The sequence below is a fragment of the Lissotriton vulgaris genome, chromosome 10 (genome assembly GCF_964263255.1).
Source record: "Lissotriton vulgaris chromosome 10, aLisVul1.2, whole genome shotgun sequence".
Lineage (NCBI taxonomy): Eukaryota > Metazoa > Chordata > Amphibia > Caudata > Salamandridae > Lissotriton > Lissotriton vulgaris.
In genome coordinates, this window is record NC_141698.1 from 874781008 (window position 1) to 874853096 (window position 72089).

General features: G+C 43.6%; 1 pseudogene; it reads right to left on the bottom strand.

Annotated features, from left to right (window-relative positions):
* Nucleotides 1–874: 874 nt before the first annotated feature.
* On the bottom strand, nucleotides 875–55930 carry LOC147688932 (uncharacterized; annotated as a pseudogene).
* Nucleotides 55931–72089: the final 16159 nt, after the last annotated feature.

The following is a 72089-nucleotide window of genomic DNA, read 5'->3' on the forward strand; positions in this document are numbered from 1 at the left end:
AAAACAGCTAAAGTGTTCCGGCACTTTACGGACCTTTCCTTACTATTGGTGAAAAGAATGTTAACACATTTGTTCGCAAGCTGGGGGACTCCTGTGCAAAGTCATAATCTTGATAGGGCCAGAGACAGTAGTTCTTGGCTCCACAGACCTTGTCTCTAGTATTGTATTTTGTCTTGGTAAACAGTCACTGACCTTTTTGGGTAATCAGTAAACAATTGGTTATCTGTTATGTCTGTCATTTGCATGTTGAGATCATGAAAGAAGACACATGTCCACATATCATGGGTGTGATTACTTGCCGTCTGTGTCCCATAGGGAGGAGATATCGCCAGAGCCTCTACTTCTAGAATGAGGTCTTTGCCTGACACTTCAGAATAGGGGCCCTGGCACCAGAAGAGAAAATGCTTTGGTAATTTGACTTGTTTCCCGATCAGTTCTGGTGTTTCTGCTATGATGGTATAGTCTGCTCTAGTAAACGCTATAAAGTCTATGGGTCTAGCCCTCACCTGGTCACTGACTGTGGGGTGTGCAACTATTATCATGATGTATGCATAGGACACTGCTGATATTGAACATATCATCATCCCATCCTCTTCAAAGTGGGTGGACAATTAAATGTTGCCATGTGGTCACGTTCTAACAGGTAAGCAGGAACTGCCAGGGCGTATAAGAGACTACCGTCAACATATCTCCCCCATATTTCCATCTCCACAGGTTTAGTCAATGAAACCTTCATTACAGCTCCAGTAACCCCTGTGTGTCCATTCATACATCTAACAGTGGAAGGCCTTTCTCATGGATACAGGATCTTGTGGCCTCAGTGTCAATGGGTTACTGATTAGACTAGATACATGAGACCACTCTGTGGGTACCTTCATTGGACATATCCTCCCATGTAATTTTGCTAGAAGGGGCATCCTCCCCAAACAGTTACCCCTCCTTGCGAGTTCTGCTGTTGTAAGGTGGACTGCGTTGTCAGGTGTGGCCCGGTCTGCATTTGGTGCATGGGTTGCTATAGTTACTGGGGCTGCAACTGTTGTTAATATTGCTGTTGCACTTGGGCTGAGCGAGATATGTCACTTGGGGACTCATGGCGGGTTGCACCATAATGCCACTAGTTGGTGCCACTTGTTAGCCATATGTTGCCCGTGTCTGGGTATTATATTCATTCGATACTACACACACAACAGAGCAGACCAGGTCTAAAGATGGTATGTGACTTTACCAGTCTGTGATACAGTTGGAAGCACGTGTGAACAATTGTTGTTGAAAACAAACTGCGATGTAAAACACAAAATTATTGAAAACAAACGCTATGACGATTCCCATCAGACCACCCTTTTGGTGGAGTTTACATCATGTGGGAATTACTGATCAATCCATACGACTGATATCCATCCATGATGCCGCTGCGGGGATGGATATCAGTGATCTAGCCCTGATGTTTAATCCTAGACTAGTGTAAATAAAGTGCAGTGCTCAAAAAATATGTATTGTGACAATTAAAAGTGACTACACAGTTTCTAGAACATTGAAACAGAATTCGATGTGTCAAAGGTTAAAAACACGCCGGGTAGTAAAGACTACCCTATGGCGCTATGCAGAACGGTCGACATGTTTCAGCCAATGGGGTACTGCCCCGGCTTTCTTCAGGACCTTAAGACATGGAGAAGCTACTGCAAATGCACGTATATATTAAGTGAAAAAGTGTCAGTAAATGTAATTAAAGAAGTTACATATCTACCAGGAACCTTGAGCGATAATTTTACCCACTGGAAGGAGAGAAGTATGTCTTCTTCCTAATGTAAAGACAAAAAGTCTTATTATTTGCAGCAACACCAGATAACACACATACAACCGCATGAATACACATATGACCGCATAGACAGACACACCTGCATGAATAATTTACATTCTGCATATTGGAAAAGCATATTAGCTAAATCACCTAGAGGCATTTCCTCATAGTGATACTCACCCAGCTTTGTGTGGGTGAAGACCTCACCTCACCCGGCGACCGCTCGGGAGTTTGAGGCCCCGCTCTATAGTGTAGAAAAAAGTAACACATTCAGCACACAACTGTAATTTGCCCAACCTAATTATTCTACACATATAACCCAACAAACGTGTGACAGACACCACCTGTTACACCAAGCGCCAAATTACCTAGGGAATCCCATGGACTATTTTGAAATCTCACATGCTGCGACCTCTAGCATGTCACAGAACACCATATAGACACATAGGTGTGCCTATAAATATATACTTATTAGATAATTGCTGAGGACAACTTGCTCAAGAAGCATAAAGGATAGCTTGCTAAGCCACCTGGAGGCAAAAAAATCCTTTGAGTGCCTAGAGACTTAAATCAACAGAGTCCCAACTTATGAAAAGACTTCTATATGGTTAAAAAGACATTTAAGTTCTTACTAGTCCTATCTACTTAACAGGAGTAGGCTAATCTATTCCCCTTCGCAGGAACTGACTCATGTGAAGAGAGACGAATAGAGAAGACGTGTGGGAAGAGACCCTAGGCAGCTCACCTATCCGTCGGTGCCCCGGATTGGAAACCAAGCGGAAGTGGAGGTGAATAAGATGCCGCCCTTCATCTCTTTATAATCGCCATTGATTGGATGTAAGCGCGAGGAAAGCCACTGTTTCCTCGCGCATGCGCAATCAATGGAAAATGCGAAATCATGGCGCATCACTTCACCGCACATCGGCCACAGAAAAGGAATCCCTGAAAACTCCCATCATGAATCGCTTCAACATGTGCACAGTGAGATGTCTTTGCCAGACAATGGAACGCATTTGGTCAAACAATGTATTCATCAAAGTATACGACCTTGGCTTCCGCACATGGCCCGAAGGGAGACACTATTCCCTCAGGCATGCACGCGAAGACTGTCAATGAACCGAACTCGGCAGTATGCAAATAGGGTCTTTCTCAGTGTGAAAAAAGCCCGGAGAGAGAATGGAACGTACTACCCATTCTCTAGATGGTTACATTTAGTAGCACATCCTTTCTAGAATCACTCCACATCGGGATGCTTATATAAAATATATATTGGTGGTAATGCCCCTGATGCTGAGATGTTGACTCAAGGAGAAAATACGTCTGAAATGAGTCAAAATATGAAGGAGCCTGACTCTGCCTCATATGTGGTCAACTGAAAACATACTGTAGTATACTAAAAACATACTGTAGTTTACATGGAGAAAACCCGCTTGTTGATGGAAAGTGAACAACATATTATCATCACCAGGTGTCCGAAAAGGGATGGGTTGGACTGGGTGGACAGATGGGGAACATGCACAATTCAGTTGGGTGAGCTAGAGGTGCAAACCAAGATTTGTTTGCATCCATTCTTTAATGACTGGTATAGTCACATAGCATCTTTAGACCTGGTCTGCTCTGTTGTGTGTGTAGTATCTTGTGAATAGGGGATTCAGCAGACAGGTCGTTAAACATTCCCCTTGACCCATCACACTTTGTTTTTTAGTATTTAGAGCAACTTTCAGTTGCGTGTCTATTAAAGAATGGATGCAAACAAATCTTGGTTTGCACCTCTAGCTCACCCAACTGAATTGTGCATGTTCCCCACCTGTCCACCCCGTCCAACCCATCCCTTTTCTGACACCTGGTGATGATAATATGTTGTTCACTTTCCATCTACAAGCGGGTTTTCTCCATGTAAACTACAGTATGTTTTTAGTATACTACAGTATGTTTTCAGTTGACCACATATGAGGCAGAGTCAGGCTCCTTCATATTTCGACTCATTTCAGACGTATTTTCTCCTCGAGTCAACATCTCAGCATCAGGGGCATTACCACCAATATATTTTTTATATAAGCATCCCGATGTGGAGTGATTCTAGAAAGGATGTGCTACTAAATGTAACCATCTAGAGAATGGGTAGTACGTTCCATTCTCTCTCCAGGCTTTTTTCACACTGAGAAAGACCCTATTTGCATACTGCTGAGTTCGGTTCATTGACAGTCTTCGCGTGCATGCCTGAGGGAATAGTGTCTCCCTTCGGGATGGGCGGAAGCCGAGGTCGTATACTTTGATGAATACATTGTTTGACCAAATGTTTTCCATTGTCTGGCACAGACATCTCACTGTGCACACGTTGAAGCGATTCATGATGGGAGTTTTCAGGGATTCCTTTTCTGTGGCCAATGTGCAGTGAAGTGATGCGCCATGATTTCGCATTTTCCATTGATTGCGCATGCGCGAGGAAACAGTGGCTTTCGTCGCGCTTACATCCAATCAATGGCGATTATAAAGAGATGAAGGGCGGCATCTTATTCACCTCCACTTCCGCTTGGTTTCCAATCCGGGGCACCGACGGATAGGTGAGCTGCCTAGGGTCTCTTCCCACACGTCTTCTCTATACGTCTCTCTTCACATGAGTCAGTTCCTGCGAAGGGGAATAGATTAGCCTACTCCTGCTAAGTAGATAGGACTAGTAAGAACTTAGATGGCTTTTTAACAATATAGAAGTCTTTTCATAAGTTGGGACTCTGTTGATTTAAGTCTCTAGGCACTCAAAGGATTTTTTTGCCTCCAGGTGGCTTAGCAAGCTATTCTTTATGCTTCTTGAGCAAGTTTTTCTCAGCAATTATCTAATAAGTATATATTTATAGGCACACCTATGTGTCTATATGGTGTTCTGTGACATGCAAGAGGTCGCAGCATGTGAGATTTCGAAATAGTCCATGGGATTCCCTAGGTAATTTGGCGTTCGGTGTAACAGGTGGTGTCTGTCACACGTTTGTTGGGTTATATGTGTAGAATAATTAGGTTGGGCAAATTACAGTTGTGTGCTGAATGTGTTCCTTTTTTCTACACTATAGAGCGGGGCCTCATACTCCAGAGCGGTCGACGGGTGAGGTGAGGTCTTCATCCACACAAAGCTGGGTGAGTATCACTATGAGGAAATGCCTCTAGGTGATTTAGCTAATATGCTTTTCCAATATGCAGAATGTAAATTATTCATGCAGGTGTGTCTGTCTATGCGGTCATATGTGTATTCATGCGGTTGTATGTGAGTTATCTGGTGTTGCTGCAAATAATAAGACTTTTTGTCTTTACATTAGGAAGAAGACATACTTCTCTCCTTCCAGTGGGTAAAATTAGAGCTCAAGGTTCCTGGTAGATATGTAACTTCTTTAATTATATTTACTGACACTTTTTCACTTAATATATACGTGCATTTGCAGTAGCTTCTCCATGTCTTAAGGTCCTGAAGAAAGCCGGGGCAGTACCCCATTGGCTGAAACATGTCGACCGTTCTGCATAGCGCCATAGGGTAGTCTTTACTACCCGGCGTGTTTTTAACCTTTGACACATCGATTTCTGTTTCAATGTTTTAGAAACTGTGTAGTCAATTTTAATTGTCACCATACATATTTTTTGAGCACTGCACTTTATTTACACTAGTCTAGGATAAAACATCAGGGCTAGATCACTGATATCCATCCCGCAGCGGCATCATATGGTCGGATGCGGTATGGATTGATCAGTAATTCCCACATGACGTAAACTCCACCAAAAGGGTGGTCTGATGGGAATCGTCATAGCGTTTGTTTTCAACAATTTTGTGTTTTACATCGCAGTTTGTTTTCAACAACAATTGTTCACACGTGCTTCTAACTGTATCACAGACTGGTATAGTCACATACCATCTTTAGACCTGGTCTGCTCTGTTGTGTGTGTAGTATCTTGTGAATAGGGGATTGAGCAGACAGGTAGTTAAACATTCCCCTTGACCGTCCACACTTTGTTTTTTAGTATTTAGAGCAACTTTCAGCTGCGGGTCGATTAAAGAATGGATGCAAACAAATCTTGGTTTGCACCTCTAGCTCACCCAACTGAATTGTGCATGTTCCCCACCTGTCCACCCCGTCCAACCCATCCCTTTTCTGACACCTGGTGATGATAATATGTTGTTCACTTTCCATCAACAAGCGGGTTTTCTCCATGTAAACTACAGTATGTTTTTAGTATACTGCAGTATGTTTTCAGTTGACCACATATGAGGCAGAGTCAGGCTCCTTCATATTTTGACTCATTTCAGACGTATTTTCTCCTCGAGTCAACATCTCAGCATCAGGGGCATTACCACCAATATATTTTTTATATAAGCATCCCGATGTGGAGTGATTCTAGAAAGGATGTGCTACTAAATGTAACCATCTAGAGAATGGGTAGTACGTTCCAACCTCTCTCCGGGCTTTTTTCACACTGAGAAAGACCCTATTTGCATACTGCCGAGTTCGGTTCATTGACAGTCTTCGCGTGCATGCCTGAGGGAATAGTGTCTCCCTTCGGGCCATGCGCGGAAGCCGAGGTCGTATACTTTGATGAATACATTGTTTGACCAAATGCGTTCCATTGTCTGGCACAGACATCTCACTGTGCACACGTTGAAGCGATTGAGGATGGGAGTTTTCAGGGATTCCTTTTCTGTGGCCGATGTGCGGTGAAGTGATGCACCATGATTTTGCATTTTCCATTGATTGCACTTGCGCGAGGAAACAGTGGCTTTCCTCGCGCTTACATCCAATCAATGGCGATTATAAAGAGATGAAGGGCGGCATCTTATTCACCTCCACTTCCGCTTGGTTTCCAATCCGGGGCACCGACGGATAGGTGAGCTGCCTAGGGTCTGTTCCCACACGTCTTCTCTATACGTCTCTCTTCACATGAGTCAGTTCCTGCGAAGGGGAATAGATTAGCCTACTCCTGCTAAGTAGATAGGACTAGTAAGAACTTAGATGGCTTTTTAACCATATAGAAGTCTTTTCATAAGTTGGGACTCTGTTGATTTAAGTCTCTAGGCACTAAAAGGATTTTTTTGCCTCCAGGTGGCTTAGCAAGCTATCCTTTATGCTTCTTGAGCAAGTTTTTCTCAGCAATTATCTAATAAGTATATATTTATAGGCACACCTATGTGTCTATATGGTGTTCTGTGACATGCAAGAGGTCGCAGCATGTGAGATTTCGAAATAGTCCATGGGATTCCCTAGGTAATTTGGCGTTTGGTGTAACAGGTAGTGTCTGTCACACGTTTTTTGGGTTATATGTGTAGAATAATTAGGTTGGGCAAATTACAGTTGTGTGCTGAATGTGTTCCTTTTTTCTACACTATAGAGCGTGGCCTCATACTCCCGAGCGGTCGCCGGGTGAGGTGAGGTCTTCACCCACACAAAGCTGGGTGAGTATCACTATGAGGAAATGCCTCTAGGTGATTTAGCTAATATGCTTTTCCAATATGCAGAATGTAAATTATTCATGCAGGTGTGTCTGTCTATGGGGTCATATGTGTATTCATGCGGTTGTATGTGTGTTATCTGGTGTTGCTGCAAATAATAAGACTTTTTGTCTTTACATTAGGAAGAAGACATACTTCTCTCCTTCCAGTAGTTAAAATTAGCGCTCAAGGTTCCTGGTAGATATGTAACTTCTTTAATTACATTTACTGAAACTTTTTCACTTAATATATACGTGCATTTGCAGTAGCTTCTCCATGTCTTACGGTCCTGAAGAAAGCCAGGGCAGTACCCCATTGGCTGAAACATGTTGACCGTTCTGCATAGCGCCATAGGGTAGTCTTTACTACCCGGCGTGTTTTTAACCTTTGACACATCGATTTCTGTTTCAATGTTCTAGAAACTGTGTAGTCAATTTTAATTGTCACCATACATATTTTTTGAGCACTGCACTTTATTTACACTAGTCTAGGATAAAACATCAGGGCTAGATCACTGATATCCATCCCCGCAGCGGCATCATATGGTCGGATGCGGTATGGATTGATCAGTAATTCCCACATGACCTAAACTCCACCAAAAGGATGGTCTGATGGGAATCGTCATAGCGTTTGTTTTCAACAATTTTGTGTTTTACATCGCAGTTTGTTTTCAACAACAATTGTTCACACGTGCTTCCAACTGTATCACAGACTGGTATAGTGACACACCATCTTTACACCTGGTCTGCTCTGTTGTGTGTGTACTATCTTGTGAATAGGGGATTGAGCAGACAGGTCGTTAAACATTCCCCTTGACACTCCACACTTTGTTTTTTATTATATTCATTCCTCTTTTTTCGACCCACAGTCCCTAATAAAATGTCCTGGCTTCCTGCCATAGTGGCTCATCTGTCCACTCTTGAGTGTGTTCGGTCTTATTCCCCCAAAAATTCCTCACTCTCGTTTTCCCTTCATGTTATTTATTCACCTGGATATATGGTTTGGGTTGTATTGGGATGCCTGCAGAAGGCATTCAAAGGGAGATCTCAGCTAACTGAGTAATGGCAGTGGCATTTCCTCCCTTTGTTTTCTTGGCCAACTTTAGCTGGACCAATTTGGCTGCTGCTTTTTCTATTTTGCCTTTCTCGCTGTTTTCCTTTTCCTGCCTCTTCTTGCATAATTGCACTATATGTTCTTGTGTCTCTGTCCATGGTTTGGCGTCTAAGGTCATTATGCTGTCCTGTCTGTGCTGCACTTCAGCTGATAGCCTCTTTTTTACTATATTATAAAACAGTATGGCATTTCCTCCAGTCATATCCCAACTATCCGCAACTTCCTGTGTCTATTTTTTAGTCATTCCACTTTGGAATTGGGCAGGATCCTCATTTGACTGCATTGTCTGTGCCATAAGAGACCCAATCTCAGGCCTGTCTGGATACATTTTTCTCAGTTGTTTCATAAGAATCCATCTATAATTATTGAAGGACGATCTGTCAAATATAGAATCAGTCACATCACTTGCAGTACTCCTGCCTTCTTAAATAGTGTATCTGTCTCATGTCCTGTAAGGAAACATAATAGGCTCTTGATATCACCTATTGCACGAGTACTTCCTGCAGTATGTTTTTCAAGAGCTTCTAACCACTTCCAAGCCCCTTCAATGAGGGGTGGCATTTGTTTGTTGAGGTTCTCTTTGTCCACATGGGATCAGGGCGCATAAAGTTGTACTCTCATCCTTTATATACAAGGGCCATTAGGGCAGGGGTATGTTAACTAAGCCTTTCAGAATGCTGTGAATCATACTTTCTGGTATGCTTTTGCCATAAGTATGACTTCTTGTCATAAAGTATTAGTTCCTTTCTGGATCACCTATGTGCTGAAAATTCACATCCCCACATTTGCCATGTTTTGGAGTTAAAAAAAACTCATCTTACAGCCACAGTGTCATCATTGGTGCCTTCTGTCCAACCTGCTAAGTTGTCAGTAAAAGGGACACATTGTAGCAACTATTTTCTACCTTAGTCCCTATCTCATTTGGATTGAGTCCTTTTCTGTCTGGCAGTACAGAGTGCACTGGCTGCTGACCCAAAGTGTCCTCTCAGAATGTCACACTTCTTCCAATGTCAAACGTCCCTGTGTAAGGCTGACCATAGTACCTATTAAACATTCGATCTCAGTTTTCCTTTTTGCTCAGGTGAGGTCTGATATTCTCAAATCGTCGTAATTTTCACCTCCTTCCAACTGTGAAAGGTAACCCCTTTATTATTCTAATAAACCTTATATCCTTTCACGGCACTTCCTTGCACTAGTTAGGATGCCATCTGTTTGTTTCTTATTATCATCTAGTTCAGCTTGCCCTCTGTGGAAGAAGGTTTCCAAGAATGCGGCATGGTCCTGATGCCCACCCCCAAACCATACTTGTGCCAATTTTCCCCTGTCATTCCTTTTGGCCAATGAGTCTATCACCCTGAACCCCTACCCATTCTCCTTTCCATGTCTGACCATGTTGCTGTCCTAAGGTTCCAAAGACACCTGCTGCTAATGTTCAGGAATCGTCAGCCTTCTCTGGGACCCATAGGCTGACGAGATAAGTGAAACCTCATCATCTCTGTCCCGTAATTTCTTATTGCTGTCATTTTCATTATTGACTTACTCCTGCTGTTCACAGGACTTATTGTCCATGAGTAAGGTGAATCGTGCATTCATCAATCCCACATATTTTGTTCCAACACTGTCCTTTAGGTCTCTAAGGGTATTAGTGTTCCTAGGTTGGGGTGTCATTTGGACTAAGTAAAAAGACTCTGCAGGAGACCCAGAGGGTGTGGTGAGTACTGGGTTGCAGAAACCTACTTGGTATTTATCCGATCATACCATATGCATCCCTTGAGTTTTAAGGGCCTATAGTTTTCTCGCTAGTGTCCGGTATGGTGGTGTGGGGGCTGTGGGAGAAATTATGTCATTTGAGATGTTATCAGTGATGTCATCAGTGATGTCACTGACCATGTCATGAATGATGTAATATGTGACGTCATCAGCAGTTCATTGTGGGGGCACGAGTTATAGTTAGCTCAACTAACTATAACAGGGGAATTTCCATTGTTTAGTATGAGTGAAATGTTCAACTAACTATAACGTCTCTGATACCTATGGTTTTTTCAGTGAATTTCTATGGTTTTTTAAATGCTAATTACTAACTAAAATGTCTGTAAAACCTATGTTTTTTTCAGTGAATTTCGAAGGTTTTTTAAATGTTAATTTCATATTTTAATATTTATAAAACCTATAATAAAAATTAAAATACAATATTTTTCAACTCTCTCATCATTTTTTTAACTTTTAAAATCATGTAAAATTATATATCTTCCCCAAAAAATATGTATATAATTTTCTCTTTTTTTGGGAGAAAACTAAAGGTAGTGTACCAAGCTTCATCAGCACGCGAATCCTATCCACCATATTGAAATGATACACATTTTGATCCGACAGGTTCGTGGCACCATGTCCCGCATAACAACATATACATATGAGGTCGCGCCAGCTGCTAGTTTGGTATGCGATGGATACGTCATGTATGTATGGGGTCACGCCCGCTGCGCATTGATTACGCGATGAGTGCACCCTGCCAGGCCCTGTCTTACGTCATAGACGCATGGTGTCGAACCAGGTATGCCATTCCCTCATTTTTTTTTTTATGTCTCAAAAGTATATGTTAATAACTTTAAAATGTATATGAGAGCAAGCAATAATCTAAAAAAGTTTAACCATATATATTTCTAACTGTAACAAACTTATATTATTGTTAATATATTGTCTCAAAATCGCGTAGAGTGCAGTCTCCTTGCACGTTGAGTGCGCGATTGCCATGTGACCTTAAAAAAAAGCATTTCATTAGTTCATAACATTTCCCATTGTAGCAGTTGTAAAACCGCAACCCATTTTAGTCATTCTCTCTACAGAATTTGATGAGACACAACTCTTCTGCTTAGAGAGCTTTTTTGAAACTTTTTGCTATGTACATATATCTTACACTACACACAACATGCAACCATCATCTTCATCAATATTCATCGTTTGTAAAGCAGTCTTCCACCTGTGATAGCCATACACCTAAAAGTTACATAACCAAAGTTTTCCCAAATACCAGAGTGCGCGATTGCCATGTGACCTTAAACAAAAGCATTTTATTAGTTCATAACATTTCCCATTGTAGCACTTGCAAAACGCCATCAATTTTAGTCATTCTCTCTACAGCATTTGATGAGACACACCTCTTCTGCTTAGAGAGCTTTTTTGAAAGTTTTTGCTATGTACACATATCTTACACTACACACAACATGCAACCACCATCTTCATCAATATTCATCGTCTGTAAAGTAGCCTTCCACCTGTGATAGCCACACACCTAAAAGTTACATAACCAAAGTTTTCCCCACTACAAGAGGTAACATGGTTGCATACGCTGTCCACAGCACAATGTAATGTAGTACGGCCCAGGGGCAGTATCATGCATAGATAAAGAACACACAGACACAGATATATAGTGGAAGTGGGTACGGGCTCAACACCTTTTTATTACCAGCGTCCAATATCCTGTGACGTCTGTGGTGGATGCGTGTGGAGTGAGTGTAAACCCGCCTTCAGGGAATGATTGCTGCTCTTATCAACTACAACAGTAATAATTGGATCACACACACAGACATTCAATAATAAAATAATCAATAGTTTGTGCTGCAGTAAGGCAGGGACAGTAGATGTGAAATAATACAGAAAAATATTCTATCTGAAAAGAACCACAACTTGTGGTATACTGAGACACAATCAATAGATCTGAAATAATACACAAAAAGATTGTATCATAAAGGGTCCATCGGTTCTAGAACACTCATATAGCTACATCAAAAGCATTCAGCATGTGCACAGCCAGCGATGGTGTGTACTGTGGGCAGGCCGTACTAGGAGTAATATCTGTTGCCATCAACCTCGTAGCGGTGTAAGCTGCACAGACCTGACTGACACTTTCGCCATTCCGGAAGAGAACCACACCCAGAAAAACGTGCCTTTTATTCATACCCCTACGCTAGCCTTGCGTACCCCGAGCCAGCCCACTACGCTAAAGACTTGGGGGGAAAGAGGGGTGGCCACGTACGAGCTACATTTCCGTAATCTTACCTACTGACTGTACTATCATGGTTGCTTCCACTGTCTACTTCACTCAATACACCATCAGTATATGCTGGCATGTACATGCCTGTGCTCTGCAAACTCAAGTCTATCCGGCAAATCCCCTCAACACTTTGCATTGTATACGTTTATAATCGAGAATCACTTGCCACCTTTGTACATACTCATCTCTCCCCGCATTTTACATTGTGTAACAGAGGTGCCATGCCATGTTTGGTTTGTGTACATGGCTAGCCACGGTTTCCACAGTACGTAGTGTAGTTGTGTCTGCTAGATCTACATGTTCTTTGTCATGTTCTATGTGATTATACAAGGTAGCATGTTTATTCATGAACAGTGTTTTCTCCCATTTACATAACTCTGTCTTAAAGAGCATACAGAAGTCTTTCTCACAGGTGAAAAGTGCGACCACAATGGCAGTCATTCATTACTATGCAAGAATGTCCACCGGCACAACACTTCTAAGCTTACAGCCCCCAATTTTGTGGGCTTTATTGAAAGCACGCCAACTCCCACAATCAGACCAACATTCACGCAGCTTTCTAACGGTAGTTATCTGCTTCTCAATAACTTGCACTCCTACAGAATGTGAGCTGGCATACCGTATGTCCTTACTGTTTCAAACCGAGTAACTTCCCGTGGCATTGTCTATTCCCACCCACCCAAAATAACTCCCAAAATTCAACTTGGCCTTCAATCCCTACTTTGAAAACAGATTTCATTAAAGTAACTAAAAACTAAAGCGCTTTTGTTTAGAACAGAAGTGCCCCTCACTTCTGCAAAAGAAATTTATCGATTGCAGATAAAACGAACTTCAAGTAAAATACTGTCCCTTTTAAATTTGAACCTCCCATTACAACCTGTGAATAGTTACACAATTTTTAACACATCTCACACTCAAGGTCTGGCAGGCTTTTTACCAGGGTCTCCTCCGACCTTCTCTCAGGCTTTCAGACTGTTTTTGGTTTAATACCAGACTTCATTCATTCGATCATCTCTAGAATAACAGGAACAGTGTCCATAATTCTTGCTCTCTGTCCGGTCATCCGACTACAAAATTTGCTTTAAAAAAATGTCTGTGCTCCCCTTGGTAACAAGCATGTCCGTCAGAGTACATCTCTACATGAATCAATACCGTGAAGAAATTGAACTACTTTTTGATGCCTCCCTCTTATCTATTATTGGAGCCAGCTACAAAATGACATTTATTTACACATATGCAATCTGCGTGTAACCATCGTTTTATTGCAAAACTTGCCTATTCGCTGGGGAATAGATGTATGCCTTGCCAACATCCCAACAATCGCTCCCTATATCCAGCAGGTAATGCAGTATCTTGAAAACCTTGAACTTGATTGTTCAGGCAGTGGAGCAATGGTGGATGCAATGCTAACATGTATCGTGGCGGAAAGGTAATTCTGCGCAGCTGCGAAAGATCTTCTGCAACATATGACCTTTCACAACATCGCAGATTGCCTGACAATTCACATTGCCGCTCCAACATTCAAGGAACATTACTGTCCCTTCGAGGATATGAATTGGATCGCTTCGCTTCTCTCACACGATGGCAACAATGACCTCTTAGAACATTACGCATCTCAAGCCGCTGAAGCACTTCCGCACTGCAATTTCCAAGACTTGTAAGAAACTTATGTTATTCTTCTATTGAAATTTTATATCTTTTTTGACTATTTCCTTTAACCCCTTAAGTGCTGCGTCAGGGCGTTGGCCGACGGCAGCACTACCTCGCCAGTGCTGCACACGTCCATTGAACGTTCATTCAGCACTAGTTCCAATGGACAGCGCAGCACTGGGGAGGGAATTGCGCCGCATTTAAGGTGTTAAAAAATGTTAATACACTTCAATTGTACTACTTTCATACAATAATTTTCTAAGTGTGCTCAGGGATTTGAACTCTGTTTTCATTATTGCTCCATTACGTCTCCACTCTAACCAGAGATCGGTGATGTATGGCCTAAAGAAGTACGCTATTTACTTGCTAAATTGGCCTAACATCCATTTTGAAACCATGTCTATTCTTTGTGCACACGTCTCTCTGCCTGCCTGTTATCCACAAAGCCCTTTCTCACAAATTTATTCATCCTCAGCCTCTGCTCACAAGCTGGTGATCAAAATAAAAAAAACACAACATTTTATAGGAACTGGTTGGCACAGTGTAGTAATCGTATCCTACCTTTATTTTCAGTATAGAATTTACTCATCCATGTCTAATAGCTATTATTTATGTCACATGGAACTGTAACATGTAATATGGAATTCACTGATGCAGGAGCTTCAATTTGAATACAGCAGTAAAGTGGTTGGAGTTTGCCTTAGCTCGATGCCTTAGCTCTCTGTACAAGAATATTTTTTTGAAACAGCTAAACACAATAATGTATGGTTTGACCAGAAGGGTACTGAATGTGCTTCTCATAAGCACAATGTTTGTCTTCCTCCTCAAAGTTCCAATGTGGGTAGAACTATTACCAATTCTAACACGCACCAGATTGAATGTACTGTACAAGATATTTCTGACTGTTGCACTGTTGATAATTTTGTGTTACAAAAAAAGAGTACCAGGGTACCTAAGAAGTTTGATGATTACATTTTTCAAAATGTTTTTTGTTTGTTTGTTTTCCTAAAGGATACATGTGGTAATGGTATGCTACCTTTATTTTCATTGTAGAAATTTGACTCATTCAAGTCTAATAGGTATTGTTTATGTCATATGAAACTTTAACATATAATGAAGAATTCACTGATACAGGAGCTTACGTTTGTATACAGCAAAAGTGGTTGGAGTTTACCTCAGCTGAATGCCTTAGCTCATGCACCAGTGGGTCCATTCCTGGCACTTAAATAAGCACACTTTTTATATAACTTTCAAACTCCATCCCTTTATTACACACAGCTACTTTCTTAGACACACCTGATTTCACCATTTGTCTTCTGTGGCATTGCAACATTCTGAGTCTTCAGACCGGTAGGGGTGAGTAGTTTGCTTCCCACTCACTGTATAGTATAAACGCATACTAACACTACTTACACAGGTATGCTACAACGGCCAGTATCCTACAGCACCCGGGGCACATCAGTTTACAGCATTCAGCTCACGCTTTAGGCGCACACTTTCATCCCAAGTGTACCGGCACCTCACCTCAGCACCATTTTGCTGTGAGCAAAACAACACTTTCACACTGTTAGGGGTAAATACTTCGCATCGGCCAGTATGCTACAATGCCCAGAGCACATCAGTTTACAGCACTCAGATCACGCTTTAGGCGCACGCTTTCATCCCTGAGTGTACCGGCACTTCACCTCACCACCATCTCACTGTGGGCAAAATAGCACTTTCGCACCGGTAGGGGTAAATACTTTGCTTCACACTCCCTCTATAGCACATCCTAACCACCCCACAGATCTCACAGTACTCCTACCCTCCTCTTTCCTACTTTTTTTTGCCATTTTTCCCCCTTACTTGCTTCAACGTTAACATGAAATGGCTGCCAACACTTCCTAGTTGCAACCGTTCGCAACCAATAAGCAGCAAGCTCGTGCTCATAATTCCCCAGCCAATCAGATGGCAGAATTCCCAAATATCGATATCAGTAAATTTCGATATTTCTCAAAAAATACTGAAAGGATTTAAACCAAATTAACAAAAGAGTGCTTTTTAGACTAATACCCTTCTTCCTGCCAAATTTGGGGTAATTCCGTTCATCCATTTGACCTGTAGCCTTGTCTATGGAAAATAACATGGAGAAAGCACGTTTTGGGAGCCATCTTTGTTCTCACCCCCCCCTTGAGGAATCACAACCAAACTTGCATCATAGGAGCTGATATGAACAAAGAATTATTTTGGAAAATTTCATGAAGATTCATCAAACAACGCCAAAGTTATAAGCAAAATAAAAAATGTTCTTCTTATGGAAACTTGGTCCTATCTATAACTACCTACTCGTGACTGCCAGTAGGTAATATATATATATGTATATATATATATTGCAGCTACGGCACTCTCTTTAATTATCCAAGGTATTGGAAGCACTCCGGCTCACCGCACTCCTAATCAGCAAGGCTTCCGCTGCAGCCCAGCAGTCTGTGACCTCACGGAGAAGTCAGGATCACGGTATTCTTGGCTTCAGGTTCAGCTTTGCAGGAGTTACTAGTGGTCAAGACGCTTGGGGACTCGGGAGAGGAGAAGACTCCAGCAGCTGCACAGTCTTTTCATTTTACAAGCGTCCACATTCATCCAGCACTCCACGAGATTACAGTGGTTTCAGGGGGAGTAACTTACCTGGCTTTCCATGACTGTTGAATGCTGGGAGTTGTAGTTTGCCGACGCAGCTACAACGCTTTTCCTTCAATCAACCTGACCCACCTGGATGGCCACCAATGGCAAGATGCCGTGTTCAACTTAAAAACGGATTGGTGGATTTGAAGGTGTAACAGGCATTTGAAAAAGACATTGCTGTCGAAACGCGTCATGCCACACTCTGCTGGAATAAAATCCTTTCCTGAAATCCCCGCTGTGTCTCTCCGGTTCTTCTATGCAGGAATCGTCTTTTTTTCATTCAAATTGCGCGTCAGCCCCTGGGCGCGCTGGAGTAGACCCGTCTTCTGAAGTGGCCGGAGGCACAAGGGCAGCTATGGCACTCTCTTTAATTATCCAAGGTATTGGAAGCACTCCGGCTCACCGCACTCCTAATCAGCAAGGCTTCCGCTGCAGCCCAGCATTCTGTGACCTCACTGAGAAGTCAGGATCACGGTATTCTTGGCTTCAGGTTCAGCTTTGCAGGAGTTACTAGCGGTCAAGACGCTTGGGGACTCGGGAGAGGAGAAGACTCCAGCAGCTGCACAGTCTTTTCGTTTTACAAGCGTCCACATTCATCCAGCACTCCACGAGATTACAGTGGTTTCAGGGGGAGTAACTTACCTGGCTTTCCATGACTGTTGAATGCTGGGAGTTGTAGTTTGCCGACGCAGCTACAACGCTTTTCCTTCAATCAATCTGACCTACCTGGATGGCCACCAATGGCAAGACGCTGTGTTCAACTTAAAAACGGATTGGCGGATTTGAAGGTGTAACAGGCATTTGAAAAAGACATTGCTGTCGAAACGCGTCATGCCACACTCTGCTGGAATAAAATCCTTTCCTGAAATCCCCGCTGTGTCTCTCCGGTTCTTCTATGCAGGAATCGTCTTTTTTTCATTCAAATTGCGCGTCAGCCCCTGGGCGCGCTGGAGTAGACCCGTCTTCTGAAGTGGCCGGAGGCACAAGGGCAGCTACGGCACTCTCTTTAATTATCCAAGGTATTGGAAGCACTCCGGCTCACCGCACTCCTAATCAGCAAGGATTCCGCTGCAGCCCAGCAGTCTGTGACCTCACGGAGAAGTCAGGATCACGGTATTCTTGGCTTCAGGTTCAGCTTTGCAGGAGTTACTAGCAGTCAAGACGCTTGGGGACTCGGGAGAGGAGAAGACTCCAGCAGCTGCACAGTCTTTTCGTTTTACAAGCGTCCACATTCATCCAGCACTCCACGAGATTACAGTGGTTTCAGGGGGAGTAACTTACCTGGCTTTCCATGACTGTTGAATGCTGGGAGTTGTAGTTTGCCTACGCAGCTACAACGCTTTTACTTCAATCAACCTGACCCACCTGGATGGCCACCAATGGCAAGACGCCGTGTTCAACTTAAAAACGGATTGGCGGATTTGAAGGTGTAACAGGCATTTGAAAAAGACATTGCTGTCGAAACGCGTCATGCCACACTCTGCTGGAATAAAATCCTTTCCTGAAATCCCCGCTGTGTCTCTCCAGTTCTTCTATGCAGGAATCGTCTTTTTTCATTCAAATTGCGCGTCAGCCCCTGGGCGCGCTGGAGTAGACCCGTCTTCTGAAGTGGCCGGAGGCACAAGGGCAGCTACGGCACTCTCTTTAATTATCCAAGGTATTGGAAGCACTCCGGCTCACCGCACTCCTAATCAGCAAGGCTTCCGCTGCAGCCCAGCAGTCTGTGACCTCACGGAGAAGTCAGGATCACGGTATTCTTGGCTTCAGGTTCAGCTTTGCAGGAGGTACTAGCGGTCAAGACGCTTGGGGACTCGGGAGAGGAGAAGACTCCAGCAGCTGCACAGTCTTTTCGTTTTACAAGCGTCCACATTCATCCAGCACTCCACGAGATTACAGTGGTTTCAGGGGGAGTAACTTACCTGGCTTTCCATGACTGTTGAATGCTGGGAGTTGTAGTTTGCCGACGCAGCTACAACGCTTTTCCTTCAATCAACCTGACCCACCTGGATGGCCACCAATGGCAAGATGCCGTGTTCAACTTAAAAACGGATTGGTGGATTTGAAGGTGTAACAGGCATTTGAAAAAGACATTGCTGTCGAAACGCGTCATGCCACACTCTGCTGGAATAAAATCCTTTCCTGAAATCCCCGCTGTGTCTCTCCGGTTCTTCTATGCAGGAATCGTCTTTTTTTCATTCAAATTGCGCGTCAGCCCCTGGGCGCGCTGGAGTAGACCCGTCTTCTGAAGTGGCCGGAGGCACAAGGGCAGCTATGGCACTCTCTTTAATTATCCAAGGTATTGGAAGCACTCCGGCTCACCGCACTCCTAATCAGCAAGGCTTCCGCTGCAGCCCAGCAGTCTGTGACCTCACGGAGAAGTCAGGATCACGGTATTCTTGGCTTCAGGTTCAGCTTTGCAGGAGTTACTAGCAGTCAAGACGCTTGGGGACTCGGGAGAGGAGAAGACTCCAGCAGCTGCACAGTCTTTTCGTTTTACAAGCGTCCACATTCATCCAGCACTCCACGAGATTACAGTGGTTTCAGGGGGAGTAACTTACCTGGCTTTCCATGACTGTTGAATGCTGGGAGTTGTAGTTTGCCTACGCAGCTACAACGCTTTTACTTCAATCAACCTGACCCACCTGGATGGCCACCAATGGCAAGACGCCGTGTTCAACTTAAAAACGGATTGGCGGATTTGAAGGTGTAACAGGCATTTGAAAAAGACATTGCTGTTGAAACGCGTCATGCCACACTCTGCTGGAATAAAATCCTTTCCTGAAATCCCGCTGTGTCTCTCCGGTTCTTCTATGCAGGAATCGTCTTTTTTTCATTCAAATTGCGCGTCAGCCCCTGGGCGCGCTGGAGTAGACCCGTGTTCTGAAGTGGCCGGAGGCACAAGGGCAGCTACGGCACTCTCTTTAATTATCCAAGGTATTGGAAGCACTCCGGCTCACCGCACTCCTAATCAGCAAGGCTTCCGCTGCAGCCCAGCAGTCTGTGACCTCACGGAGAAGTCAGGATCACGGTATTCTTGGCTTCAGGTTCAGCTTTGCAGGAGTTACTAGCGGTCAAGATGCTTGGGGACTCGGGAGAGGAGAAGACTCCAGCAGCTGCACAGTCTTTTCGTTTTACAAGCGTCCACATTCATCCAGCACTCCACGAGATTACAGTGGTTTCTGGGGGAGTAACTTACCTGGCTTTCCATGACTGTTGAATGCTGGGAGTTGTAGTTTGCCGACGCAGCTACAACGCTTTTCCTTCAATCAACCTGATCCACCTGGATGGCCACCAATGGCAAGACGCCGTGTTCAACTTAAAAACGGATTGGCGGATTTGAAGGTGTAACAGGCATTTGAAAAAGACATTACTGTCGAAACACGTCATGCCACACTCTGCTGGAATAAAATCCTTTCCTGAAATCCTCGCTGTGTCTCTCCAGTTCTTCTATGCAGGAATCGTCTTTTTTTCATTCAAATTGAGCGTCAGCCCCTGGGCGCGCTGGAGTATACCCGTCTTCTGAAGTGGCCGGAGGCACAAGGGCAGCTACGGCACTCTCTTTAATTATCCAAGGTATTGGAAGCACTCCGGCTCACCGCACTCCTAATCAGCAAGGCTTCCGCTGCAGCCCAGCAGTCTGTGACCTCACGGAGAAGTCAGGATCACGGTATTCTTGGCTTCAGGTTCAGCTTTGCAGGAGTTACTAGCGGTCAAGACGCTTGGGGACTCGGGAGAGGAGAAGACTCCAGCAGCTGCACAGTCTTTTCGTTTTACAAGCGTCCACATTCATCCAGCACTCCACGAGATTACAGTGGTTTCAGGGGGAGTAACTTACCTGGCTTTCCATGACTGTTGAATGCTGGGAGTTGTAGTTTGCCGACGCAGCTACAGCGCTTTTCCTTCAATCAACCTGACCCACCTGGATGGCCACCAATGGCAAGACGCTGTGTTAAACTTAAAAACGGATTGGCGGATTTGAAGGTGTAACAGGCATTTGAAAAAGACATTGGTGTCGAAACGCGTCATGCCACACTCTGCTGGAATAAAATCCTTTCCTGAAATCCCCGCTGTGTCTCTCCGGTTCTTCTATGCAGGAATCGTCTTTTTTTCATTCAAATTGCGCGTCAGCCCCTGGGCGCGCTGGAGTAGACCCGTCTTCTGAAGTGGCCGGAGGCACAAGGGCAGCTACGGCACTCTCTTTAATTATCCAAGGTATTGGAAGCACTCCGGCTCACCGCACTCCTAATCAGCAAGGCTTCCGCTGCAGCCCAGCAGTCTGTGACCTCACGGAGAAGTCAGGATCACGGTATTCTTGGCTTCAGGTTCAGCTTTGCAGGAGTTACTAGCGGTCAAGACGCTTGGGGACTCGGGAGAGGAGAAGACTCCAGCAGCTGCACAGTCTTTTCCTTTTACAAGCGTCCACATTCATCCAGCACTCCACGAGATTACAGTGGTTTCAGGGGGAGTAACTTACCTGGCTTTCCATGACTGTTGAATGCTGGGAGTTGTAGTTTGCCGACGCAGCTACAACGCTTTTCCTTCAATCAACCTGATCCACCTGGATGGCCACCAATGGCAAGACGCTGTGTTCAACTTAAAAACGGATTGGCAGATTTGAAGGTGTAACAGGCATTTGAAAAAGACATTGCTGTCGAAACGCGTCATGCCACACTCTGCTGGAATAAAATCCTTTCCTGAAATCCCCGCTGTCTCTCCGGTTCTTCTATGCAGGAATCGTCTTTTTTTCGTTCAAATTGCGCGTCAGCCCCTGGGCGCGCTGGAATAGCCGCGTCTTCTGAGGTGGCCGGAGGCACAAGGGCAGCTACGGCACTCTCTTTAATTATCCAAGGTATTGGAAGCACTCCGGCTCACCGCACTCCTAATCAGCAAGGCTTCCGCTGCAGCCCAGCAGTCTGTGACCTCACGGAGAAGTCAGGATCACGGTATTCTTGGCTTCAGATTCAGCTTTGCAGGAGTTACTAGCGGTCAAGACGCTTGGGGACTCGGGAGAGGAGAAGACTCCAGCAGCTGCACAGTCTTTTCGTTTTACAAGCGTCCACATTCATCCAGCACTCCACGAGATTACAGTGGTTTCAGGGGGAGTAACTTACCTGGCTTTCCATGACTGTTGAATGCTGGGAGTTGTAGTTTGCCGACGCAGCTACAACGCTTTTCCTTCAATCAACCTGACCCACCTGGATGGCCACCAATGGCAAGACGCCGTGTTCAACTTAAAAACGGATTGGCGGATTTGAAGGTGTAACAGGCATTTGAAAAAGACATTGCTGTCGAAACGCGTCATGCCACACTCTGCTGGAATAAAATCCTTTCCTGAAATCCCCGCTGTGTCTCTCCGGTTCTTCTATGCAGGAATCGTCTTTTTTTCATATATATATATATATATATATATATATATATATATATATATATATATATATATATATATATATATATATATATATATATATATATATATATATATATATATATATGTATTACCTACTGGCGGTCGCCAGTAGGTATATATAGTTAGGATTTTTTTCCTATGGGATTTCTGAAAATTCTATGTCGAATAACTTTGGCGTTTGTGGACGGAATTGGCTGAAATTTTCAGGAAAATGGCACATATCGTTTCTGAGCAGCCCCTGAAAATTGGGGGGGGTTTGTCAAGGGGGGGCCGAGAAAAAAGGGGGGTCCCAAAACGCGTTTTTCCCGTTCATTTTTCCATAGGGCGGTTGGAATCACTTTTAGCTCGAACGGCTGAATGGATTTATACGAAACTTGGCAAAATTGTAGATTTGGTTTGCCCGACGTGCCTTTGCTATGTCTCAATATATGTGCTCCAGTGGATTTTGAGAAATTAACGTTTTAAAAACAGATATATCTGTGACAGCGTCCTGGTTAGCGCCCCGGTTCGCGTACCTGACGCATAACGGAACTTCGCGATGAGAAGCGGATTGGCTCCCCGGTGACTGTCAACATTCTAAACAGTCCGGAGCGGCCACCATCTTGTGTCTCGGTAGGATCGAGACACAAGAGGTGGAAAAAACAAAGTGGGAAATGAGCATAAGGGGGCAGAGTACATCCTCCCTGACCCCCTAGGAATGATGTGGGGGCTATTAAAGTGTCCCTTGGGGCAAATAAAAAAAGTTCAATTTTTCCCTGTAGAAATGCTACCCAGTATGCGAACCGGGTAGCTCAATGGTAGCGTAACGGGAGTTCGCCATTTTGTGTTTCGGTCGAATTTAATCACAAGATGGAGGAAAAACAATGTGGGAAATGGGTATAAGGGGGCACGGGAGACGTATCCTGACCCCCTAGGTTTTCTGAGGGTGGCTGAGGAAGCTCATATATGTCAAAAAAATTTAATTCTTCGCGCGGTTAGCTGCCGGTACGCGAACCGGGTAGCGAACCGGGAAGCGAACATAATTGAGTTCTGTTACTTTGCTAGTAAAGAGAAAAATGTTGAAATTGACCCAGTAGAAGAAGGTAATGTGGAAGAGAGTGTACAGATTTCTAATATAGATAAGTTTCACAAGGAAATTTCCATCTTTCAGGTGAAATCAAGTGAGAGGCCTAATTTCACTTGTGTGTGTTGTCGACGGACTTATTATAAGAATCAGACTAACTTAGTGGATTTATATGCAAAGAGTGAAATGGAAAACAATAGTGAATGGAAGGATTTTGCCACATACTTGATGGTAGAAAATTGTATTGATTTGGGATCGGACCAATGTATGTGTACTTATTGTTTTAACAAATTAAACCAAAACCGGATGCCTGCTAAAGCGGTTCATAATAATCTGGAATTGGTTAACATTCCTTCTGAATTGAAGGATTTAAATACTTATGAATCTATTTTGATTCAAAGTGTGCATCCCTTTCAGGCTATTGTACGAATGGAGCCAAAGACAGGGAAATTGCCTCCATCAGATTTACAGAGAGGATTAAAGGGAAGAGTTGTTTATTTGCCTTTAGATTTGAAGAAAAACATTAATACAATTGGAGTAGAGAAAGTGGAGGAGGAACCTCTGGTTATCCAATTAATGGGGTTCCGACAAAGAGTAAGAAAATCTGGCAAGATTTAGTGGATGTTAGGAAAGTCAAAAAGGCAACATTGTATTTGATAAAAAACAATGAGTACTACAAGAATGTATGTGTTGCAAAAGAGGAAGTAAGTGAAGAAGAAGACACCGAATTGTGTGCTGGACAAATTGAGAAAGTAGAAGCCTCTAAAAATGAAGAAATATATGAACATTATAGTGTTCATCCTTTGCATTCCAAGGAAGTCATGGGGAATGCTATTGAGTTGTTTTAAATGAAACAAGCCAAAGGGAGTCCCATTAGTGTTTGGGAGGAAAGTTTGGAAGCTCGGTGTTTTCCACAGTTATTTCCCACAGGTCGAGGAGGACGATATGATGAGCGACCTGATCAAATTCCTGCTTCTGAATACCGGACTTTACGATTGTATGGAGAAGATCCTAGGTTTCGTCAATGCATTCCCTGTTTGTTTCATCTACTGTTTGAAAGTGATCTGTCTGGACTGTCTTATGCAGTGAACCACATCTTGAAAAGTGGTGTACAACTGCGAAATATCTTGGCAAGGGACTTTATGGATAAAGTCAATGTGCAAGACAGTATTTTGGATTCTCACCTGATTAATCTGATGGAATGTCAGCGTGGTACCAATGAGTATTGGTACCGTCGTCATGGTGACTTAAAATGTATGCTGAGGAACTTAGGAACTCCCGCATGGTTCCTCACTCTCAGCTGTGCTGAGTATGGCTGGGAAGACTTACTTGAATTTCTACGAGAGGCAAATGGAAACATTGAAAATATTGAATTCAAGACACCCGGAGAACTGTGCTCTTTGGATCCAGTGAATGTATGCAGGTACTTCAATCATAGATTTGAAGCTATGATGTCTTTCATCACGAACAAGAAAAATCCACCTCTTGGAGAGGTGTTGGATTTCTTCTGGAGAAAGGAGTGTCAAGCAAGAGGTGCTCCTCATATACATATGCTGCTATGGATCAAAGATGTACCTAAATTTGGAACAGATCCGGATGACTTAGTGATGAATTTCATAGAACAGTATTCTACATGTGCTGTTCCAAAGACAAAGGAAGACAAAAGTCTAAGAGAACAAGTTTTACGGTTTCAAAGCAAAGCAATCGTTGTGGAAAGTACTGTCGTCGTAAATTCAGAAACAAGAACAAGTACTATACAAAATGTCGTTTTGGATTTCCACGATCGGTGATATCTAAAGGAAGAGTGAACAATTTGATGTCTTCGCTGCGACATAATGTGACGAGGAAATCACCCAAAAATACATGCAATTTGAAAAGAAACGAAGAGTCGAAGAACATCAACGACTACAACCCAGTGATTTTGTCCATGTGGAATGCTAACATGGATATACAGTTTGTGGCTGACAACTGTATGGCTGTGGCTCGGTATGTGACGTCATACATCACAAAAAAAGAAAAGACAGAACTCAAGGATATGTGGGAGGACATTTACCATGAAAAGAGCCTCAGTAAGAAGTTGTACAGTTTCAGTCTGAAGATGTTGTCGCATCGAGAAATCGGAGCTTACGAAGGTTCTGATCGGTTATCTTCAGCAAGTCTCCATGCCAAATCTAGGAGTATCATTTGGGCAAGTCTTGGTCTTGCTGCAACGCGTAATCGAGTTCTGAAACCTGTACGGGAAATTGAGTATTTGGCGTAGAAGGAGCCAAGCAGTACAGATATTTTGAAGACCAACATGTTGGATACATATTATCCAAATAGAAGCAGTCACCTGGAGAATGTTTGTCTGTATGAGGTTCTACAAAATTACATTTTCAAGAGGAACATCAAAGAAGATATTGATAAAGGAGTGTATGCTGTAATTGGAAGTGAGGGATGTCTGGTCAAGCAAAGAAAATGTCTATTGGTAAATCATCGAAAATTGGATTGTGAATCTCCAGAAAGAAAAGAGTTTTTCTATTTAGCTCTTTTGCAACTTTTCAAGCCTTGGCGTGCAGAAGAGGAACTGCTTGGAGATTTCCTCTGTTATGAAGACTCTTTCAATGCAGCCAAGGAGTCCATAGAATGTCCTGTTTTTCCAAAATATCTAGAAATAATGAATGCAGAAATCGAGCAGGAAGCAACAATTGCAGCTGAGATTGCTAGAGACAGTTCTCAGGACAGTCAGAGTTCTGTTTCATTGAGTCAGGATCCACTAGGAGGACCAGTTATCGAAAATGAAGCTGCCACTGCCATGATTGAAGTGGAAAGAGCCATGGCACATGCTCAGGAGGATGCGGTTAACTTAGAAGATTTGGAAAGACAACTCAACGTTGAGCAGAGGAAAATATATGACAAAGTTACCAGCCAAATTGATCATGGATTAAGTCATGAGAAGAAAGAGTGCTCATGTACGTCGTTGAAGCCTGTCCGACTGTACGTGAGTGGAGAAGCAGGAACTGGAAAAAGTTTCCTCATTAAAGCAATTTCATGTTATCTGCAGAAAAGGACTGAGTCATCGCTGTCTTGTGTTGTCACCGCTCCAACTGGACTGGCAGCACATAACATTAAAGGTATTACTTTGCATCGGCAACTGATGCTGCCAGTGGAGCATGATAACAAATTACAATACCACAAGTTAGCGGGAGATGCTTGTTGTGAAGTATCTAGAGTCCTGAAGAAGATGAAACTTCTTATCATTGACGAAGTAAGCATGGTTTCCAATGTCATGCTTGCCTTTGTGCATTTGAGAATGCAGGAAGTTCTTAAAACAGAGTATGATGTGTTATTTGGTGGCAAACACATCATTGTTTTCGGTGATCTTCTGCAGCTGACACCAGTGAAAGGACAACCAGTGTTTAAACTGCTTACGCATGAAGATACCAGGAAGTGCCTAGGGAGCATTGGCAACGTTAACATATGGTTAAACTTCAATTATGCTGAGCTGCGTGAAAATATGCGTCAGGCGAAGGATGAAGATTACAAGAATATTCTACAAGATGTTAGAATCGGGAAAGTAACTGAGCGTGGGAAAGAAGCTTTACATGCACGATTACTGTCAAATTTGTATCCAGAAGAAGACGTTCTGCCAGAGAATATTTTTCATAAAATTACTGAGAAGAAATCTGGAATATGTTTGATGCCAACTCTTGAAGAATGTTCCATCTTCAACAACAAAATGTTGAATGTAGAAAACCAAGAGATTGTGAAACTGGAAGCTATTGACAGAATAGAGTATATGGGAGCAACAATTATTTTGTCTGAGAATTTGAAATCTAAATTGGATTCATTAGAGAAGACTATATCTAAAACTGCTGGTTTTGAAAAGACTCTGAATGTGTGCTTAAATTGCCGTATCATTTTGAGAAGGAATTTACATGTTGAAAGAGGTCTGGTAAATGGATCAATGGGTAATGTTGTTGATTTTGAGAAATGCAGAAATAGAGATGGAATTGATTTTTTAAAAATTAAATTTGATGGCATTGAGGAAGTACAGCTAATTGGTCGTTGCACAGCTAGGTTTTTGCTTGTAAAAGACTTATTTGTTCGCCGTAAGCAATTTCCTGTTTGCTTGGCATATGCGGTGACAATCCATAAATCACAAGGTTTAAGTGTAGACAGTGCTTTGCTGAATATTGGCAGTTCTTAGTTCAAAGAGGGTATGGCTTATGTAGCATTGTCACGAGTCAGAACTTTATCGGGTTTGTACTTGATTGAGTGTGATGTCACAAACATTTGTGCGGATCTAGATTTGTTTAAGGAATACAATAGGTTAAGAAGAGAGTATGCGCCACATTTGCCTCAATATCCTTTGTTTGAGAAACGTGTGGTAGGCCGGAAACGAAGAAATATCACTAATAGTAAGGAGGTTGTAGCAAAAAGACCAAAAGTCGATGAACCCAAAATTGTAAGCAGAAAGAAAATGAATTCTGTTGAAGATGTTGTTGGTTTTCAATTTGAAAATAGTTCTGGTGTCAACTGCTATGCTAATGTAGTAGTTAATGTTGTCTTTTCTCTAGAAACTTTAAAAGAACAGATTGTGATCAATTCGGATCAAAGTTTTTGCTGTTTGTTGAATTCTGTGTTAGAGAAATGTAGCACTGATAGAACAAGAGTAGAAAGTGTGTCTGAAATTCGAAATCTGTTAGACAAATGTTCAGGTCAAACACAATTCTCTCAAAATATTCAGCAAGATTGTCAGGAGTTTTTAATGTATATGCTTAATGTATTGCAAGATGAAGGTGTAGATGTAGATCATCTGTTTGGCTTTCTTATCAATGGCAGCATGACTGCGAGAATTGTACGTTATCAAGTACTACTAGTGTAGACTCAGAAAGATTTATATATTTAACTTTGCCAGACAGTAAATCAGTATCCTTTAATAAGCTAGTAAAAGCAGCCGATCAAAACATGGAGTGTAGCCAATGTAAGTCTGCAATGCTGTCCACATTATTTATACGAAGATATGGCCAGTATGTCATTTTAATGTTCCAACGATGTAGGCCTGTTGGAACAAAATTGACAACTTTAATTAAAAATGTTGTGGCTTCTCAGTTGTCAATATCAGGAAGGAATTTTCTAACTGCAGCAATTATATATCATGAGGGTCCTTCAACAACATCAGGACATTACACAACTTATTTGAAGTCTGGAAACGGCTGGTCATTCTGCAATGATTCTGTTTTAACTTTCAAAAAAAGATTGCCTTTTCACCTTAAAAATTCTTACCTGGTGTTCTTACAACCAAAATTTTAGGGAAGGAATCTCGGGATTTGTTCTGAGAAATTTTAAGAGGTTCTAATGGCTCCTACACTATATAGCCTTGTGGATAAGTGTAGCACAGAGCAAAAATTGTTTGTTTCAATAAGCTAATTCAAGCAGCAGATCAAAACAAGGAGTAGAGGTAATGTAAGTCTGCAATGCTGTCTACATTATTTATAGAAAGTTATGGGTGAAATGTCATTTTACAATTCCAACTATATAAACCGGATGTAAATAAGTTGTCAAGTCAAATTAAAAATGTTTTGGCTACACAGTCGTCGATTTCAGGAAGAACATTTGTAACTGCAGCTATTATATGATATGATGGTCCTTTGACAACATCTGGATATTACACAGCTTATTTGATATGTAAAAAAGGCTGGTCTTTCGGCAATGATTACCATTTGACTATGAAGCAATGTTGCCTTTTGACTTGTTTTCAGAAGTGAGAATTTAGGGTAGGTAACTGGACTATAATGATTTAGGTGTTGCTGTAATTTAGTGTGCTGTTTTAAATTACTTTGTATGTCACATTTTTGTTAAAACGATGGAGCTTATCTTTCAGAAAGTGGCGGGCAGAAAATAATAACAGCACAACAGAGTATAAGCTGTTCATAGGACATCCTTTGACGTCATGGAAAGTAAGTTGCTTTTAAGGAGTTCTGATTTCTGATTGGTTATATTATATGGGTTTTTTAAACACAATCATCTCGATTTTGGTTTTTTTTCCCCGCTGATTTATGATGAATACCTTCAACTCACTGTTTTTAGTGAAATTTGATATATTCTGAGAACAGCAAAAATAAATCATTTAATATGTATAATTAATTCTGTACTTTGAATTGTGATTTTTAATATGTACTCATCTTGTCTCATGCTCACTCATCTTTTACTATCTTCTATCAATTTTAAAATTTTTGTTCTTTCATTCACAGATTGAAAGTATAAAAATAACAAGTGACTAAGTTAACGACAATTATAGGGTAAGTGTTTAGTACTCATTCCGTTACATCTCTATCACATTTAACTTTTATTAGTTCCACTGCTTCATTTCTTTAACCCTCAGTTTCCTGCCTTTGCTACTTCACTCATTCCTTTTCTATTACTTACTTATTCTACGCGTTCCACTCCTTTTCTCAGTCCCTCTGTTCTCACAGTTCCTCATTCCTTTTCACTCAGTCTGTTTCTCTAACACAAACTGTCACTGTCTCTTCACTCTTTTACAAGTTGTTCTTTATGCTTTCTCTCCGTAGTTCATGCACAGTATCTTATTTTCATTTCTTTGCTGTTTCAATTATTCTTTTTCTATCACTTCTTCTTTTCTTCTTTCTGTTTTTTCTCTCTGTCATTCCACATGTTTTTATCTTATTCACTATGATACACCTTGTTTTAATCCTATTTACTAACACTCTCTTTTTTTTAACACCTTCCCTCAAGGTTGTTGTTTTAGTCCGGTTCTATCCCTACTTCTTATTCCGCATCCTTTACTCTGTTTCTTTTTAATTTGAAGATTCATTCACATTCTCCAAGTAACTCTTGTTTATTATTCTTCTACACTCTTTTTTCTTTCACTTCCTTTTCTATTTTCTTTTTCTCAATTTTTCCCTCTTTGTATAATTATCTATTATACAGTATCTCTGTGTTACTCCCTCTAGCTGTCTTTCTTTTAACATTATTCTCTCTGTCTCCTTCCCTTATATACACTATTTTTTTTTTCTTTTTTTTGGGGTTCGCTTCCGGTTCGCGTACCAGGGCGCGAACCAGGAAGCGAATCAAAAAAAAAGAGAATGCAAGAGTGCTAAACATTTTAGCAAATTTTTATAAATGGGAGGTAGTTCTGAAAATAACTTTTTTTTATTGTTTTTGTTGTTTTATATTTTTTGTATTATTTTTCTGAACATTTTTAAATTTTTTTGTATTTTTTGAACAATTAAAATTTTTTTTTGTTTTTTTCAGGGGGAAGAACGAAAAATAGGCATAAGAAACGGCTCAACAGGAGCAAAAAATAAATATTCACTTTTTGGGGCGTTTTGAGCACTTGTGATTTTCAAATGCTCTGTTCATTAAGTTTACGCTCATCTCGCCGTAACAAAGCAAACCCCCACAATAAATACACACCAGCTTGATGTGTGCAAAATTAGTTTGGATAGTGGGGACAGTCTCCCTCGCCTCTGGTCCCGAAAGACTTCCTGCGTTGAGGTGGTGGCCACAGGAGTTGGTGGGTTTTCATATAGGTTACGCACCTCCGCCACACTGTAATTTATTGGATGCCACCTTTGCATGTGGCGATGCATAGTATAGTTCCCAAAGCTATACTTTTTATCTGTGTCTCAGGACAGAACTTCTTTACATATCAGGCATGCAACATGACGGGCATTCACCTTTTTTTGGCCTTGAGGAAATGTAAAAAACTGCCAAATGAAATTGTCCTTGCGGTGTGATTTCCAGGGCTCTTCAGGCAAAAATACTATGTCATGTACATCCTGTTCTTCTTCTTCCTCCTCTTCTTCAGGGTTGGGAATGAACTGGGGAGGTGGTCCTTCCTTCCTAGGAGGTGGTGGTGGTGGTGGGGGTCCACCAGCTGCAGCTACAATTGAAGCCATCTTTCAATAATCAAAATAGGTCTTCCTCTCACAAAGTTGAAAGTCAGAGTGAGAAAAAAAGGAGGGGGCTTTCATCATTTGGGAAAAATAAATGTTCTAAACCAATGAAAAGTGTTATTTTTAGGTCACATGACCTAGCCTTACATCATTAGGAAACCAAAAGTGAAATCAACCAATAAAAAGTGTTATTTTCAAGTCACATGACCTGTTACGCTTACGTTACGAGTCCCGCTATGCACCCGAAGCGCTTCCGGGTAGCTGCGCTTCGCGCCTCGGTTCGCGTTCCAGAACGCTTCCGGGTGCGCTAACGCGGCGCATCCTAAGACGCATTACGCGGCAACGCGATACGTCGCGCTTACGCGACGTGTCACAATGTTGTTTTCTAACATGGCAGTTGCGCTAACGGAACGTTTACCAGTTCGCGGAACCAAATTGAGCTAACGGGAAGCTACCCGGTGTGCAAACCGGTAGCGAAACAAAAAATAATAATTAAAAAAATATATATACATAAAAAAATTATATTAAAAACATATAAAATATATTTTTCCATTAAAATAAGAAGACAATTTACAGCTTTTGATATTTGCTAATAAAAAAAACATTGAAATTCACTGAAAAAACCATAGGTTATAAACCATATATAGTTAGGAATTAGCATTTACAAAACCTTAAAAATTCACTGAAAAAACCATAAATTATAGACCATATATAGTTAGGGATTAGCATTTACAAAACCTTATTTTACTCACACAAAACCATTGAAATTCGCATATATAGTTAGTTGCACTAACTATATATCGCGCACCCGCAATCCACTGCTGATGATGTCACATATTACATCATTCATGACATGGTCAGTGACATCACTGATGGCACCACTGATGACAACTCAAATGACATCACTGACAACATCACTGATGACATCATTCATGTGATAATACGATGAACCTCTTCAGACTCTAATATAACCTTAGATACACTCAGTGTAAACAGACACTCACAGATTGTCACTCATCCATAGAGATACTCATACACCTAGTCAGTCATGCAAAGAATCAATCACACCTCCATTGCCTCAACTATACAGTAATACACACCTTACTTATTCAAACATATTCTAACACATATTTACTCTCTTATACAATCACTGATACAAGTTTTCAATGATCCATGCAGCCAGTCACACATTCACTAGCTCTTATACACAGTAATTTATATATGTCAACTCTCACATGTACTGTGTTTTACATATGTACTTACTTTGACATGTAGCACTGAGATATCCATTCACTCACCAATACACTCATGCACACAGTCAACCACCCATACAGCTGTTTCCACATGCAGTTTTGAACACATACATCTAGTGAATCAACTGTTCACACATCTATGCACAGAGTCACACACCTCCCAGCCACCCACACACACACACTCACTCTCCCATACAAATACTTGGGCAACCAATCAATAACCCATATAGTTACTCATATAGCTACTAATCAACACATGCAGCAGCTTACAGAACAACAGATATAATGATGCACAAATCAAGACAGTTTAGTCACTAACCCATTAACTCAGTGAGACACATTTAATCACTTTCTCATACAGTCAGTCATGCACCTACTAAATCCTTCATCCAAACACTTATACATCCACTCATTCTTCAATATTAAGACATATTGTAAGTTTACAGAAACATACAGTCACTGGATGATGTCGTCAGTGATGTCATCAGTGATGTCACTGACCATGTCATGAATGATGTAATATGTGTCAACATCAGCAGTGGATTGCGGGTGCGCGATATATAGTTAGTGCAACTAACTATATATGCGAATTTCAATGGTTTTGTGTGAGTAAAATAAGAATTTGTAAATGCTAATCCCTAACTATATATGGTCTATAATCTATGGTTTTTTCAGTGAATTTTTAAGGTTTTGTAAATGCTAATTCCTAACAATAAATGGTCAATAACCTATGTTTTTTTCAGTGAATATATATATATATATATATATATATATATATATATATATATATATATATATATATATATATATATTACCCACTGGCAGCAGGTAAGTTTCACACTTTATTCAGTAAAGACATGCAGCTTCTCTTCCCTCTTTGTTGTCCCGGGCCTGACGCGTTTCAAATCGGTATTGCTTTTCATCGGAGGCCGTGTCAGCAGGCTTCGGTACAAGCTTTCCACATTCACAGCCGTGCTTTTAAATTGTTCCTGGCTTCCGGTGTGCCACTGATATCAATTACAGCTGCATCCTGGGAATCGTAGTTCATTTTGCCCAATTATAACCCTCTAGTGGGTTATCCTGTTGACACGTAATCTGGCACATTAATCACTTCACCCTCCAGTGGGTTAGGAAAGGATTACGCATGGCTTAATTGATTCCCCTGCTGTTACCTTCCGAACATAAAGGTTTCACTCGGTGGGTATTTTATTATTTGAAGTGGTGTGTCATCTCAGCGGCATGGAGACGCTGCTCATATCTCTTTCACAAAAGTTCCCCAAAGGTGAGACCGCACTCAACAGCAGGTAAGTTTCACACTTTGGGGCCGATTATAATGGCGGACGGACCTGAGTCCGTCCGCCACCATAGAGTAGAAGGGAACCTCCGCATGTTCCCTCCTGTGCAATTAGGATGTGACCGCCACCCTGGTGGTCACATCCTCTATTTTTACCATTGCGGCGGGTGCGGCTTCAAGCTGCTTCCGCCGCAATGGTAAAAATGCATACATTGCATTTGTATGCAGAAAGCGGCAGGCACTGTGCGGTGCCTGCCGATTTCTGCAAACAAATGCAGGGGGGAACCATAGGTACCCCCCATGTGCACCCCCCACCCCCCTTCACCCATGGGGCCCGCAACGGGCCCCCGCAGTGAAATTACACATGCTTTTTCATGGCGGAAAACCCGCCGCAGAAAAGCATTTTTAACAGCCCATCCTAATATGGCTGACGGTGTCTGAGAGACACCGTCACCATATTAGAGCTTTTCCGCCGCGGTTGTAAGCCGGGAGTGATAAATGGCTTTTGTCATTTTACAGCTCGGCAAGGACAGCACTGTGTTAGTCCTATGCTTAAAGAGTTTGCTGTAGAAATGTCAAAAGACTTTGTCCTTTTCTATCTCGGCGTGGATGGCACTGTGCTAATCCTATGTTTAAAGACTTTGATAGAAAAACAGACAGTTGAGGTGAGCAGATCTAGAGTGTCTATATACATGTGTACATATGTATGTATGTATGTATGTATGTATGTATGTATGTATGTGTGTGTGAATATATATATATATATATATATATATATATATATATATATATATATATATATATATATATATTCACTGAAAAAAACATAGGTTTGACACCATTTATAGTTAGCTGGAAATTTTACTGACATAAAACCATTGAAATTCCCACGTTATAGTTAGTTGGACTCACTATAACTTGCGCACCTGCAATGCACTGCTGATGAAGTCACATATTACATCACTCATGACATGGTCAGTGACATCACTCATGACATCACTGATGACACCATCCTTGTGACAGAGTGACAGCCCTCCTTTCAGTGTAATGTAACCCTTGAAACACATATTCAAAAATAGAAACTAAAATTTTCAAAAACATAGAGGTACCCATACCAGTTACAACAACCAATGCCCCCGTGCATGTTTGAAGAGGGGGAACTAATTCCCCTTGCATACTAGGGGTCCTTGGTGGCCAACTAGCCCACCTGGAACCTCCAGTATGTGCCAGGGGGCTGCATTGCACAGAGGTGTAATGAGGCTATGTCCCTTTCTACACCTCTCTGCAATGCAGGCCACTGGCGCATTTGCAGAGGGGGGACTAATTCCCCTTGCATACTGGGGGTCCCTGGGTCATATCTGCCCAAACACCGATATTCCGAACAATTGAAAATGACTTTTCTTGAGAAACATTTGGATTTGGATTATCATATCCTATACTTTGGAATTTTTGAAAGACTGACTTTGAGGATGCTATAAATTACTCAAGTGTGCCCGAATTGTGTTTGTAAAATTGATTCCTAGTCACTTTGAATAAGAATGTACTTACGTCTCGTCTAACATTTGGAAGAAATATCTAGTTATATGACAACAGGGTACCGACATAACTTGAAGGAAATAAGAACGCCCTGAAGAAGTTCTGTTGTACAGAACAAAATGTTTCGGCTGGCTGTGGTACATAAACTTAAGGAACATAAAAGCATTTGAATATACACCAAGATTCAGTGCTTCAATAAGGAATCTAAGTGATATGATTTGATTGGACTTATTGTGCAACTGGTGCTGTGCCAAACTTTGGAATATTCTTCACTACTGTCTACTACTTACTCTCTCCTACTCCACTACTCTCAAATACTCACTCTCTAATACTCATTCTGTACTACTCTACTACTCTCTCTCTACTACTCACTCCCTACTACTCACTATCTACTACTCTCTACTACTCACTCTCTACTACTCTCTCTCTACTACTCACTCTTTACTACTCACTCTCTACTACTCTCTCTCTACTACTCACTCTCTACTACTCACTCTACTACTCACTACTACTCACTCTCTACTACTCTCTCTCTACTAGTCTCTACTACTCACTCTACTACTCACTCTCTACTACTCTCTACTATTCTCTCTCTCTGCTACTCACTCTCTACTACTCTCTACTACTCACTCTCTACTACTCACTCTCTAGTACTCACTCTCTACTACTCTCTACTACTCTCTACTACTCACTCTCTACTACTCACTCTCTACTACTCTCTACTACTCACCCTACTATTCACTCTACTACTCTATACTACTCACTCTCTGCTACTCTCTCTACTGCTCTCTACTACTCACCCTACTATTCACTCTACTACTCTCTACTACTCACTCTCTGCTACTCTCTCTACTGCTCTCTACTACACTCTACTACTCACTCTCTACTCTCTATTACTCACTCTCTACTCTCTACCTCTCTCTACTTCTCTCTCTACTAGTCTCTACCTCTCTACCGCTACCTCTCTACCTCTACCTCTCTACCTCTACACCTCTACCTCTCTCTACACGCACACATATACACATATATATATGCATATATAGGAGGAGTTAGTACTATTAAAGAAGGGGAGGTGAAGTTTTGTTTTGCGAAGGGCGTCTGACGAAGGCACTCCCATGCCGAAATGCATTATGCCCTACATCCTTAATTAAAAGAAGCTTTCTAAAGACCCCGCTGTGTCCTCTGATCCCTTCCTACCTGAAGTGGTTGTTTTGCTGCCATGCATTTATATATATGTATGTGTATGTACATATATATATATATATATATATATATATATATATATATATATATATATATATATATATATACATACATATATAAACATATATAGAATCTGTATATCTATATAAATACAAATATAAATGCATGCATACATATTTATATATGCATACAGATGCATGTTATTTACATGAAAGTTTAAAAAACACTAATAAAAGCAAAGCTAAAAAGCCACCTCATTACAAACAGAATGGCTTTAACTTAAACGAGGGTGAGATCTATTGCATTTTCAATGCTTGTTTACTTTGGTTCCATCAAGAAGGCATTCAGATATGTCACACATTTGCCATAAATTCTGAATGTTAGCACTCTAGTTGCTCATTAGATCACTGTAGTACAGCTACTGCTCACTAGGGAAGTCTGCTGCTGGTATTCAAAGTGCATGTTTCAGTCTGCATGTCAGAATTTTTTTAATGAAATAGAAGAGGATTTGAGAATTCACTCAAAATGATCCCTAATTTTTCTTTCTGAAGCACTAATCATACTTTCTATGGCAAAATGAACCCCCTCATTTTGTTCCTTTTTAAATTAAATGTTTTCAGACTTACCACTTCATTCCAATCAAGATGGCTTCTGGTGTGCCATACTTTTGTCATAAGTAAGACTGTTAGCACTCTAGTTGTTCTTTAGAACACTCTGGGACATTCTGTCTTTGGGCTATACTTGGGATACATCTGGGTGATATTTGGGCTACATTTAGGCTCTTTGTCTCTGGTGGCCATCTTGGGAGACTGTATGTCAGAATTGTTTAATGAAATTGAAGAGGATTTGAGAAGTCACTCAAAATGTGCCCTAATTTTTCTTTCTGCAGCACTAATCATACGTTCTATGGCAAAATATACCCCCTCATTTTGTTCCTTTTTAAATTAAATGTTTTAAGAGTTACCACTTTATTCCAATCAAGATGGCTTCAGGTGTGCCATACCTTTGTAATAAGTAGGACTGTTAGCGCTCTAGTTGTTCTTTAGAACACTCTGGGACATTCTGTCATTGGGCTATACTTGGGCTACATCTGGGTGATATTTGGGCTACATTTGGTCTCTTTTGTCTCTGGTGGCCATCTTGGGAGACTGCATGTCAGAATTTTTAAATTAAATAGAAGAGGATTTGAGAAGTCACTCAAAATGTGCCCTAATTTTTCTTTCTGCAGCACTAATAATACTTTCTATGGCATAATATAAGCCCTCATTTTGTTCCTTTTTAAATTAAATGTTTTAAGAGTTACCACTTTATTTTCATCACGATGGCTTCAGGTATGCTAAACCTTTGTAATAAGTAGGACTGTTAGCGCTCTAGTTGTTCTTTAGAACACTCTAGGAGGCTGCAGTAGAACACAAAGGAATCAACTGACAGTCTCTGTCCTTGTTGGATGTACATGTTTTACTGAGAATGTCAGACTTCATTCTCACATGACTGAGAAAGATAATGTGAATTTACAGAAAATATGCTTTCAGTTTAGCTTATAGATCCCCTTCCAAACCACTGTGGGAAAATCATGAGATATTAGTTTTCTTTCAAACATGATTCATGATATCACAGCAGAAGGCTTTTTCACATGGTAAAATCACATTTGAACACACCAAAATTCCTAAAATGAGCATGGTACCATCAACAAATGATTTATAATGTAACTAAAGTCCTAAAACCCTCTATTAACTACAATGCTTTTTAATGAGGTGCTATCATGTATATTGGTCCCAAGATGGCTGCCAACACTTTATGGATGAAGTGCTGACAGCCAATCAGATCAGATGTGTGGTTAGGCTCTGCCCATATATATATATATTTTTAACCTAAATTACTCAAAATCCACTGGAGCACGTATCTTGAGACATAGCAAAGGCACATCGGGCTACCAGTCCCTACAATGTTGCCAAGTTTTGTGGAAATCCATTCAGCTGTTCGGGCTAAAAGTGTGTCCAACCACCCTATGGAAATTAACATGGGGAAAACACATTTTGGGACCCCCCTTTTATCTCAGCCCCCGCTTGACGAATTCCCCCCAAACTTTCAGGGAAGGAGCGGAGCGCAGTGAGGCAAATTTAATAAAAATTACAGGCAGATTCCTCAACCGGCGCCAAAGTTATTTCCAATAGAATGTTGCGGATTTCCTATAGAAAACAATCCTATAGAAAACAATCCTAACTAGAACTACCTAATGCAAAAAAGAAGGAGAGAACTCTGGATAGTTCTCCAGTTTAGGTGCAAAGCAGCTCCTGTTAGAGCACTCTCAACACCAGCGACACTTTAGATCTGCTCACCTCAAATGTCTGTTTTTCTATCAAAGTTTTTAAGCATAGGATTAGCACAGTGCTATCCACGCCGAGATAGAAAATGACAAAGTCTTTTGCCATTTATACTGCAAAGTCTTTAAGCATAGGACTAGTGCAGTGCTGGCCTTGCCGAGCTGTAAAATCAACAAAGCCATTTATCACTCCAGGCACAATATTACAGCACAATATTATAGCTTTGAATTGGTAAAATACCAACTCAAGCCAACCTGAAATGTGTAAAAGCAACCCCTGACACAGTGTTTCACTCTAATTAGAGCTCTTCAGAGAGGTATAGCTTTGTCCAGACACAAGGGAGCACCCAGTATATATATATATATATATTACCTACCGGCGGTCGCCAGTAGGTAGTTATAGTTAGGACCTAGTTTCCATAGGAAATCCGCAACATTCTATTTGGAATAACGTTGGTGCTGGTTGATGAATCTTTGCAAAATTCTCTAAGAAGATGGGGCGCTCCACTCCGCTGCTATCCTGAAAGTTTCGGGGTGATTCGGTAAGTGGGGGCCATGAAAAAGGGGGGTTCCTAAACGTGTTTTCCCCAGGCAATTTTCTATAGGGACCTTCAGACACAGCTACAGCCCGCACTGCTGAACGGAATTACACCAAATTTGGCAAAAATTTAGAGTTTGGTTCGCAGATTACGCTTTTTGTTAAATGGTGTACATCCATTCAGTAGTTCCTGAGAAACTCAAGAGTAAAATCATAGATATATCTATAGACAAAGTACCGTACGTGCACCCTCCCGAGCACAAACTTTATGCTAATTGCCTGTCAACACTCCAAACCAGGAAGTGCGATCTTGTGCCTCGGTAGAACCGAGGCACAAGAAAGCAGTGAAAGAAACCACACAAAACACGCAAGGGGGCAGGGTAGAAACACCCTGATCCCCTAGGCCTGATTAGGGGGTCCCACAAGGACTCCCAAGGCCCCCAAAAAAAAAAAAAAATATATATTTTTTTTTTAATTGCGGGATACATGTACGGTACGCGTATCCCGCCAAAAAAAAAACCGAAGTCTTCTTTTTTTTAATTAGCCCCCGGGGGCAATATAGTTCATTATAATGGGGGTCCAGAGGGTTTTTTCAGTGAATTTTTAAGGTTTTTTAAATGCTAATTCCTAACTATAAGGTGGATGTAACCTATGGTTTTTTTTCAGTGAATTTTTAAAGTTTTTTAAATGCTAATAACTATATATATTTTCATAAATTCTAAATGACATACTAGGGCAATATTCATTGGTCACTTCCCTTCACATTCTTAGAGGAGATAAACTTTCATTGTGTTTTTTTACTCTACATTGTGACTTCCCGACTTAAGGTGTGGGTTTGCAAAAGTGGCATGAGTGTTCTGTTCTTACTCAGGGTAAATTCTAATGACACTGGCACAGCCATCCTTTTGTTGCAGCAACTGAACCTACACTGGGAGACCCAGTCTGAAGTCCTACTCTGCCTTTTGACCACTTTCGACTGTTTAGTTAAGTTCCATCTGTCTTCCGCACTTACCACCAGGATGCTAAATATTGTGTCAGGCAATTCATATACAATCTTTTATGTGAATACCACATTAATCCATATTAAAATGCCAAATGATGACTCTTTTAATAAAAAAGGAATAGAGTCAGCACTGTCCACATCTTAAAGGTGCCAAACTTTGAGTCTTACCTGTAACCGAGAATGAGCAGAACTTTAATGAAATCGGTGTCAGCTTACCTTTTTTGAAGACGCGCAATGCACTCAATGGGTGTAGGTGGTATTCCAGATGGTGGCAATTGGTGAGGCCAAGTAGAACTCATGGCTGGCTCGCAAAAAATGTTAGAGGGAAATCTGCTAAACAAAAACCAAGGTACAAATGGCAAAGTAATGTAGGTTTAATCAAAATCAGCTAGATCAGTCGACTCCGGGGAGGCTGAATCCTGATGTCAGAAGTACTGCACGGAGGCAGTACTATTTATGTGCCATAACCACAAACTGACAGCTTCAAAAGTTCAATAAGTTACTAAAGTAAGATAATCAGAAATCCCCCATGTGGGGTTTTGTTCTCAGAATTCAAGTGAAGCAAAAATCCGTTTACCTGACCGCACAGCGCATGATTAATTATTGCTAAATGCTAATTTTGCCAAGCTATCTGATCTCCATGTGTGGAATATTTTGTGAAGCTATCTGACCTTTAGGTGTGGACGTGTGGTTTCTGCAGAAGTATGCACATCTGTGTCAGTATGTTCTAACGCAGAATAAGTCACCAGGTGTCTTATCCTGTGTACATGTTCATGTAGGGTGTGAAAAAAACACAGCACTTAGAGCGGATACAAGTTCTTATGTGATTGGTGCATCTTGGCTCATTCCGCTAGCAGATGAAGATTGTGGTGACCTATTTTATGACCTATTTGTTACGATGCCTTATATGCACTAAGCACCAAATGTTGTGTCAAGTTTCCTGAAACTGAAGTGTGATGTGACCTGTCTATTTTTGCTAAACGCACTGCTTTTCACCACATATTTGTTTCCATATATGGTCTTGTCACTGATAGCATAAATCTAAAACTAGCTCTAACCTGAAATGTCCACAAGGGGTTCTGGGGGGCTCAGATATGTGTGGGTCTCTAGGCGATGCATCCCATTCTTCCCTCGAACAATAACATATGCTATAGTACAGTGGGAGAAAGTGTTTCTTCTACTAATACCCATGGTTTTGTCCTAACAATTCTAATCCTTTCCAGTGTGGGTTGTATCAGGGCTGCCATTTTATGTATCATTGACTTTGTGGGAGGCCAAGTCCCTCCTTCTGTCTGGCTCATGCAGACTCTCTTTTTCCTCAGCCAGAGAGAGGGTCAGATAGCATATTAAGATACATTTCAAAGGGATATTGGTAGATCATTTGTCTTATTTTTATCTTTATAGAAATGTACCGAAAGAAAGGAAACTATTTTCAAATAAAGCAAATCTAAATGGTTGGTTTTTCCTGCCCCTTATATTATGACACCTACGACTAGGCCATCATATAACATCTCAAAGGACCTAGCTCTTCCTTCTCTGTGGAGGAGTATGTCAGTTTGCTGCTCTCCAAATATAGTTCATTGAAAAGTCATAACCATTGCTCAGTGGGTTAACACACCTTTTGTGCTGTTCTGTGTACCACGGTCTGCAGGCTTGGATGTCAGTAGCAACAAGTGTATTTCTAAGATTCATAAATTGAAAGCTATACAATCAGGGAGCTTGTATTCTATGAGTCGTATTGTGATGTGTTTCAACACATCACACACCAAGACAAGGTTCTTCGAACAGGTGGTGTGAAGTTTTTGACAGACTGGCAAATTTCACAGCTAACGATGACCCCTAACATTATGATAACATGACTGAGTTGAGCAATCTTTTCACAGTGACAGCTTCTGCTCCACATAAGAACATGGATCACATTTTTCAAGTGTCTGCGTACAACAGTCTATAGTACTCTACCTTGCATAAAGAATAACAAATATTTTAAGAATTCTCAGTCACCTGTTAATGCAATAACTCAAACATTAGTACAATCATAACAAACAAACAATAACACCAACATTAGTACAATCATACATATTAAAATGGACAGGAATCAAAAATGCCAAAGATAAATATACAGGATAAATGTAGCTGGTGACCTATTTACGTCTTACTAATAACTTAGTTTCAATTAAAATTATTTCAGAACTATACGGAAAGCTATGGCCTTTCTTTGCATCTAGGAAAAAAATGCAACTTTTTTATCTCCTTTCGGCCAATTTCATTCTGCATACACCAGACTGATGAGTCTGCGTATCGTATACCTTCTTGCTTCATGAAGGCAAATATTCTCCTCCACAGTAGGCAGAGCTACAGGAAGTGCCTCAAGCCCTCTTTCATCAAACGTGGATCTATCACATGTTGCAGGCAATAGAAATGTGCAGAAATGCCTTTTATTATGCAAATCATTCACTTGCACTGAAGACTCTCCAGAGGCAAATATTGAACTTCTTCAGTCTCTCAGGGCTCAAGTCACAAAGGGCCCCCATCTCGGGATGGAGGCCTGCACTCATGGCGTGACACCGCAGTGAGAAACTGCAATGCAGAGGTCCGCCTCAAGTGAAGGCCACAACTGTAGGGCCTCTGCTACGAGTGCGGAGGCTCTTTGTGAATCAGGCCCTCAATGTCTGCCTTTTACATATTGTTCACCTGCTTTCTCTTATTGGCAGTTAGAAGAGCAACATTCATACCGCATGCTTGAAAGAAGCGGAGTCAACCCCAGATTCTTCAAAACGTCTTCCGTTAGACTTAATGATTTACGTCAGTGTGTTTACAGCACATTACATAATACTCCAACTATAGGGTGGTGGTGGAACCTTGACGTTTCACTATATTGCTTAACTGAATTGTGTGGACTTTGTCCACGATGGGGTTTCAAGAGACAGCTAGTTTGAGTAGAGAGAAGCGATTAAGGAGCAACAAGAGCTTCTTCTATGAAGCTGTTTCATGTGTTGCAATTTGCCTTGTGCACTGTTTTCCTCCCCAGATCTCTACACCATAAGTTATCAAGCTTTCTGACATTACTTGAACAATGCTGTCAATCTGGGATGAGAACAGTATTGCCATACCTTCTCATAGATTTTAGTTCAATACTGATTAATCCTTGGTGCATTTTACCTTCATGTATAGGATCCAGGTGAGGTTTTCTTACAAATGTTAATTCCTATGTAAGAGGAAATGTATACCACCTCAAGCAGATTATCCTTTGGTCCAAAATCCTCTAGTCTTCCTTTGCCATGATGCCAACAAAACAATATGTTGTATATTTTGTTCAATTGTTCCTACATTGTAAGCATTCACATTGAATCTCTTCAATCTAGAGTTGAGATTGAAGGGCCTTTGGTGTGTGGACATGGAGCATAACAATAACTCACAGAGAATGTGTGTGCTCATTAGAGTTTGGTGGAATGATTGAGCCATCATTAAGTGGAAAACTCAGCTCAGAATTGCCCCACCACAGTGGGGCAACAATAGCCTTTTCCTAGACAGTAGCCTGTTTCGCAGATGGCCCCAGCTTCAGAAACCCGTGACCTGATATTCCATCTCCAACTAGGAAACTATGTCACAGTGATGTTCACTCTTCAATATTTATGGTGGGGTGACCATTACTAGATTTCCCTGCCTGGGAACAAGGCCCTGATTATGATGGCGGTGGGACCGCCACCTTCAGCCCGTTGGTAGTCCCACCGCCATTGGACCGTGGAGGTCCGCCCACCACATTACAATGGTGGGTGGATGGTTGGCAGGAAGAGAGACCGACCGCCATGCATTCGCAGGGCTCAGGGAGCCCACCAGTGCAACGGAGGGACTTGAATCCCTACAACAGTGGTGATACCTGCTCAGGAACCGCCGTAGAGATTACAATGTCCCTTTCCACTGGCAGATTCATGGCGTTTAACCCACCATGAAAAGGCTGGTGTAAAGGGAGTCTGGGGACCCCAGGTGGGCCTCCCCTTATAATAACCCCTTCCCCCCTTCCTCTCAGGTTTGGGTTCTGGGGGGCCGGCACTATGTGGCCCATATTATGATGTATGCGTTGCATATGCCTTCCCATGGCGGAGACTCCGCCATAGAAAGGCATACAGTAAATGGCTTTGGAGGCCAATTGAGGGCCCCTTGAGGCTGGGGGGTGAGGGGCCGCAATTGGGGGGTACCCATGGTACTCCCCTTTATTGGCATGCACAAGGTGGCAGGCACCACGCGGTGCCTTTCACGTTGTGCATGCCAATGCACAACAAGAAACTTTTACATTGCGGCGGGTGTTGCTTACAGCACCACCCGCCGTAATGTAAAAGATGCAGGATGCACCCGCCAAGGTGGCGGTTGCATCCTAATTGGCCCAGCGGGACCGCCACACCTCTGGCAATTGGTCACGTTTTCTGTTACAGTGGCGGGTGGACAAAGTCCGGCTGCCATTGTAATAGGGCCCCAAGTGTGAAATCTCCCTATGTGTCTGGGCCCTTGATTGTTTGTTTTTTAAATACAAACTTCCACTTTGGAAGTTTAGTTTTGAAAAACAAACAGAAATTCATTGCAGCCAGGTTCACCATTTCCATCAGCCTACAGCAGAGCAACCACACCAGCAGCTTCACTGTAAGATTAGAGGTCCCTGCCTAGCTTGCCAAGGCTTTAAAATGAGCGAATGTCTCTCTAATAAGGAATGTGGCCAACAGTCTTGTAGTAATTAAATAAAGAGAGAGGATATGTTGTAATCTTCTATGTTTGCTGTGGATTATGGAGCACTGTGTCTTGTGCGTTCCACCTTCCTTGGTAGCTGTTAAGGTTCCACTCTCTGGCAGTTACTTGCTGACCAGCCAGAGGGAGAGCCACAAATATCCACCTGGAAGAACTTATCGAAATAAATACAACATTTAATACTTTTGAGACGTCCAATTGAAGTTTATTCAATTACTACAAGTATCTGCTAGTCCGGCAGTCAAGCAGGCAATTCTGCAAACTTAAAACAAGCTTCTCCGTTGCTGTCTCACACAGAGTTAGGATCTCTTACTTTGCAAAGTATAGGGAAGTAATGATTAATATTATCAAAACATTTTGCTCCAGAGCTTCATAAGGAGCAACTGTGAAAAGAATCTGACAAGCAATGCCACTATGTTTAATTGACTTTTTGGCTTGTCTAGTGTGTAGAAGAGTTTGTTTTTTTCTCAAAGGAATGACAAAGTCTCTTTTCAGATTGGGACTATCAAATATCTCTACTTCCAGACCCTAGGAGGGGGCAATCTACCAGGAGTATCCACCCCACACTCCATCACACTGTTGATATCAATTGTGCTTTTTGACACTATTTTCAATTCACCCTTTAAAAAATTGTATCCATGGTTCCCCTTACTGTTTGTCGTTTTGGTGTCAGTTTCCTTAATATATTTTTCTCTTTTTATTTTTAAATTGGAGTGGGAATTGTATTGTACAGTGTTTTCATTGTTGTTAAGTTAAGCCTGTCTGCTATGAGCCATAGCTACTAGAGATTGAGCTTGAGTTAATATTACTGAAGCCTTTGCTGGACCTACCAAGATAGTGACTTTGATGTATGCTGCAGATCCACCCCACTAGTTGGTGTATTCAACTCAAGTTACTTCAGAAGGGCTTTGACAAAACAGATTTCCCAGTTTTATTCAGTTATCTTGCATTCTGAAGCCCTTTGTTCTTTTCAGTGGCTTGACTCATTTTTTGGTACTCTGATCCTTTTTTTTTTTTTTTGTAAAATTTTTATTTGTATTTTGCAAAGTTGAAAGTAGAAAAAGAGAGGAATAGAAAAAAAGACAAGAAAAAGGAGAAGGAGAAAAAGGGAACAGGCGACATTCTGCCACATAACCCCACACAGGGGGTGTCAAAGAACATTATTGCAAAAAAGATAAAAGGAAACCCAAAAAGTACATCAAGAGGGACGGCAGCCAGCAGAGTCAATAGGAGTGCTAATGATATGGACCTTCAGACCACATTGTCCGATGTGCGCACCCATGTCCCAGCGGCTAGTGCAAAGTTCTCAGAAGAAGAAGGATGTTCCAATCTCGATCATAATCATAGTGTCCGCTTGCAAAGGCGCATCAGGTTGCAACTAAGAGAAAAACAACTACCCCAACCAACACCCCACCTCCCCCCTTTCCCCCCACCCAGTGGTGGCGACCATCACACATGCAGAACATCATCATACACACCGGTGATTAAATTTGAAAGAGGTGAAGCGCACGTAGCGCTGAGGGGCAAACTGCCGAAGGCAAACCACGTGACAAAAATCTCACCAAGGGGCCCCAATTGAACATGAAGTTTTTAAAATTCCCCAGGAAGATTTCTGAGAGTCGCTCCATACTCAGTAGTCGCCATAGCCGTGCGTGCCATAGGGAAATGGCAGGAGCAGTCGGACTTTTCCAAGCGGCAGCCAAAGTCAGCTTGGCCGCCCCCAGGCACAGCCACATAATGTGCTTATCAGCTCTAGTCTGGTGTTCAAGCTGCGGGTCCCTGAGGCCCAACAAGACAAAGTCCATTGAATCCGGGAGTGGGTAACCCAGCACATCTTTGATTTGGGAGAGGATCTCGGACCAAAATGGCCGGATGGTGGGGCTGTCCCACCAGATGTGGCTGAAGTCACCCAACATCCCGCAGCCCCGCCAACACCTATCTGAGGTAGTCGGGAATATTCGGTGCAATTTGGATGGATACAAATACCAATCGAATATAAGCTTCATATGAGCCTCTCTGAGATCAGTAGAATGGTTATGTGCCATCACATCCCGCCATAAGCCCCTCCATTCGCTGTCGGAAATGTCCCTCCCAAGAGTACTCTCCCAGTGATCTATATATCGAGGCCGAGGCGACATCGCGGTGTCTAATAGCATCCCATTCAAAAAAGAAATCGCCCCCTTCATGGTGGATGTGCGAAGAATAAAGGTCTCAAATTTCGTCAAAGGTCTAGTAGCTGCATCCACCACTCCAGGGGACGTCGCCCAATGCAGAAGCTGAAGGTGGCGAAAGCGCTCTGTAGGCAGAACACCGTAGTCCCTCATACAATTATGGAAAGTAAGGGGCCTGGCACCATGAAACAGGTGGGTGAGGGCCCTACAGCCACCCTCCCTCCAGACACCAAAGGGACTCTCCGTCAACGCCGGAGGGAAGGCCGGGTTGAAATCGATAGGGGTGAACAGGGATGGGAATGTGGTCCACCGATCATCGCCACTGACTGTGTCCCAGACCTTTAACACCGTGCTGGTAGGGGTGCTAATGTACGCGTTCCTGGGCCGGTCCATCTTAGGTTTCCAAGCTAGATCCCAGATGGAACGTCCCGCAACGCTTCGGTCCATATGGAGCCAGTGTTTCTCCGAAAGCTGTTGGGACCATTCCACCAAAACTCTCAATTGGGCAGCCTTATAATACAAGTGCATGTCCGGGAACCCCACCCCCCCCCTCCAGTCGCGGACGTCGGAGAACCGCATACGAAAGTCGCGCCCGACCACCCTGCCAGACGTATTTCAACATCAAGGTCTTAAGCCGACGGAAGTAATCCATTCCTATCGGGATGGGTAGGACTTGGAAGAGGTACAGGAATTTAGGCAGGAGGACCATTTTGAGCGCATGGATCCTACCCAACCACGAGATATATTTTGGTTTCCACCGCTCTAATTCCGCACGTATCGACGCCAGCATCGGAGGGAAGTTGGCTTGAAACAATGCGCCTATGGTAGAGGTCAGCCGTACGCCCAGATATAACAGGGAGGAAGCTGACCACGAGAGTGGCGTAAGCGACCGGATCCGGTGCACCTCACCAGGCGGTAGGGTTAAGTTCAAGATGTATGACTTATCAAAGTTGACTTTGAACCCTGCCACCGTTTCAAACTCAGAGAGCACTGCATAGATATGGGGTAATGACAACGCCGGATCTCGAATTGACAATAATACGTCATCAGCGAAGAGTGAAATCTTATGTTGCTCACCCGTAAAGGGGAGGCCCAAGATCCGCTCATTCTCCCGGATCGCTAATGCCAGCGGTTCTATGCTAAGCGCAAAGAGAAGTGGCGAGAGCGGACAGCCCTGGCGTGTTCCTCGGGAGTGGTGGAAACTCCCGGACCTGTGACCATTAACCAGCACCCAAGAGGTGGGACCGTTGTAATTGGCCTCAAGCATTCTTATGAATCGGGGTGAGAACCCGAAGGCCTCCAACGTGCGGTGTGTAAACCCCCAATCAACAAAATCAAAGGCTTTTTCTGCGTCAAGCCCTACTAACACCGCTGGTATGTGAAACCGCTCAGCCTTCTCAATCAAATGGATTACGCGCCGCAAGTTGTCGTGGGTCTGTCGACCTTTTATAAATCCAGACTGATCTGGGTGGATCAGAGCCGGCATCAAGTCCTGCAGTCTGCCAGCAAGAATAGACGAGTACAATTTAGCGTCCAGGTTAAGGAGCGCTATCGGACGATAAGATGCACAGTTGGTAAGATCCTTCCCTGGTTTGGGGATAATAGTGATCAGGGCCTCGGCCATGGTGTCCGAGGTTCTACCCTTAGAAGCCATTGCGTTGAAAATGGAAACTAGGTAGTCGCAGATGTCGGACGCGAATGTTTTGTAAAACAGGGCCGTGTAAACGTCAGGACCGGGGGCCTTATGTAGTTTCAAAGCCTTAATGGCGTCCAGTACCTCCTCCCTAGAGATGGGGGAAGACAGCAACTCGTTCCATTTCCTGGAGACCTGTGGGAGAGGAAGACCACCCAAAAACGCAGACTGGGCCTCTGGATCTAGGGCGTCACTCGAGTAGAGATCCGCGTAGAAGCGACCAAAGATGGCCGCCTTGTCCACATCCTTATGCCGAACAGAACCTGTATGGTCCCGTATACCCCCGATGTAATCCCTCTCGCGCTTATCTTGAAGCTGCCGGGCAAGGTGGCGCCCAACCTTATTCCCCTGGGAGTAGGAGACACGTCTAAGACGTAGGAAGGTAAATTCAGCCCGGTTGTTTTATTGGGCTTTCAATTTCCTTCGTACCGCCGTAAGCGGGTGGAAGGTCACCCTAGAGGGGTTCGACTTGTGCGCCTGCTCCAGGGTCGCAAGCTCCGATTCCAGAGCTTCCCTCTCCGTCCGCCGAAGTTTGTTAAGATTCGCGTTAAGGGCGAGGCAGGTGCCCCGTAGTGAGGCCTTGCACGCATCCCATGTGGTATACACTGACGTGTCAGAAGGCGGGTTAAGAGTAAAAAAGTCTCCTATAGCCTTTCGCAGCTCCTTACAGGACACCTCATCCCGCACCAGTGCAGCCAGAAAGTACCACTTCCGCCAGCCGTCCCCCCCACAGACCAATGCAACCCAAGCACCACTAAACTATGGTCCGACAATGAGAGCGGGAAGATATCAGCCATTCGAATATCCCCCCTGAGGGCCTGGCTAACAAAAATGTGATCTATGCGGGAGTACGAGCGATGGACGTGAGAAAAGAAAGTATAATCCTTGGCCTGAGCGTGTACCCACCCCCCTCCAGCAAACCAAGAAACAAAAAGACAGAGCACAAGCCCCTAAACCTGAACCAAGCATTCAGCAGTTCCAATGGGCCACGGTTCACAAGGTCCACATCAGACAGGAATCGGGGTGGGGGCACCAGTTCGGGGGCCCCCAGGGCCACGGCCCGGGGTGTCTTCTCCAAAAGTACCATAGTACCCCGGGACCTTAGGAACAGAGACCCTCCGGCGCCCAACCATCAAGGAAGTCGGGGATCATGCTGCTCCAGAGCTCTGCTGAGTATCTGCAAGCGTGGCCGAGGCCACCCACGCTACCGCAGCCCCTCTCTCCTGCAAGCTAGCAGTGCGGTCCAGACGCCCCCGCTCCGGGGAAGAACCAAATCGATGCCACAAGGAAGATCAACGCCGTCGCCTCGATGGGGAGGGATGAGTCGCCTGAGAGGAAGGAACGTCCTCCATCCCCAGAAGATCCTTCGCGGCCTGTAGGGAGCGGATTTGCGCCAGTCTGTTCTGCCATCGGAATATTATACGGAAGGGGTGCCCCCAGGAATACGAGATGTTACGCTCCCGCAAGAAAGTCAAGTCAAGTCAATAAATTTGTATAGCGCGCTACATACCCAGAGGGTCTCAAGGCGCTTGAAGAAGGGTGGGGAATTACTTGTCAAATATCCACGTTTTAAGTTGCTTTCTGAATGCTAGGTGGTTCTGAGTAAGGCGAAGGTGAGTGGGAAGTGAGTTCCAGGTTTTAGCTGCCAGGTAGGAGAAGGATCTACCTCCCATGGTGGTTTTGTTGATGCGAGGTACAGTGGCGAGGGCTTGGTTGAAGGATCGTAGCTGGCGGGAGGGGGTGTAGAAGGACAGTCGTGTGTTGAGGCATTCGGGTCCGATTTCGTAGAGTGCTTTGTGTGCGTGGGTTAGGAGCCGGAAAGTAATCCTCTTATTGACGGGGAGCCAGTGGAGGTTTTTCAGGTGACCAGAGATGTGTTCTTTACGCGGGATGTCTAATATGAGCCTGGCTGAAGCGTTCTGGATGCGTTGGAGTTTTTTCTGGAGTTTTGCGGTGGTACCGGCGTAAAGGGTGTTTCCGTAGTCCAGTCGGCTCGTGACCAGAGCGTGGGTGACCGTTTTTCTAGTTTCGGTGGGGATCCAGCGAAATGTTTTTTTGAGCATGCGAAGAATGTTGAAGCAAGATGAAGAAACGGCGTTGACTTGCCTGTTCATCGAGAGCGAGGAATCCAGGATGACGCCCAAGGTTCTGTGCGTGGTCCTTCGGGATGGGTGCTTTTCCAAGGGCCTCTGGCCACCAAGAGTCGTCCCAGGCGGAGGGGGAGGTGCCTAGGATGAGGACTTCTGTTTTGTCTGAGTTCAGTTTCAGACGGCTTTGCTTCATCCACTCGGCTACTTCTTTCATTCCTTCATGTAGGTTGGTTTTGGCGGTGTTAGGGTCTTTGGTGAGTGAGAGGATCAGTTGAGTGTCGTCAGCGTAGGAAATGATGTTGAGGTTGTATTGGCGTGCGATGGCCGCGAGGGGGCTCATGTATACGTTGAAGAGGGTGGGGCTGAGTGAAGATCCTTGTGGTACGCCGCAGATGACTTCAGTGGCCTCTGACTTGAATGGTGGAAGGCGGACTCTCTGGGTTCTTCCGGTGAGGAACGAGGTGATCCATTCCAGTGCTTTTCCTTGGATTCCGACGTTTCTGAGGCGTTGTAAAAGGGCGCTATGACAGACCGTGTCGAAGGCTGCGGTGAGGTCGAGGAGGATGAGGGCGACTGTGTCTCCATTGTCCAGTAGAGTTCTAATGTCGTCTGTTGCTGCGATGAGGGCGGTTTCAGTGCTGTGCTTGGCTCGGAATCCGGACTGTGAGGAGTCAAGGGATTTGTTGGTTTCGAGGAATGCGGCGAGCTGGTTGTTAACCGCTTTCTCGATGACTTTGGCCGGGAATGGAAGGAGTGAGATAGGGCGGTAGTTTTTGAGTTCGGTGGGGTCAGCTGTGGGTTTCTTCAGGAGGACGCTGAGTTCGGCATGTTTCCAGCTGTCACTGGGCAGAATTCTCTCCTTTTTTGAAGCGTAGATGCCGCTAAATGTAAATGTAAATGTAAATGTATAGGCATTTATATAGCGCACTACTTACCCATAGGGTCCCAAGGCACTTCGACCGCTGCGAAACCCTTCCTGGCTTCCCTGAGAGATGGTCCCTTAATGGGTATCTCCAGGGTGAGACCAGGCATCCCCGGCGGTCTGGTGGGGCCGTTAATCAATCAATCAATCAATCAATCAATGACACTTATAGAGCGCGCTACATACCCGTAGGGTCTCAAGGCGCTTGGGGGAGGGGGGGTGCCGCTACTGCTCGAACAGCCAGGTCTTCAGCTTCTTCCTGAAGGAGAGGTGGTCTTGGGTCAGGCGCAGGTCGGTCGGGAGGGAGTTCCAGGTAGGAGAAGGACCTTCATCCTGTAGTCGCTCCTCGGATGCGGGGGACGGCGGCGAGGGCGTGGTTGGCTGATCGGAGGTGGCGTTTGGGAGCGTAGAAGTTGATCCGGCTGTTGAGGTAGCTCGGGCCTTGGTCGTGTAGGGCTTTGTGTGCGTGGGTGAGGAGGCGGAAGGTGATTCTTTTGTTGACGGGGAGCCAGTGAAGGTCTCTCAGATGTCCGGAGATGAGGCTGGTTCGTGGCATGTCGAGGATGAGTCTGGCTGAGGCGTTCTGGATCCGCTGGAGTCTCTTCTGGAGCTTTGCGGTGGTACCGGCGTAGAGGGCGTTGCCATAGTCCAGTCGGCTAGTGACGAGGGCCTGGGTGACGGTCTTCCTGGTCTCGGTGGGGATCCACCAGAAGATCTTCCGTAGCATGCGTAGGATGTTGAAGCACGCCGAGGAGACGTTGTTGACTTGCCTGGTCATGGAGAGGGAGGAGTCCAGGATGAAGCCCAAGTTGCGTGCATGGTCTGTCGGTTTGGGTGCGGTGCCCAGGGCGGGAGGCCACCAGGAGTCGTTCCAGGCGGAGGGTGAAGAGCCCAGGATGAGGACCTCCCTCTTGTCAGAGTTCAGTTTCAGGCGGCTGGTCGTCATCCACTCGGCTACCTCTTTCATCCCTTCGTGCAGGTTGGCTCTGGCGGTGGCGGGGTCGTTGGTCAGGGAGAGGATCAGCTGGGTGTCGTCGGCGTAGGAGATTATGCTGAGGTTGTGTTGGCGTGCGATGGCCGCGAGGGGGCTCATGTAGACGTTGAAGAGGGTGGGGCTCAGAGAGGATCCTTGAGGGACGCCGCAGATGACTTCGGAGGCCTCTGACTTGTACGGTGGTAGGCGGACTCTCTGTGTTCTTCCGTCGAGGAAGGAGATGATCCATTCCAGCGCCTTGTCCTGGATTCCGACATGGCTGAGGCGCTGTACTAGGGTGCGGTGGCAGACAGTGTCGAATGCCGCGGAGAGGTCTAGGAGGATGAGGGCCGCTGTTTCTCCGTTGTCCATCAGGGCTCGGATGTCATCGGTGGCGGCGATGAGGGCGGTCTCGGTGCTGTGATTGGCTCAGAAGCCGGACTGTGAGGGGTCGAGGGATCCATTCGTCTCGAGGAAGGCGGCCATCTGCTTGTTGACGGTCTTCTCGATGACTTTGGCTGGAAACGGGAGGAGCGAGATGGGGCGGTAGTTCTTGAGTTCGGTGGGGTCCGCTGTTGGTTTCTTGAGTAGAGCGCTGAGTTCGGCGTGCTTCCAGCTCTCAGGGAAGGTGGCGGTGTCGAAGGATGTGTTGATGATGTCTCGCAGGTGGGGTGCGATGACAGCGTTGGCCTTGTTGAAGACGTGGTGAGGGCAGGGGTCGGTCGGTGATCCGGAGTGGATGAAGTTCATCGTGCGGATGGTGTCTTCGGTGCTGATCGGGGTCCAGGCGTGGAGGGTGGTGGTGGGGGGTGGTTGTTCGGACATGGTGTGCGTTGGTTGGTTGTTGAAGCTGTTGTGTATGTCCGCGATCTTGTTGTGGAAGTATGAAGCGAGGGAGTTGCAGAGGTCTTGCGATGGGGTGATGTCGTTGTTTCCTGCGCTGGGGTTGGATAGCTCTTTCACGATGTTGAAGAGTTCCTTGCTGTTGTGTGCGTTGTTGTCCAGCCGGTCCTTGAATGCAGTTTTCTTGGCGGCGCAGATCAGCTGGTGGTGCTTCCGAGTGGCCAGCTTGAGGGTGGTCCTGTTGTCCGGTGTAGGTTCCCTTCTCCAGACTTTCTCGAGGGCTCAGCAGTTCTTCTTGGAGCTCTTGAGTTCATCGGTGAACCACGGGGCTTTCTTGCTGCCGGGTCTGCTGGGCGGGGTCCTCAGCGGGGCGAGCTCGTCCGCGCAGATGCTGATCCACTTCGTGAGGTTGTCGGCGGCCTGGCTGGGGTTCGCTGAGCTGGCAGGAGGGTGCTGGCTCAGGGAGGTGGCGAGCTGGTCTGCTGTGATCTTGTTCCAGCTTCTGCGGGCGGCCTGTTGCTGGTGGTGGTGGGTCGTCGTTCTCTTGAAGGTGAAGTGGACGCAGCTGTGGTCCGTCCATTGAAGCTCTGTGGCGTGGCTGAAGTCGATGTCTGTGCTGGAGGAGAAGACTGCGTCGAGTGTGTGTCCGGCGAGGTGGGTGGGGGTGGACACCAGCTGCTTGAGTCCAAGATTGGCGAGGTTGTCGAGCAGGGTGCTGGTGTTGCGGTCGTTGTTGTTCTCCAGATGGAAGTTGAGGTCCCCCAGGAGGATGTAGTCAGCGAAGGGGAGGGCATGCGGGCTGACGAAGTCGGCGATGTCCTCGCTGAATTGGGTGCGTGGTCCCGGGGGTCGGTAGATCAGGGTGCCTCTGAGGGTGGTGTTCGGGTTGGTGTGGATCTGGAAATGCAGGTGTTCGGCGCTGGTCAGGGTGTTGTCGGTGCTGGTCGTGAGACGGATGGTGTTCCTGTGGATGATGGCGATGCCTCCTCCCATCTGGTTGGCGTTGCGGTCCCTCCGGACGATCTTGTAGCCCTCTGGGATGGCGATGGCGATGTCGGGAGCTGAAGAGGCGTTCATCCAGGTCTCCGTGAGGAAGGCAACGTCAGGGGCTGTGGCGTCTAGGAGGTTCCAGAGTTCGATGGCGTGTCTGTGGACGGAGCGGGTGTTGAGCAGGATGCACTTGAGGTGGGTGCTGCTGGTGTTCGACTTGGCGGGTGCTGGTGCGAGGCAGGTCCGGATGCAGGTGAATTTGCAGGCGTGGCAGCTGAAAGGTCCGTGGGTGCGTCATGGTGTGGCTTGGTGGCATTCTGGGAGTCGGCCGGTGTTGAGTGCGATGAGGGTGGCGGCGGAGTACGTCAGGCGGGTAGGTCGGGGTCTTCGTGGGCCAGGGGTCCTGGCGCTGGTCGCGAACCGGTCGCGGACGGGCGTAGACGGGCTTACCTTTGGCGCGCCTTCGGCACACAATCGGCGCACCCGCTGCGCGTGACCGCTGCGTGTTCGCACGGTCTCCATATAAGGCGAAGTGCGCGGGTGGGCGGAGCAGCTGGGAGGCGGGAGCGGGGAGGGTACAGAAGTGAAGATGAGGCAAGCTAATGCCCAGAGTTGCGGACGGTGGTCTCTGAATTGTAAGGAGGTGATGGCTCTAGCTTTCCGGAGGATACGCTCCTTCGTTTGAAAGTCATGCACACATACGAGGATGTCCGGGGGGGGCCACCCCCTCGCCTAGGCAGGCCGACTCTGTGCACCCTATCCATTTTAATTTCCTGCACGTCCTCCTCGTCCAAGATCTGCAAGAACAGGGCCTGGACACACTCTTGCAAGTCTCCAGCCTCACCGTCCCAAGGGACTGCCCTAATGCGAATATTGTTTCTCCTGGAGCGATTCTCCAAGTCCTCCGCGTGGGCCTGCAGGTCCAATTTCTGTTCCGTAAGGCGAATAATATCCTGTTGTAGTTGGTGCACATCATTCGCCACACTCAAGTCGTGATCTTCCAGGGTGGCCACTCATTCACCAATGCCATCAACATCCCTCCTTACCTCCCGGAGATCCGATGCCAGCTGGGCGCGAAGTTCAGAAATAGCCTCCTTGATAGAGGCGAATAGCTCCGACATGAAAGCCTTGGTGGCGGGCGCCTCCTCATCCGACTGCCTGGACGAACCACTTGCCCCTGGTGAAGAAGGCTGCTGCGACGATTTGGAGGCCCCGTCCTTGACCGTCCTCCCTTTGCGCGGTACATTGGACATCTCGGAGGGCCGGCCGTGCCGTGGAGTCAAAGCTATCGCACCCCCACCGGTACGAGGAGTGCTAAGGAGTAACTGCACCACGGGCGGCGGCCGCCTGACCAAGATGGCGGCTCAGGAGCTTCCCGCCAGAGTCCAAGAGTCAATGCAGGGACAGTGTCGTCCAGCAATAAGTCCCGGGTTCTCCGCCTCAGTCAACCGGGGCCACGAAGGCAGCGCCCCTGCACCAGCCACGTGCCCCCTCCAGACCTCCAAATTATGCTGCGGCCGCCGGTGAGAGGACAGCGCGGGTCAGACAGTCAGCTCGCAGGGCAGAATAGGCCTCCAGTTCCGCTCACATGCCGGACCGGGGTCCACAGCACAGGGCCAGTGCCTCTGGTTTGCAGTCGCTTCACGCCACGGGCTCCCCCTTAGAGTGTTAGGTTGCTCGCAGGGACGAAGAGGACACCCCGCCTCCCCAGTGGACGCAAGTAGCCGTCTCCGCGCCGTCCAGTAACAGCCGCGCTCAGGCCGCACAGCTCTGCTGAGGGTCCGAGGCGCACCCTCCACGTGGCCGGTCGTCCGCTGAGGTCCTCGGTCCGCTGAAACAGAGCGCCCAATACCGCCTCAGAGCTTCGATGGTGCGGAGCAACACTGGCGGCGATAAGGGGGCAGGAGTGAACCGCTGCTCTGCTATGCCATGCCCAGCCGGCGCCGGCTCCACTGCACTCACAGGCCGGCCTCCCCCTCACGCAAGGCCGATGCTTAGTAGGCCGGGCGACGACCCACCCGCAATGGCGCTCTCCGGTCTCTTATGGCCTCGCCGGGGACTCCGGACCTCTCCACTCGATGCCGGCCGTCTCTGCGAGCATCTCAAAGTCGATTGGCACCCCGCAGCCGATGCTGTACAATGCTTAGCAGGTCGGGCGCCGCAGCGACTCGAAAGCACGTCTTACTCCAACGCCATCTTGGCCACGCCCCCTCTGATCCTTTTTTAATGTTTTTGGTTTGGGATGTTTTCTTAGTTCTGTGAGGTGGGCTCTGCAGTCAACTGTCAAACTAGATGTTTGACAGTTCAACGTGGTTGAATGACAGTTCCGGTCCGGATGTGGCAAGTGCCCTCCCTGATAATTACACAATAATAATGAGAGACGGAACTCCCAGGAAGGGTGGTGAGATCACTATCATTTATAACAAGAGCTATTCATGTAAATTTGAGGATTTTCCTCTACAGGAGTGTGAAGCTGCCTTGTTTAAACTTATGCTTTCTCCCCAACTCACTCTATCTGGGGCCTTGATTTATCGTCCCCCAGAACCAGCTGGTGCCTGGGTGCCCCAGTTGTCAGATCGGCTGGCTCCTTGGCTTCTTAAACTAGCCAATGTTACCGTTTTGGGAGATTTGAATCTTCATTTGGAGAACATTGATTGCTCAGCAAGCAGGGCACTCATTGCAGACCTTTCTGCATTGAATCTTCCTCTTTGCAATGATGGCCCCACTCACAGCGCTGGTCACTTGCTGGACCCTATCTTTTCTAACCTGCTTGGCATTACATGTTCACCTGCATTGCCACTGAGTTTGTCAGACCATTATGCAGTTAACTTCCAATATAGTAGCTTATCTAAACTGCCACGTCTGCTTCCCGAATTACCCGGTCGGCCTAGAAATTGGGGAAAATTGGACACAGCTAAATGTAATCAAATTTGGTTAAACAATGCCCCTGTGCAGGATTCCATTTCTCTTACTTCTTTGAATAGTATCTATAATTGGATTGCCTCTGCGGCCAATACGTACCTGCCATCGTCGGCTAAAAAATTTAATGACCATCGCCCCCCTGCCCCATGGTTTACGGAGCAGTTAAAAATCGAAAAAAGCAGATGTAAAGTGATGGAAAGAAGTTGGAGAAAGATTTATGCTCCAAAGGCCAAACAGATTTATAAAGCCGCACTGAAAAAATATCATGCATTGTGTAAAAAGGCACGTGCTGATTATGTTTCCTCATCTATTTCGGGGGCAAAAAATTGCTCACGGACTCTGTTTTCTATGGTTAAAAAGATGGCAGGTGTTGGGACTGAACCTAGTCCGCCTGTTCTTGATGAACCTCAATGTAATTCCCTTGCCAAGTTCTTCAAAAGAAAAGTTGAACAAGTCCATCAGCAACTAGGGGGAATTAATGTGTCAACCCCGGGCCTGCAAAAATTTTACTAGTATTAAATTGGGTTCTCCATGTGATCTGCTTCCAGCCTCAGTGCTTCTTCAGATGGAACAACCTGCTCTTGAAGTAGTAATGGCGCTACTAAACGCTTCTCTTAGAGAAGCACCGATGCCCACTGTCTGGAAACATGCAATGATCCTACCTCTGTTAAAAAAGCCAAATGAAGATCCGACCATGCCATCTAATTTTAGACCCCTTTACCTGCTCCCGACTTTCTTGAAGGTCTTAGAGAAACACGTTAATGGCCAGTTATCTTCGTTTGTGGAAGCATCTCAATTTCTGCACAACTCGCAATCAGGATTCAGAGCAGGGTTCTCCACGTAGACCACTTTGCTAGGCATTACTGAGATGTTACGCCAGGGCTTGGACGCCAGCGACACAGTTGCCCTTATTTTATTTGATCTAAGTGCCGCTTTTGATACGGTTTCTCATACCATGTTACTTGAATCTTTACAGGCACTGGGTATTGCTGGGACGGCGCTCAGTTGGGTGTCTTCCTTTTTAGCGGAACAAACATTCCAGGTGTTTTCCACCAGGGCCTCTTCAAAGTCTTATTCTTCCCCGTACTATTCTGAGCCTGCTGTTTTTCAATATTTATGTGCAACCATTAGCAATGATTGCGGAAGCGGCAGGGCTTGCATTGTTTTCCTATGCTGTGGATACACAAATCATCTTTTCATTATCAGCAGGGAGGAAACAGGACACTTCTAATCTGCAATTAGGCTTGCGCAGGATTGCAGCATGGATGCAACTAAATTTGCTCAAGCTCAATGGGGAAAAGACGGAAGTACTCATTTTTGGAAAAGGCTCCGAGCGTTGGACCCCCCAACATTGGCCAGCTGAAATGGGACCTTTACCCACGCCTTCCTCTCAGGCACGCAATCTAGGCTTTATTATTGACAATAAATTGTCAATGAAACAACAGGCAGTTCAGACAGCAGCCCCCTGTTTTACCATCTTAAAATGGTTTAAAAAAATAATCTGGATGCTCCCTTTAGACACCCAAAGAACAGTCGTCCAGGCTCTAGTAACATCTCGCCTGGACTATGGTAATATTCTCTTCCTGTGGTCTAACACGGGGGTACTATGTAAGCTTCAGGTGGTGCAAAATTCTGCAGCCAGATTGTTCTGCGGCCTTCCCAGAATGTCCAACATGGGAAATGCCCTGGGAGAACTGCATTGGTTAAGGTAGAACACCGCATATAATTTAAAGCCTTATGCTATATGTTCAGAATAAAGAACGGCTCTGCCCCCAAATATTTACAAGATCTGGTTCATAAGTACCACCCCCGACAACTGCTTTGCTCGTCATCAGGAGAACTGTTTAAAATCCCGAGTTTAAACTGTCGGGAATGGGAGGTCGCTCCTTCTCTCTTCTTGGGCCAAACTTATGGGATTCCTTACCTGATTGGATGAGGAGGGAGAAGCTGTTTCCCGTCTTCCGGAAACAATTAAAAACCTGTTCTTTTAATCTACATTGCTAATTCCGATATCTCCTAGCTTCTGTTATGGCCTGCACTGGGAAACCCTTGTTGGGTAGCTGTGCGCATTACAAAATAAAATAACGTAACATAAAATGTTGTTTGGCTTCTTTTATGGTGCTCTTGTCATGGGCATGCAGATTTCTTCAGTTTGTGTCCAATATTCCTCAAAGTGTATTGTAGCCACATGCTTTTGGCTAATACACATTTGGTAAACATGTGTACACTTGCCTTTCAATGTTCTTGTTAAAAACTTGTTCCCATTGGTTTGTACAATAGGTTTCTGATCTACAATTCAGTAGGAGTTTATGATGGCTATTCCATGTTTGGGAGACTTTCTGTTCTACAACAGGTCTGTCCAGAAGTGCAATATTTGGTTGTGGGGTGGTAGGCGGATTACTGAGCTGTTGGTGAATGCCTTGGTAAGAGTTTTATATATGCTTGTCGTCCTATAGTCTTTCACACCGCTGTAGCAGAGACACAAATATGTGCATTTCTCAAGTGAGTCTACCAGTAAGAACCAGAGGTGTAATTACTTTGCATAAAAGTAGTTGTTTTGTCCCACTGCAGTTTATTTTGTGTCAGGGTTAATCCTTAGGTTGTTGTAGAATGTGGTTCAGCAAATAATTTCTCAGCATGCGTTTATTTCTTTCATTGCATACGTAGTTTATTTCTGTGCCTGTTGTTGAATTCAGTAAACCTCATGTTATCATCCCCCCCCCCTGGTTTGGAAAGAAGAATCTCCACCTGTATAGCGTTTATTTAGTCTGATTTCCTTTCACTGATCTTTTTCTCTTTTCGCTATCACTGCTTCTGTGCTCTGTATCTGAGTGTCTGCTGTCTCTCTACCTCCTTATGTCCCTTTTTCACTCTCACTCTAATGTTAGTATCCTTGATTCAACCTCCTCCCTGGCTCTGCTTTATCTCTCTCTCTCACTCTCTATCTCACTCACAAACACACAATCGCACACACGCACACTGACTCTCTTTATCAATCTTTTTCCCATTCCTCGGTTGGTTTTAACACTCTGGAATTATGCCATTTGCTATTAATAATCCACATTTGTAAAGAGCGAACACTCACCCGTAAGGGTCTCTAGGCGCCTGGGGCCGTCGGGAAGAATAAGCAAGCTATTGCCCAGAGTCACATGCTGCTGGGCTAATCTGCCGTTGTTGGTGGGGATCGAACCGTGATCCCCAGATTCCAACGTCAGTCGCCCTGGCCGTGGCACCACACCTCTCCTTGAATGTAGCCTTTAAGCAGGTTTTGGATGCATGTGGGCTAAAAAATTGGCATATGTATTCTCTCACAGACTGTGTTATTGTGGAATTCGCATTGCTGCTATGTAAGGTAAGTAGAGTGTTATAACCCTTCAGGAATTTGTTTGTTATTACCCAATAATGAAATTGTTGATTTCCTTTGAAGCCCATGCTTGGCTCCCTGGTGCTTCAAGACAGCCAAGAAGAAGTTGGGAAAATACATCACTTTCTGCTATGTTAGAAGAACCTTGAATGTCAGATCAAGACTGGAAGAGCATTTGTTACCTTGACCATTTCCCCCCCAAGACATTTTATTTCAAGAACAGAGAGAGTCAACTGAATAACCTAATCCACCATGCTATTTGAGGCAACAACTGCATGAAGGACCCAGCCTCTTGAGAAAATGAAGATCAGAAAATTGAAGATGTTCCAATACACGGGGACACTCTTTAGCTTTTTATATAATTTAATTGCAGCTATAAGGTGAAAATATAGAAAATCATTGTAAACGATAACGAGGCCCTTATACCTCTTCTGATTTCATGATGACTGGTCCCCCTAAGGATTTCCAAAAGTAGGCAGATGGAAATTGATCTTGGGGAGTATATTTTTCCTCAAAACGTTTCAGAGCATTTGCCTCATTTGCTGGAGAAATGCACCATGTAAACACATTCCAAAAGAGAGAGACTGAGCATCCATCAGACGTATTGCCTGTGCCTTGCCCAGAGTTTTTCCTTTCACGCAAAAACTGTTCCCCAGCATTTCCCACCAATCCAAACGAAACTTGTGGTACCCAACTAGACACAGCCTGTGTCTTCAGGCAGCTGGACCTGGCTCTCTTTGAGGTCCAATGAACTACTTTATATTTTAGTGCTGAACCAACTTATTCCAGCCCAGATTCTTTGGCATCAAGCCTTCCTTTTCCCCCTACCTTTCAGCTTGATTAGCGTTTACAGAGGGTTCCCACATAACATACATGACTTCTCTGATGCTCTGCTCATCTACAATTTTCAGGCCAGTATTGCCAGATATTTTATTGCTTTAACTAAATGTATGTTCAAGGGTGAAGGTACAAATAATGATCAAACACAACCCCAAACTCTAAGCGATCTCATAGGTCAATTGACAGTGGGCATCCAGAAAACATTTGGACGTATTTCAGTATTTCAATAATAAAAAAAAACATTGACCTTCAACAAAATGTCTTTTTAATTTATCCTTCAAGGAGGATTTTTTTTATTGTTTTAACTTTGAAACCAATGTTGTTTTTGTTTGTTCTATACAAGTATATTGTTCTTAATCCGGGTGTGGACCTTTACGTTTATTATTTCTTAAATTGCACTGTTATTTGTATGTGCTGTGGGATCACTGAAATAATATCGAGCCCATTTATATCGACTTGGAAAAATATCGATGAGAAAATATCGAGGGACAAAATATCGAGTTTCTATCTTTATACAGGTAAGTACAAAAATATCGACTCTAAAATATCAACTTTAAATAATATAGACTGTCAAAATATCGTTTTTTTTACATGTCTTTAAATTAAGTTAAAACTAATATAAAAATAAATATATTTAATATAAACTTAGTTAAAATGATTAAATAAATGTAATATTAATAAATAATTATTGTAAATTACAAAAAAAAATTAATATATATATATATATATATATTACACTCGAACGTTTTCTATTCCAGAAAATACGTAGACGACACACCAGGAGTCTGCTGTGCTGTGGAAATTTATTGGCAGCAAAAACAAACAACGCGTTTCACCTCACGGCTTGCTCACGTTTGCTGTGGATTCTAAAACATAGTCCTTTTACATTGTTTATGCAATGATCATAGAAGTAGGACTATCACATTAACACCCAAAGTGCAAAGTGCGGGAGACATGTTGGAATTGGAAAATTCTCAATTGCATTTCATTAGAATGGTGTCATTTTTACCACAAAGTATGTTGTTTAAACAAAACCAGACATTTTGTATGTTTTCAATGATTGTGCCCGTTAACATAAATAACAACTATTTCGTTATGACAGGTTTTTTAAATTATCGTTTTAAGTCTTGGAGTTTGTTGAATACATCACAAATCCTCGCACCTTAATCTTTCTATCTAGCCCAAGTGGGCAATATAACAGAAAAAGACAGAAAATCATGCCCCAGTGGGCGAACTCTGAAGTCGCTAGAGTCTTGCCCCAGTGGGCCAATGTTCCAAACAAAATTAAATCCAAATAGGTAAAGCAAAGTCAATCATACCCCAGTGGGTTGAGTCCAAATTTTTGGCATTTTATGCTTATTTTCAATTAATCGTCCCAAAAGCGACGGATTTCATTCATATCTGTCTCCAAAGTGGTTCAATAATGTGGTTCCACAAACGGGCAAAGTACGTTTTCTATCACATTCTGTTTGCTGGTTGTGTGTGACACCTCTTTGTGTTAGAATTCCAAAATCCAACATCCTATCAACAAAATCTGTGAATTAAAACATGAAAAAATTACGACATGTAAAAAATTACGTTAAAAAGAAACGACTTACAGTCAGCAGCTTAATATACATTAATCAATTTCAGTTCTTTACTCATTCAAATTAGCAATTTCGTTTAATCCTCAAGGTGTACAGAAAGCTCCTCATGGTTATTAAGACCCTGGGGATAGGTTGTTTCGAAGTCGATAATATACCTTGATTCTAACTTTCTAAGATTCAAAGTTCTATTTCCTCCCCTGATCCCTAGATCGATCTTATCCAGCACTACCATTCGCAGCAAATTTTCGTTTTGAAAATGGTATTCGAAAAAATGCCTTGCTACCGGGTACTGTGTGTTGTGATTTTCGATGGCCCTTAGGTGCTGTAACACTCTCTCTTTTGCTTTGAGTGTGGTGCTTCCTATATACCACTTGTCACATGGACAGACAAGTAGGTATATGCAGTACATTGTGTTACAATTTACATTTTTCTGTATAGAAAACACCCTGCCTGTGCTGGGGACCGTCACCTCTTTTAGTTAAAACTGTTGCGGCAGGCTTTGCATGAGTTACAGCATTTAAATCCTGGTGGGTCCTTCAATTTTTTAGTGCTAGTTACTGAATTCGGACTCAGTTCATCTTGTAAGGATTTGCTCTTTCTGTATGGTACCTGTGGATTGGAGTTGAGGTGCGGTTTGAGATGTTGGTCTGTGAGGAGCACATGCCAATGCTTCATGAGAATCTGTTTTACATCTCTTGCATGGCCTGAGAAGGTGGTAATGAGTCCTTAGGTCTATTAGTGTCCAACAGATCTTTTCTTTCTTTTGTATTTACCCTTTCTATGGCTCCTTCTATTGTTTTTTGGCTGTACCCACGGTCTTTGAAACGTTTAGTCATGACCTCCTTTTCTTTTTCAAAAGCTTCAGTCGTGCTGCAGTTACGCTTAGCACACAGCAATTCCCCATAGGGTATGCTGTCTATGAGGTTTCTGGTGTGCGCACTCCTTGCATTAAGGAGACTGTTGCCTGCTGTTGTCTTTCTATGGAGACTGGTCACTATTGCAGTCCCTTGAATCTCCACATTGATGTCCAGGAATTCTATCCTTGATTTGTGTATTTGTTCTGTGAATCTGAGGTTGATAGTGTGGTTGTTCAACTCACACACAAATTTCTTCACTGATTCTGTTGTGTCATCCCAAATCATAAAAATATCGTCGATGTACCTAAGCCACAGGACAACATTGGTGTTAAAATTGGCGATCTCGCTGGACACCTGCTCCTCCCACCAACCCATGAAGAGGTTGGCATAACTGGGGGCGAAGCAGGTGCCCATCGCCGTGCCCTGTGACTGTCGGCACATCAACTCGTCAAAAATGAAAAAGTTGTGAAAGAGACAGAATTCAATGAGTTTGAGCAACATCTTGGAATGTTCCAAATAGGCAACAGATCTCATTTTTAAGAAGTGTTCTACTGCTTGTATGCCTGTGCTGTGTTTTATACATGTGTAGAGGCTGTTGACATCTAGGGTGACCAAGATGTAAGTTGGCTCCCAGATGATGCCCTCAATGCTTTTCAAGAAGTGTGTCGTGTCTTTGAGGTAAGTGGGTAGAGCTGTTACAAAGGGTCTTAAAAAGTGATCAATATATTGAGATGTTTTTTCTAGCAGTGAACCTATTGACGATACAATTGGTCTCCCTGGTGGATTAGTGGCGTTTTTATGCACTTTGGGGAGAAGGTATAGGATAGGGATTCTAGGATGGTCACATTTTAGAAACACATACTCGTCCCAGGTTAACAGACCTTTCTCTTTGAAATCATACAACATATTCTCAAATAGAGCCTTAGTTTCTCTGAAATCAGCGAAAGAGCTTTTTGCATAACAGTTTGTGTCTTCCAGCTGTCTCTGCCCTTCCGCCAGATAGTTCTTTTTATCTAGAACAACCACATTGCCCCCCTTATCCGCATAGCGGATAACTATGTTCTCATCTGATTTGAGGCTGGCAATTGCATTATATTGCTCAGAAGACAGATTCTTTTTTTTATTTGGTAAACGGTTCTGTCTAAGTTTTTTTAGGTCTTGTAAGACTCCCTTTTCAAATACTTCCACTGCTTCACATGCAATCTGGGGGATAAACCTGGATTTTACTTTAAAGTTACTCCCTGGATTCTCACAAGTGCTCACGTCATCATCATATAAAAAATCACTTTTATCAACAGTGCCAGATGAAATGATTTCCAAAAGTTCAATGTCATTCAAATTCAAGTTATTCTCAGGTCTCATTTCTACAGTTGGTGGGGGTTTTGGGGGATGTGTTTCAAACCACTTTTTTAATTTGAGTTTCCTCGCGAAATAAAGCAGATCAATTCTAGTTTGTGCATAGTTTAGATTATTACTGGGGCAGAACGATAGTCCCAAAGAAAGGACCTCATGTTCATGTACAGTTAGTGGTCTATTAGTTAAATTTATTACCGTCATTGTTGAGTCTTGCTGCCCCTTGTTTCCACTCCCATGGGCTGTTTTGCGGCGTTGTTGCCATATTTTTGCTTTTTTGTTCCTTTCGGTCTTCCTCGAATTCCTTTCCCTCGTCCTTTTTGATTTCCTTGGTCCTGATGTTGGTCTGTCCGTCCCTGATTTATTACTTGGAACTGTAATAAAAAACGCTTTCTTATTTCTTCTTGATCATCCACAGTATTCTGGTTGAGACCTGCCGTTGTGAGATCCGTCATGCTTCCATCTGAGACGTCACTTTCTACAGGTTCAGTTTGTACTGTAGGGGATATATATATATATAAATACATATTATTAACTAAACATATATAATATTTTTACCGTAGCATAGCAAATTGGTTAAAATTTATTGTAACAACTACAGTAAATTCTACAGTAGGGAAAGCGTTGGATAGCGTAGAGGTAAAAATTACTATTCCCACTCCAGTGGGTGCAACAGTCGGGAAAGCGTTGGATAGCGTAGGGGTAAAAATTACTATTCCCACTCCAGTGGGTGCAACAGTAGGGAAAGCGTTAGATAGCAAAGGGGTTAAAATTACTATTCCCACTCCAGTGGGTGCAACAGTAGGGAAAGCGTTGGATAGCGTAGAGGTTAAAATTACTATTCCCCCTCCAGTGGGTGCAACAGTAGGGAAAGTGCTGGATAGTGTAGGGGTTAAAATGACTATTAATTAATTAACAATTAACAATTTTAATTAATTTACATAATTAATTAATTATTATTAAATAACTTCCCACCCTATCCCCCTATAAACTCACAACCCACTACAGAAAATAAATTACTAAATATTAATTATTTATCAATTAAATATTTATAATTAAATACCAATTATATTTTAATTATTTGCCAATTAATAATTAATTAACAATTAATAATAATTTACATTATTAATTAATTATAATTAAATTACTTCCCACCCTATTCCCCTATAATCCACAACCCGCTACAGATTTATATTACACAATTATTAAAAATTATTAATAACTACCTTATTTTAAATTTTTTTTTGTCTATATTCTATCTAGTAGATATTATGTCTAGTCTATATTTTTGATTCGATATTTTGGCTATTAATATCGATATTACTCTATATTTTTGTAGTCTATATTATATCTGGTCGATATTTTGGCTAGTCTAAATTTTTTACTCGATATTTTGTCCTAACAATATTTTGGAATCGATATTATGTCAGTTTACCGATTTGGATATATATATATATATATATATATATATATATATATATATATATATATATATATATATTCACTGAAGAAACCATAGGTTTCAGTGACGTTATAGTTAGTTAGACATTTTACTCGTACAAAACCAGTGAAATTCGGCCATTATAGTTAGTTCAGCTAACTATAACTCGTGCCCCTGCAATGCACTGCTGATGACGTCACATATTTCATCATTCATAAACTAACTATAACAGCCGAATTTCACTGGTTTTGTACGAGTGAAATGTCCAACTAACTATAACTTCACTGAGACCCATGGTTTTTTCAATGAATTTCAAAAGCTTTTTAAATGCTAATTTCTATATATGACGTCCCTGAAATCTACGTTTTTTTCAGTGAATTTCTATGTTTTTTTTAAATGCTAATTTCTAACTATAATGTCCCTGAAACCTGTGGTTTTTCAGTGAATTTCGAAGGTCTTTTAAATGCTAATTTAAAGTATAACGTCTCAACAATCTTTTTTTAAAGGTTTTTAATACTTATAAAAATAATATAATGTTTTCTCTTTTCTAAAATATAAATGTTTTTTTTAAGTGGATTTGCATACTGATCGCGTACCTGTCTCGATGGGTACTCAAATCCAAGTATTTCGCTTCCTTATTGGTTAAGTCATGTACGATGTGGGTATCGTACACAACCGGTGCACGGTTCTCGGCCCGCGTAACTTCAAGTGGGTACTTTTGGCAGTCGCACCTGGTGCACGAATCCATCGCAAATCTTTGACTTTTAGAATTATATCTATATAACTTTATTATATATAATATACCAAGATAATATTTAATATCATTGTAAATATCATGCATCTGTAACTGGAATAAAGATATATCATTGTTAAATGTGTTTTTCGGAAATAATGCCAGGTGCACGCACATTGAGCGCCCTACCTGTTCTCTTTTAGATCTCTCCTGCACATCTTTTTTTTTGGGACCTTCAAAAATGACAGCTGGACAACCAACACAGCAGTTTCCACCAGAGGATGAAGAAGATGTGGAAGAACCTAGAAAAAAGAGGTATGATATCGTTGTTTGGCCTTTTTTAGTATCCCACCTGGCGAAAAAAAGTAAATGCCAGCAAGGTGACATGCATTGATCTGCCACAATATATTGTCATGGGGGTCAGAAAAAAAATACATCTGTGGCACGTCGTCCATGCTCAAACACCTGCAGACGATGCAGCCTCAACGGCTCCCAGAGGAGCAACTGCGTTGCCAGCAAGAAAAAGAACAACACTGCTGGACCCAGTACCTCTTCTGCCGGCACAACTGCCACAATGAACATACACCCTGATTTGGCTCAAGTAGAGCAGTGCTGTTTGAAGTGCAAGAAACATTATGTGCTGGGGAGCAATGAGTAAATGCTGTCCTGGTTGCAATTCAGAATCACAAGTGTTACATTTTTTTTTGGTTTACTCAATGAGTTTTAATTGGATAATGTTTTCAATGTTTTTCTTGTTGATTCTGTTTTTTCTTTTTTTTAACAAAAAACACCCAAAATTCTTTAAAAATATAAAAATATTATAAAACAAAAAAAAGAAGAAAAGAATGGTTCTTGTCTGAACCGCCTCATTAGTTTAAAAAAGAAACATTTTGGAAGTGTTGTATGAATTGTGGTAAGTGGAATATATGGAGAAGTGTACAGGTAGTGTATATTTGACTGAAGGAGTGCATTGATAATGCCTGATTGATTGCAAGAGTGCAGGACTAATGTCTGGGTGATTGAGGTATGCATGGCTAGTGTCTGAGTGTTTGCATTAGTGGAGAGGTAATGTCTGGGTGATTGGAAAAGTGCATGAGTAATGCCTGAGTGATTGCATGATTGCAAGGGTAGTGCCCGATTGATTGGAGGAGTATAGGAGTAGTGTGTGATGATTTTGTAAATACATGGGTTATGCTTGCGTGATTGCTTGACTGCAGACGTAATGTGGGGGTGATTGGAGGAGTGCATGAGTAATGTCTGAGTGATTACATGAGTACAACGGTAGTGCCTGGGTGATTGCAGTAGTGGAAGGGTAGTGCACAGTGATTTTGTAAGTGCATAGTTTAGGCCTGGGTGATTACATGAGTGCAGAGGTACTGTGTGGGTAAATGGAGGAGTGCATGGGTAATTCCTGAGTGACTGCATGACTACAAGGGTAGTGTATGGATGATTGGAGTAGTTCAAGGGTAGTGCGTGGTGATTTGATAAGTGCATGGGTAACACCAGGCTGACTGTGTGAGTGTAGAGGTAATGTGTAGGTGATTGGAGGAGTGTATGGGTAATGCATCAGTGAGTGCTTCAGTGTATGAGTAATGCCTGGGTGATTGCATGAATGCATGGGTAGTGCCTGGCTGAATGGAGTAGTGCTAGGGTACTGTCTAGTGATTTAATACATGCATGAGTAATGCCATTTGATGAGTAGTAGTAGGGTGATTCCATGAGTGCAGTAGTAGTGTGTGGATGATTGCAATACTGCATGGTAGTGCTTGGGTTATTGCATTGCATGAGTGCCTCACTGATTGCATGGGTGGAACGGTAATGTGTAAGTGATTGGTGGAGTGCATTGGTAATGCCTGACTGATTGCATGAGTGCAAGGGTAGTGCCTGGATGATTGCATGAGTGCATAGGTAATGCATGAGTTTATTGCATGAGTGCAAGGGTTATGTCTGGGTGATTGCATGCATGCAGAGGTAATGTGTGGGAGATTTGAGGACTGCATGCCTTATTCCTGTGTGGTTGCATGAGTGCAAGGGTAGTGCCTGAGTAATTGAAGGAGTGCATGGGTAATGCCTGAGTGATTGTGTAACTGCAAAAGTAGTGCCTGGGTGATTGAAGGAGTACAATGATAGTGCATAGTGATTTTATAAGTACATGGGTAGTGGCTGCATGATTGGTGGAGTGTATGGTGACTGGCTGGGTAATTGGAGGAGTGTATGGATAGTGTCTAGGTGATTGGAGGAGTGCATGGTTAGTCCATCTCTGTTCGGATAATTAACAAAATCAAAAACCATTCCCATTTTCCCATTGCTCCATTTACTAAACCATTTTCTACATCCAAAGTACGCCATAAAATTTCCCTACAGTTTGCACATACATATAAAGTCTTTTCTAAACCAACAGTTTTAGATATAGACTTTTCCAAAGAATCCAATTTTGAATAATAGTAATTCCTTGGTGTTCTATTTATCAATGGCTTCCATTTTAATTCTTTGTTGTTTTTCCAGCTTCAACAGTTCTTCATTGAATGTAGAACACTCGTGGAATGTTGACATTAGGCAAATTATAGACTTCTTTTCTTCAATTTTTTTGTACACTTTTTGAGGACATATATTTTCATTTGGAAACAAGTTTGTTAGTAGCCGACTTTGTAAAGCTTCTTTACCATGTTTTGTCAAAACACCAATTCCTATATCTTGACCAACGACCCCGCCTCAGCCAGAGCCAACCTGCACGAAGGGATGAAAGAGGTAGCCGAGTGGATGACGACCAGCCGCCTGAAACTGAACTCTGACAAGACGGAGGTCCTCATCCTGGGCTCTTCACCCTCCGCCTGGGACGACTCCTGGTGGCCTCCCGCCCTGGGCACCGCACCCAAACCGACAGACCATGCACGCAACCTGGGCTTCATCTTGGACTCCTCCCTCTCCATGACCAGGAAAGTCAACAACGTCTCCTCGGCATGCTTCAACATCCTACGCATGCTACGGAAGATCTTCTGGTGGATCCCCACCGAGACCAGGAAGACCGTCACCCAGGCCCTCGTCACCAGCCGACTGGACTAAGGCAACGCCCTCTACGCCGGTACCACCGCCAAGATCCAGAAGAGACTCCAGCGGATCCAGAACGCCTCAGCCAGACTCATCCTCGACATCCCACGAACCAGCCACATCACCGGACATCTGAGAGACCTTCACTGGCTCCCCGTCAACAAAAGAATCACCTTCCGCCTCCTCACCCACGCACACAAAGCCCTACACGACCAAGGCCCGAGCTACCTCAACAGCCGGATCAACTTCTACGCTCCCAAACGCCACCTCCGATCAGCCAACCACGCCCTCGCCACCGTCCCCCGCATCCGAAGAGCGACTACAGGAGGAAGGTCCTCCTCCTACCTGGCCGCCAAGACCTGGAACTCCCTCCCGACCGACCTACGCCTGACCCAAGACCACCTCTCCTTCAGGAAGAAGCTGAAGACCTGGCTGTTCAAGCAGTAGCGGCACCCCCCCCCCCCAGCGCCTTGAGACCCTACGGGTATGTAGCGCGCTTTATAAGTGTCACTGATTGATTGATTGATCTTGAAGAATTTGTCCATAATGTTCATCACTTGCTTGTTGCATATTCTTAATAAGTTATTTGTATTCACAATGCGACCAAATGTTGACATTTCCAATACTTGTCAAAGATTTTCTAGTGTCTTTATGACAAGTGTTTTAAAAACTGGTTGCCCTTTTACAGGAGTAAGTTGTAGTAGGTCACTGAATACAATAACATGTTTTCCTTCTCAATAAAACAACATAATCTGTTTTTTAAAATCTGCTGCATTCTTATATGTACAAAGGCAAGCATTACGTTTGAGACAATGCTAACCTCATCAATGATCAGAAGTTTCATTTCCTATAGTACTCTTGAAACTTCATAACAAGCTCCTCCAGATAGCTTGTGATATTCCAACTTATTTTCATGTTCAACTGTTAGCATAAGTAATCAATATATTGTAATCCCTTCAATGGTATGTGCTGCTAACCCAGTTGGAGCAGTTACAGCACAAGATAAATGTGATTCAGTGATTTTGTGTAGATAACTGATCAAAACTTTAATTTAGAAACTTTTTCCTTTTCCAGCTTCCCCACTAACGTACATTCAATTAGGTTTAGATGATGTGCATTGTCATTCTTTTCTTATGCACAAAACCATGCTGTACCTGTTGTGTAACTTGCAAATATATTTCTTTTTGTTCAGTATTTACGCCCGGACAATTGTTGCCTGTTGCCAGTTGTTTCTGCCACTGCCACACTGGTACCTGCCTTTGAAACAG